This window comes from Trichomycterus rosablanca, chromosome 15 (genome assembly GCF_030014385.1).
Source record: "Trichomycterus rosablanca isolate fTriRos1 chromosome 15, fTriRos1.hap1, whole genome shotgun sequence".
Lineage (NCBI taxonomy): Eukaryota > Metazoa > Chordata > Actinopteri > Siluriformes > Trichomycteridae > Trichomycterus > Trichomycterus rosablanca.
Genome location: NC_086002.1, coordinates 15,090,620 through 15,162,708, shown reverse-complemented (window position 1 = coordinate 15,162,708; position 72,089 = coordinate 15,090,620). Strand labels below are relative to the sequence as shown.

The window sequence follows — 72,089 nt, the reverse complement described above, 5'->3', positions numbered from 1 at the left end:
TTGACACTTTACACCATTAAATTCTGCCTTGTTCTCGAAAACAATTGGTCTCACTGGGACCATTCCAAAACTGGTTTCAAACTCACTTTTGGAGTAAAAGATTCCATAAAAGTTACTGAAGCAGTTTTAGTGGTTAGATGAACCACAACTTTTTTTGCAGGGGTATCAATATGAGGTGACAGAAACCATACTAATAAAATACTGATACTGATGAGTCATTAAATATGGGGACGATTCGCCAATATAAACAAAATGAGACATTCAATATCATTTTAAAACCATGTCCCCTATTTGCAGTCACAGATTCAAAAGTGTTTTTGGAACTTTGTTCCCATTTTGATGCTGTACAAGAATGCCTGGCTCACAGTCAACATTCCAGTTCATCCTAAAGTTGTTCAGTAGGGTTGTACTCAGGTCTCTGTGAGAGCAGTATTTGCCAAGAATGGCAAAATTCAGTTGAGTATCTGTGGGATGTGGGTGGCAGAGTGGATCTGTGGGTAGCACTGTCGCTTCACAGCAAGAAGGTCCTGGGTTCAATTCCTAGGTGAAGCGGTCTGCGTCCTTTCTGTGTGGAGTTTGCATGTTCTCCCTGTGTTCATGTGGGTTTGTGTGTCTGCCCTGTGATTGACTGGCATTCTGTCCAGGGTGTGTCTGTGTGCCTTGCACCCATTGAGAGCTGTGATAGGCTCCAGCACCACCCCCACCATTCCCCGCGACCCTGATTAGTATAAGCGGCTTAGGAAGTGAGTGATCTGTGGGATGTGCAGAACAAAGTAGGATCCATGTAGCCCCCACTTCATAGAAGAAGGATCTGTTGCTAATATCTAGGTGCCAGATATCACAGAAAACCTTTAGAGGTCTTGTGGTGTCCATGGCTTGATGGGTCAGAGCTGTTTTGGTGGCACGGCACAATATTAGGAAGGTGGTTTTATTTTATTATTATTGTGATTTTATTTAGGGATGTTCTCCCAATTTAGCGTAGCCATGTAATCTTCAGCTGCTGGGTACCCCGTTCACATCTGAGGAGGGTAGACAAACAAACACTCAGACTGCCTGACAAACACTCCCTCTGATGCGTGCACAGTCCGCCGACCCCTTCTTATTCGCCCATATTTAGTAAATTCAGTAGATTTGCGTGTGAGGCCAGTCTCGCGCATGGAGAGTCATGCGCTGATCTCCACTTCTTCACAGGTGCTTCGGGCTACTAACCAGGGTCCTTACACAGCGTTGAAGACCCCACCCCACTTTCTCCCAATTTTTTTTATCATAGTCAATTTGTCTTCAACTGCTGCGGATCCCTGATTGCATTCGAGGAGGGTATGTTGCTGCTCACGCCTACTACGACTTGTGCGCAGTCCTAGCGGACCCCATGCACTCTTCACAGGCACCTCTATCTGCTAATCAGGGTCCTTGCACAGCGTTTGAAGACCTCACCCACATAGTCTGGTACCCCCCCCCCCCAGCAGACATGGTAGCCAATTAGTGTCTGCTGCAGGCACTGCCAGTTACACCTAGTTTTGAACCGGGGAGTTGTGTTAGCTGATTAGCCCCCCCTCCCTTTAAGTCTGGTCTTTTCCCAACCAGCAGACAAGTGGCCAATTTTGTCTGCTGCAGGCACTAGGAGGCGCACAGCCAACCAGTAGCAGAACTAAGACTCAAACTCGGAGAGCTCAGAATTCTGAGCCACCTGGGTGTCAGAAGGTGGTTTTAATACTGTGGCTTATCAATGGTTGAAAAGTAGGTGCGTTAAAATGATACCTTATATGTCTATATGTAACCTACTTCTTTAGATCTATATAAAGAAGATAAAAAAAGATGGTCAGTCCTTTGATCTAAGAGATCAAAGTAAACCACAGAGCTCCAGCTTGTGACCTACAATACAAAAAGCATGACTAGCTCAAGGGTATGACTGGGCTCATGGGGGCATCGGCAAGTCATCGCTGCATTCTGAACAGTACTGCAGCACTTTCTGCCTGAATGCTGCCAGAATCCCGATTCCTCGAGAGATCGCGATGTGGCCTTTATCAGAGATACATAGAGATAAAATTCTGGATGTTATGAGCCTTTCCAAGTCTTTTGGAAGAGCTTGTCACAGGATTTTGGATTCTGTCTGAAGGAATTTGGGCTCATTTGGGCAAAACAAATGTTGTCAGACACGGCTGTTCGCTGAGAAGGCCTTGCTCACAATAGACGCTCCAATTCATGCTAAATGTGCTCCCTGGGGTTGAGGTCGGGGCTCTTAAAGACTTACCACAGGATTTTGGACTGTGACTGTAGGGATTTGTGTCCCGAATTATGCCAAATGTACTCACTGGGGTTAAGGTAAAGGCTCTTTGCAGGCCCCATATGTTGCTGGGGCATATCAGTCTTTTTATATAATGGATTTTCTACACCTAGAAGAGGTGGTGAGTCTTTCCAAGTCTTTTTGCTCACTGGGGTTAAGGTCAGGGCTTCTTGCAGGCCCCATATGTTGCTGGAAGCACATAATTCTTTATATCATTGATTTTTTACACCCAGTAGGGGTGGTGAGCCTTTTTATGTGTTTTGGAAAGACCTGCAACAGTATTTTAGACTGTGACTGTGAGGATTTGTGTCCCGATTCATGCCAAATGTCGTTCCTGGGGTTGAGGTCAGGGCTTCCTGTAGGCCCCATATGTTGCTGGGGCATATCAGTCTTTTTTATATAATGGATTTTCTACACCTAGGAAAGGTGGTGAGCCTTTCCAAGTCTTTTGGAAATACTTACAACAAGATTTTGAACTGTGTCTGTAGGGATTTGTGTCCATTCAATTAAAACAGCACTTCTGTGGTCAGACAGTGATGTTAGCTGAGGCCTTGCTCACAATAGACGTTCCAAGTCATGCCAAATGTGCTCACTGGGGTTGAGGTCAGGGCTTCTTGCAGGTCCCATATGTTGCTGGAAGCACATCATTCTTTATATCATTGATTTTGTACACCCAGTACGGGTGGTGAACCTTTTAAGTCTTTTGGAAAGACTTGCAACATGATTTTGGACTGTGACACTGAGGATTTGTGTCCTGATTCATGCCTAATGTACTCACTGGGGTTGAGGTCAGGGCTGTTTACAGGCCCCATATGTTGCTGGAAGCACATCATTCTTTATATAATACATTTTCTACACTTAGGAAGGGTGGTGAGGTTGCAACAGGGTTTTGGACTGTGCTGTAGGAATTTGTGCCCATTTGGTCAAAACAGCATTTTTGTGGTTGGACACTGTGTTGACTGAGAAGGCCTTGATCACAGTAGTTGTTCCAATTCATGCCAAATGGGGTTGAGGTCAGGGCCTCTGGCAGGCTCCATATGTTGCTAAAGCACATCATTTTTTATATAATTGATTTTTTTACACCCAGTATGGGTGGTGAACCTTTTAAGTTTTTTGAAAAATACTTACAACAAGATTGTGGACTGTGTGTGTAGGGATCTGTGTCCATTAAATTAAAACAGCACTTCTAAGGTCAGACACTGATGTTGACAGAGAAGTCCTTGCAATAGACGTTCCGATTCATGCCAGATGTCCTTCCTGGGGTTGAGGTCAGGGCAGGGCCCCTTGCAGACCCCATATGTTGCTGGACGCCTTGCATCTCTTATACAATGGATTTTCTAGGAGAGGTAGTGAGCCTTTTCAAGTCTTTTGGAAGAGCTTGCCACAAGATTTTGGACTGTGTCTGTAGGGATTTGTATCCATTCAGTTAAAACAGCACTTCTGTGTTAAGACACTGATGTTAAATTAGAAGGCCTTGCTCGCAATAGACATTCCAAGTCATGCCAAATGTACTCCATAGGGCCTCCCATTTGGTCAAAACAGAATTTCTGTGGTCAGACAGTGATGTTAGCTGAGAAGGCCTTGTGCCTAATAGACGTTCCAATTCATGCCAAATGTAGCATCATGCCACTGAAGTTGAGGTCAGGGCTCCCTGCAGGCCCCATATATTGCTCCATATAACAGGATTTTTTGACTGTGACTCTAGGAATTTGTGTCCATTTGGACAAAACAGAATTTTTGTTGTCAGACATGGATGTTGGCTGAGAAGGCTTTGCTTGCAATAGACGCTCCGATTCTTGCCAAATGTACTCACTGGGGTTGAGGTCAGGGCTGTTTGCAGGCTCCATATAGGGTGGCAAGCCTTTTCAAGTCTTTTGGAAAGGCTTGCAACAGGATTTTGGAATGTGTCTGTAGGAATTTTTGCACATCTGGACAAAACAGCATTTCTGTTGCCTCATCATAGACTTTCCGATTCATGCCAAATATGGCCCCACATGTTATGCTGGAAATATACCTTTTTTATATAATGGATATTCCACACCACAAACTTTTAACTATATTTCTGGTCAGAGATATTTGTATTTATTTTGGTTAAATTAATGAAGTTGTTTCTAGTGGAGTCAAGGTTTAGAGGTTTGTGTTATTTATTCTAAAGATGTTGCTGAACACCTGAACCTGTGTGGTAAGAAGGGGAGTCTTGAATACTTTTGAGGAAAAAAAACACAATGTTGGAGGTCAAGCGTGAGCTAATTTGCATATTATGTTCCATAGGTATTGTAAAATCAGATGGGCCAGCCATGTGATTTAACGGCCATCTTAAAATATACTTCAGATGAATTGAATCTTCTCTGCGTGAAGGTGACACTTCCTAAACATCTTTGTAAAGCTGGCTGGACTACAAGTTCTAGCAAAGTCACTCAGGACCGGTTCATCAGCGTTTTTTACAAGGTTTACTTTTTCTCTTGCAGGAAAAGGAAATTAGGAAGAGCATTTCTTACCACCTTACACTTACAAGCCACCACCTCAACAGAAAATCCTGTCAGTGTAAAATTTTATCCCGATACAACTGGAATATGAACTGAATAACCAGGTGGGAACATACATACTTGAATAAGTATTTATACCCCTTGAACTTTTCCACATTTTTTCACGTTACACCCACAAACTTAAATGTATTTTATTGGGATTTTATGTGATAGACCAACACAAAGTAGCAAGTAATTGTGAAGTGAAAAGAAAATGATACATGATTTTCAAAATTTTTATTAAATAAAAATCTGAAGTGTGGTGTGCATTTGTATTCAGCCCCCTGTACTCTGATACCCCTCAATAAAATCCAGTGTGACCAATTGCCCCCAGAAGTCACCTAATTAGTAAATAGAGTCCACCTGTGTGTAATTTATTCTCAGTATAACTACAACTGTTCTGTGAAGGCCTCAAAGGTTTGTTAGAGAACATTAGTGATAAAACAGCATCATGAAAACCAAGGAACACACCAGACAGGTCAGGGATAAAGTTGTGGAGAAGTGTAAAGCAGGGTTAGGTTATAAAAAAAATCCCAAGCTATGAACATCTCACGGAGCACTGTTCAATCCATCATCTGAAAATGGAAGGAGTATGGCACAACTGCAAACCTACCAAGACATGGCCGTCCACATAAACTGACAAGCCAGGCAGGGAGAGCACTAATTAGAGAAGCAGCCAAGAGGCCCATGGTCACTCTGGAGGAGCTGCAGAGATCCACAGCTCAGGTGGGAGAATCTGTCCACAGGACAACTATTAGTCAGGTACTCCACAAATCTGGCCTTTATGCAAGAGTGGCAAGAAGAAAGCCATTTTTAAAAGCAAGCCATAAGAGGTCCCGTTTGCAGTTTGCCACAAGCCATGTAGGGGACACAGCACACATGTGGAAGAAGGTGCTCTGGTTAGATGAGACTGTAGTTTAAACAGGCAGCAGGGAGCTCAGGTGGCACAATTCAAAACTCACGAGTTCGAATCTCAGCTCTGCTATTGGCAGGCTGGGTGCCTACATGGACAATAATTGGCATGTCTGTTGGGTTGAATGCCAGAGGGGATTCCTCATATATTATGCTATTATGACCTCTGCTGGCTGATCAATGGTGCCTGCACAGAAACAGGGAATGATGGAGATCAGTGCATGACTCTCCATGTGTGGATGTTCCTCCTTAAAAAATGCAATAAAAAATGGACTGCACTGAGATAGAATTGATTTCACGGTGAGGCGGTAGTCATTTTGATAAATGGTTCCATTCAGAAACATGGCAGTTTCTTTCCGATATGGTACAGTCAAGCCGGAAAGTCTGCACACCTCTTTCACCTTCTCCATGTTTTATTATGATACAGACTCATTCTATAATAGATTGAGTTCTTTTTTTTTTTTTGTCTGAAAACAGGGTTTAGAAATTATGCAATTTTATTTTACTGACAAAAATTTTTTATTTAGGGGTTACATATCTGTACACACCCTTAGCCTAATACTTGGTTGATGCACCTTTGGCAGCAATTTCAGCTTCAAGCCGTCTTGGGAAAGAAGCTCTGAGCTTGGCAGACTTGTTTCTGGACATTTTTGCCTGTTCCTCTTGGCATATCCTTGCAAGCTTTGTCAGGTTGGATGGGGAGCGTCGGTACACAGCCATTTTCAGCTCCTTCCACAGATGTTCGATTGGATTCAGGTCTGGTCTCTGGCCGGGCCACTCAAGGACTCTTTGTTCTCTTGGCTGTGTGCTTCAAGTCGTTGTCATGTTGGAAGGTAAACCTTCACCCCAGTCTGGGGTCCAGAGCGCTCTGGAGCAGGTTTTCTACAAGGATCTTGGTGTACTTAGCTGCATTCATCTTTCCCTCTATCATGACTAGTCGCCCCGGTCCAGCTGCTGAAAAACATCCCCACATCATGATGCTGCCACCACCATGCTTCACTGTAGGAATGGCATTAGCCAGGTGATGAGCGGTGCCTGGTTTCCTCCAGACGTGACGTTACGTTACGTTGGTATTCAGGCCAGAAAGTTCAATTTTGGTTTTATCAGACTAGAGAATCTTGTTTCTCATGGTTCGAGAGTCCTCTAGGTGCCTTTTGGCAGACTCCAAGCGGGCTGTCATGTGCCTTTTACTAAGGAGTGGCTTCCGTCTGGCCACTCATCCATAAAGGTGTGATTTGTGGAGTGCTGCCTGGATGGTTGATCTTCTGATAGGTTCTCCCATCTCCACAAGGATAACCTGGAGCTCTGTCAGATTGACCCTCGGTTTTCTGCTCACCTCCCTGGCCAAGGCCCGTCATCCCCGATCACTCAGTTTGGCCGGGCGGCCAGGTCTAGAAAGATTTTTGATGGTTCCAAACTTCCATTTATGAATGATGGTGGCCACTGTGCTCTTTGGGACCTGTAAAGCTGCAGCAATTTTTCTGTACCCTTCTCCAGATCTGTGCCTTGACACAATTATGTTTCTGAGGTCTGCAGATAATTTTTTTGACTCCATGGCTTGGAGTTTACTCTGATATGCACTGTCAACTGTGGGACCTTATATAGGCAGGTGTTGGCAATCCCCAATCATGTCCAATCAATTGAATTGTGAAGCCACCTCATGCAGGTGAAAAGATGCAGTCGGCTACTGCACACATGTCAGGAAGGGGGGCGTGTGTTAGTGATAGCTCTCCTCGGTCAGGAGTGGAAGTCAGCATCAGTAGAGAGGAAGTGAAATGCGATCTGGTAATTGGATATGCCAGTTCCCCCGCACCCACACTACCTGCAGCACCACAATGACACATTGCATTCCAAATAATAGCAAAACATAGACAGTTCCACAAACTTAGCTAAAGCTAAAATGCTCATTTTAAAGGCTACATTACTAAATGTACACACCTGACACTGTGCAGATATACACTATATTGCCAAAAGTATTCACTCACCCATCCAAATAATTGAATTCAGGTGTTCCAATCACTTCCATGTCCACAGGTGTTAAAACCAAGCACCTAGGCATGCAGACTGCTTCTACACACATTAGTGAAAGAATGGGTCACTCAGGAGCTCAGTGAATTCCAGCGTGGTACCGTGATGCCACCTGTGCAACTGCTTAGCCACGTAAAATGACAAAGTGGGTCAGCGGATGCTGAGGCGCATAGTACGCAGAGGTCGCCAACTTTCTACAGAGTCAATCACTACAGACCTCCAAACTTCATGTGGCCTTCAGATTAGCTCAAGAACAGTGTGTAGAGCTTCACGGAAATGGGTTTCCATGGCCGAGCAACTGCATCCAAGCCTTAAATCAACAAGCGCAATGCAAAGCGTTGGATGCAATGGTGTAAAGCACGCTGCCACTGGACTCTAGAGCAGTGTAGACGTGTTCTCTGGAGTGATGAATTACGCTTCTTCGTCTGGTGATCCGATGGACAAATCTGGATTTGGTGATTGCCAGGAGAACGGTACTTGTCTGACTGCATTGTGCCAAGTGTAAAGTTTGTTGGAGGGGGGATTATGGTGTGGGGTTGTTTCTCAGGAGTTAGGCTCGACCCCTTAGTTCCAGTGAAAGGAACTCTTAATGCTTCAGCATACCAAGAGATTTTGGACAATTTCATGCTCCCAACTTTGATGGGCCCTTCCAGTTCCAACATGACTGCACACCAGTCCATAAAGACATGGATGAGCGAGTTTGGTGTGGAAGAACTTGACTGGCCTCAACCCGATAGTCCTGACCTCAACCCGATAGAACACCTTTGGGATGAATTAGAATGGAGACTGTGAGCCAGGCCTTCTCATCCAACATCAGTGTCTGACCTCACAAATGGGCTTCTGGAAAAATGGTCCAAAATTCCCATAAACACACTCCTAAACCTTGTGGAAAGCCTTCCCAGAAGAGTTGAAGCTGTTATAGCTACAATGGGTGGGCCGACATCATATTAAACCCTATGGATTAGGAATGGGATGTCACTCAAGTTCATATGCGTGTTAAGGCAGATGAGCGAATACTTTTGGCAATATAGTGTAGGTTCTACCACTCTTTCTAATGTGTATGTCGAAATTTGCACCCTTTCAGTCAAAGCAGCATCTCTAAAGTCTCTGAGGTCACGTACTGACATGGGATGAGAAAACCTGCCTCACAGTAGAAGTTCAAATGTACTCCAAAGAAGTCAGGGCGCTGTGAATATTAGGTTGCAATGTCTGAGCTCAAAAATGAACACAAGTGTCTAAATACTTTTGATAACATAGTGCTGGACAGTAAAGGGTTTTTTCAGCCTTCTAATTTGATAGACAGCAAATACGGAGGTAGAGTATTTGCTAACGTGGATACTGGTTGACAGCCGGAACGCATACTAAAGGACTTTGTAATGGAATTGCACCGTGCCACGCTGCCTCTCACCTCATTGAAGCATAAGAGATGGATGACAGGAGTGACAGTGTGTGATTAGGATGGCAGTGTGTCAACGTGTGGACAATCCTCCTTAAAAGAGGCAATAAAAAAATGGACTGTGCTGAGATAGGATTGATTTCACGGTGAGGCGGTAGTCATTTTGATAAATGGTTCCATTCAGAAACATGGCAGTTTCTTTCCGATATGATACCTAATTCGCATGGTTCAGCTGATGCAGGGTATCAAAACCGTATCAGGACAATAATTTCTTTATATTTACGTTTGCTGAATTTAATGGATATTTCGTCGTGAATAACACTGGGAATGTCACTGCTGACCAGTAGGAAGAATATAGAGTTCCTATTATTATTATTATTACTGTGTACACCGACCAGGCATAACATTATGACCACTGACAGATTAACTGAATAACACTGATTATCTCTTCATCATGGCACATGTTAGTGGGTGGGATATATCAGGCAGCAAGTAACCATTTTTTCCTCAAAGTTGATGTTAGAAGCAGGAAAAATGAGCAAGCGTAAGGATTTCAGCAAGTTTGACAAGGGCCAAATTGTGATGGCTAGAGGACTGGGTCAGAGCATCTCCAAAACTGCAGCTCTTGTGGGGTGTTCCCAGTCTGCAGTGGTCAGTATCTATCAAAAGTGGTCCAAGGAAGGAACAGTGGTAAACCAACGACAGGGTCATGGGCGGCCAAGGCTCATTGATACACGTGAGGAGCGAAGGCTGGTCCATGTGGTCTGATCCAACAGATGAGCTACTGCTGCTCATAGTGCTGAAGAAGTTAATGCTGGTTCTGATAGAAAGGTGTCAGAATACACAGTGCATCACAGGTTGTTGCGTATGGGGCTGCATAGCCACAGACCAGTTAGGGTGCCCATGCTGACCCCTGTCCACCACCGAAAGCGCCAACAATGGGCATGTGAGCATCGGAACTGGACCACGGAGCAATGGAAGAAGGTGGCCTGGTCTGATGAATCACGTTTTCTGCTGCTAACATCTTGGTGCCAGATACCACAGCACACCTTCAGGGCTCTAGTGGAGTCCATGCCTCGACGGGTCAGGGCTGTTTTGGCAGAAAAAAGGGGACCAACAAAATATTAGGAAGGTGGTCATAATGTTATGCCATTTTTGCCACTAATAAAGACTTTAATAGGATTAAATCAAGATGATTTGTGGGACAAATTGTATGTCATGAGCGATGCTGTCAAAACTAACAAGACACAAACTAATTTGCCTAATAAGAGCTGATTAATGCTATGTTTGTGGCACTTGAATTCCATTGTAAATACTTGTGGGATTTAAATTGTTTGTTGGACGATCACTGTTGAAAAACTGCTCGCTAATAAGGGAAAAAGCTTTGTCCGACAGTTTAGTAGGATTCAAGTCAAGTCAAATTTATTTATATAGCTCTTTTTACAATAGACATTGTCTCATAGCAACCTTACAGAATCCAGTAATCCGAAATTTGTTCGTACATTAAGTTGAAAAAGATCGTCCGTAACCCGAAATATTCGTGTGGTAAACCATTCATAACTCAAGGGTCCACTGTACGTCTCTGTACGTCTTCTCGAAGCATCACTACAATCATATGTCTTTTAAGCTCTTGCGGGCCACATAGAATGACGTGGCGGGCCGGATTTGGCCCACGGGCCTTGAGTTTGACACTCCTGCTTTAGTACAACAAGCATAAAATTCATCTTTCCTAGTCTTCGAAATGAAAGGGTGGTGAGCCGACCACTCAGAGCTGAATGCTGTTTTTTGTTGTGGCATGAACAGTTATTAAAAATGAGTAATTAACTAGCATTTCAGGGCTGGGCGCTCCGTAATAAAGTGCTGGACGTCCTCATGGAAAGTCGTGGCGTTAAACCAATAACCGAAGTCTTTTGACATGTTCGTAAGCAAATGACAGGAAAATTAATGATTATTATTACAAGCATCTGGTTAGCTTCTGAAGAAGGACAAATATGTGTCCGTCCAGGCATTGTGCCGGACTGCAGACAGGCAGATGAATAGGCAGATGAATAGCCAGTCTGTCCACCCCAAAACCGGGCATATGGACATGCTAATTGTACCGTTTCAACAGAAAATTGAAACAAAACAAGACGTCAAAATCTAGGTGCCCTCTTCGGCTGAAAGAGTGTGAATACCAATGCTAATACCAATTAGTCAGAACTTTGAAAATTTGCATAAACATGAGGGTGACTTATATTTCATGGGATATCACATCCTGGGATTTCAATTATTTCTGCAGCTGTTTTCTATGACTGACTGACTGAAATTTGAGTATTTACTTTAGCTCAACAAGCTTCTGGCACAACTCCAGTCAGATCTTTAACCACTCTACAGGACAGAATCTCATTGCCACCACAACAACGACCTCTGCTGTCTGCTCTAGGCGTGACTGTGTGAGAATCTACTGCTAGCTGGTGTAAAGAAGTGGCCAATGACAGCACACGTGTTGAAGGGGACGAGTGCTAGTCTGCAGCTCTAGTTGTCAAGCATGGGGTGGGAAGCAAGCAGAAGATTAACCGAAGTAATGGTTAAAGTCGTGAACATTTTAAGGAATTGTCACTTTTGCTTTGTCCGCCCACTTTCTGGAATGCAGCAGTTCCAGTGGCAGCAAAACAGGCCAAGAGCTTAATGCTACCACCACCATGCTTTGTCTGAGGCGTTGTCTTTGTCCATGTGATCAGCAAATAATTTGGTCAATCTGTGGGCTTATACACTGATCAGCCATAACATTAAAACCACCTCCTTGTTTCTACACTTACTGTCCATTTTATCAGCTCCACTTACCATATAGAAGCACTTTGTAGTTCTACAATTACTGACTGTAGGCCATCTGTTTCTCTACATAAATTTTTTTAGCCTGCTTTTACCCTGTTTTTCAATGGTCAGGACCCCCACAGGACCACCACAGAGCAGGTATTATTTAGGTGTTGGATCATTCTCAGCACTGCAGTGACACTGACATGGTGGTGGTGTGTTAGTGTGTGTTGTGCTGGTATGAGTGGATCAGACACAGCAGCGCTGCTGGAGTTTTTAAATACCGTGTCCACTCACTGTCCACTCTATTAGACACTCCTACTTAGTTGGTCCACCTTGTAGATGTAAAGTCAGAGACGATCGCTCATCTATTGCTGCTGTTTGAGTTGGTCATCTTCTAGACCTTCACCAGTGGTCACAGGACGCTGCCTACGGGGCGCTGTTGGCTGGATATTGTTGGTTGGTGGACTATTCTCAGTCCAGCAGTGACAGTGAGGTGTTTAAAAACTCAATCATCGCTGCTGTGTCTTATCCACTCATACCAGCACAACACACATTAACACACCACCACCATGTCAGTGTCACTGCAGTGCTGAGAATGAACCACCACCCAAATAATACCTGCTCTGTAGTGGTCCTGGGAGAGTCCTGACCATTGAAGAACAGGGTGAAAGCAGGCTAAAACAGTATGTAGAGAAACAGATGGACTACAGTCAGTAATTGTAGAACTACAAAGTGCTTCTATATGGTAAGTGGAGCTGATAAAATGAACAGTGAGTGCAACAAACAAGGAGGTGGTTGTAATGTTATGGCTGATCAGTGTACAATGCCTATTATGTTGGATGGCTTGGAGGCAGGGGCACCGACAAAAAGACAGGAGACAGGAGGAGCTGGAGGTTGCAGAGATGAAGATTGTTGGGAAAATAGACAGGATTAGGAAGGAGTTTATTAGAGGGATAACACAGGTAGGCTGTGTTGGAGACAAAATTAAGAAGGCCAGATTAGGATGGTTTGGGCATGTGCAAAGAAGGGATAAGAGTTGCTACATTATCCAGGCCACCCAGGGAGGATAAGTCCCTGCTGAGTCTGGGTCTTTTTAAGTTTTTTTCCTGGAGCTTTTCCTTGCCACTCTCGCCCCTTGCTTTGAGACCATGTTTATTGTAAAAAGCGCCATACAAATATATTTGACTTGACTTGAGAGTTCTATCACCAGAAGGGTGCAGAGGAGGAGAGAAAGGCACAGGAGGAGGGTTCTGAATTTGGTGAGGAAAAAATAGGACAGTGGAGGATGTTCAGGACAGGATAGAGAAGAATGATCTGCTGTGGCCACCCCTGACAGGAGCAGCCGACAAAAAGAAGAAAATACACATAGAGTTTTTTCTCACTCTCATTTTGTTGTGATTTAACCCTTGTGTTGTGTTCATAGTTTTGTTACTCAGTCTGGTGGACCCACCGCATTATTGTGTTTTTAAATCAGTAGTCATAACTTATTTAACATACAAAATATCAGATGTTTAAGATGTTTACAAGCAATAAAGACAGCATATTTGGTTAACATTTACTATTTACCTATGTTGGATCATATTCATAAATAACCGTTTGTTGTTATAAAATATAAGAAAGGAAAAATCGGTATCAAAATATGGCTGGAAAAACGTGTTTACTTTGAACAAATCGAAATGAAACAACCTTAAGAAATGTAAAACATTTGTCAGTCTGAACAGATCCAGTATCTGTATCAGTCTACACATCAGTCCCATTAAACAGTCTATTCATGCCAGCCTATACAACACATGAGGGTCAGCTTTACTGTGTCTGTCTGTCTCTCTGTCTGTCTCTGTCTCTGTCTGTCTGTGTCTCTCTGTCTGTTTCTCTTTCTGTCTGTATCAGTATGTCTTTCTGTATGTCTGTCTCTCTCTCTGACTGCCTGCCTTCCTGTCTGTTTCTGCCTGTCTGTTTTTATCTATCTGTTTGTCTGTCTCTGCCTGTTTCTCTGTTTCTACATTTACATTTTCGGCATTTAGCAGACGCCTTTATCCAAAGCGATTTACATTACAGTTACAGTCTACAGTCTGAGCAACTGAGGGTTAAAAGCCTTGCTCAAGGGCCCAACAGCAGCAACCTAGCAGTGGTGGGGCTTGAACCAGCAACCTTCGGATTACTAGTCCTGTGCCTTAACCTACAGCTTGGCTACAGCTTGTTTCTCTCTGTCTTTCTCTCTCTCTGTTTCTCTGTCTGTTTCTCTCTGTCTGTCTGTCTTTCTGTCTGTCTGCCTCCCTCTCTGTCTGGCACTCTGTCTGTCTCTCTCTCTCACACACAAACATGTTGTAGTAGGACAGAGTAAAGGGACACACTTTTATACCTGCGGGTCCAGTGGACGCGAACACCACGTATAATATAATTGTGTAGGAGGTGTGTACAGTGTGAACTTAAAAACATGTTATTTTATATGTTCTTCACACAAAATAAGCCAAAGACAAGGAGTCTGATGTTAAAATAACAGTAAATAGCATCATTTTTCTTTTGGTAAATATTGAAAATGGGTCCCACAGACCCAAACACCACACAAGGGTTAAATGGCCAAAATAATGACCAAATAGACTGCATGTCCAAAAGTATGTGGGCACTTAGTTTAGTTCATTTGAATCCGTGACATCCGCAATAAAATATAGGCTTTTGACTTTGGGGAACAACCTCCTTCTGTTCGAGCATTAGACGTGTACAAGAAACATTTTTAGGGTATTTAAAAACACCCCTCTGAACGTGTAACTATTCATTATTTTGCTAAATGTCCACAGTCACCTACATTATGCAGTGAATTAAAATTTTTAAACATATTTTCCGGGTTTTATGGGCAGCAGTAGCTCAGCAGTTTAGGTACTGGTATAGTCAGTGGCGTAACTAGGAGCTCATGGGCCCCAGTGCAACAAAACAATTTTGGGCCCCCTCAACAAATTTCATATATACAGTTCATATGTATACGGCAGTGTGGTGGGGGGTTGCACGTGCCATGGGCCTCAGAGCACCTGCCCCCCCTGCAGTTATGCCCCTGGGTATAGTAATCTAAAAATTGCTGGTTCGAGCTTTACCACTGCCAAATTGCCACTTTTGTGCCCCTAAGCAAGGCCATTTCCCCTCAATTGCTTGCATTGTATTATAATTGTAAGTCACTTCAGATAAAACCATCCGCTAAATGTAAAGGGAAGTTGCCTCTCAAACCTATTGTGCATCCCACACTATTAACACAATTCTTATTGTCTTGGCACTGCAGTGAATTTCTACTTGGATGGAATTTGATTTGGAACACAGCCCAAAGTGTCAGCACTTTCAGAGTAAATAAGCCCTGTAAGCCCTGTAAGAGTAAATAAGGACAAACAGCCATGACGAACAAGTCAGCGTGATCAGATACCGTAATGTCTTTAATACAGATGCCTTCATTTTTTATTGTGGACTTCAATATGCTTCAATGATCAGAAGTATGTGGACATCTGACAGCCTATCCCCTACACCCATGGACATTAATATGAAGTTATGACTCTCTATTATGACTCTCGAATTTGTGCCTATTTGTCAGGACAGGCAGTGATGTTGAATGAAAAGACCTGGCTTACAGTCTGGCTTTCATAACAATGTTGAAAAGTTACAGTTCTTGTAACTGTGGGACTAGCTTTCATCTCATGAAACATTTGATGTGTTTTTAATTAAACCTGCTTGGAAGTCACTATAAAGCAGTGGAGAAAATATTACAGTCGCAATAAAAATGATTTCCTGCCATTGCAAATTAGGTTTATTAGCAAAATTTATAAATAACAATGTAAGTAGTTTAACACAACTAATATAATAAGTGGTTTCTCCAAATTCAACACAAAATGCCACTTTTAATGACTAATACAGTTTTAAAATTATATTTTACTTTTTTACTTACTTTTCCCATGTAATATACACAGATCAGCCATAAATTAAAACCACCTCCTTGTTTCTACACTCACTGTCCATTTTATTAGCTCCCCTTACCATATAGAAGCACTTTGTAGTTCAGTTACTGACTGTAATCCATCTGTTTCGCTGCATCCTTTGTTAGCCCCCTTTCATGCTGTCCTTTAATGGTCAGGACCCCCACAGAGTAGGTATCATTTGGGTGGTGGGTCATTCTCAGCACTGCAGTGACACTGACATGGTGGTGGTGTGTTAGTGTGTTGTGCTGGTGTGAGTGGATAAGACACAGCAGCACTGATGGAGTTTTTAAACACCTCACTGTCACTGCTGGACTGAGACAGAGAAAATATCCAGCCAACAGCGCCCAGTGGGCAGCGTCCTGTGACCAATGATGATGGACTAGAAGATGACCATCTCAAACAGCAGCAATAGATGAGCGATCGTCTCTGACTTTACATCTACAAAGTGGACCAACTTGGTAGGAGTGTCTAATAGAGTTGGCAGTGAGTGGACATGGTATTTAAAAACTCCAGCAGCGCTGCTTTGTCTGATCCACTCATACCAGCACAACACACACTAACACACCACCACCATGTCAGTGTCACTGCAGTGCTGAAAATGATCCAACACCTAAATAATACCTGCTCTGTGGTGGTCCTGTGGGGGTCCTGACCATTGAAGAACTAACAAAGCATGCAGAGAAACAAGAGTGTAGAAACAAGGAGGTGGTTTTAATGTTATGGCTGATCAGTGTACATTTTGCTGTGAAATTCAAAATTGAAGGTTTGTGTTAAGTTATTTAACACTTTTCATTTGCGTAACGTTCAAGTCACGTTTACTGGTTAATCTGCACTATCAGGCAATTCTAGCAATCCTACGGTAATTCAGTTAGCAATCTGTTAGTCAAAATGTCTAAGATGTCAAAGTCTAAACCAACTAAAAACACAACTCTGGTAACTGAGTGAGGGAAACTCTCCACCAATTCTTCGGACGTAGCGAGGCGGGTGTGTTAAAACTGTGACGAGAATTTTCAAACATGAAGCCTTACACCGTCAATGTTCTAGGTTTACATAGTAGGTTCTAGGTTTACATAGTTTACGTTAAGGTAAACTATGCTGTGTATTGTAGCTTCCATTTATTCTATCATTCAATTTACGAGTGCTATTTAATGAGTGCTATTTTTTTTTCTTTAAAAATCTGTGAAATCTGTGATATATGCATATATTCCTGTGGATTTAGTAGGGCCCTACTCATAAGAGCACACCTGATGGAGCTAATCAGAATCAGAATCTTTATTATTCGCCAAGTACCAGATGTACGAGGATGTGTCAACATACTACATACATCAGGTTAAATAATAGAAAAGGAACACTATATATAAATGTACTGTATAATAATACATATAGCAACGACATGAACAGTACAGCATCAGGCAAAGTGTGCAATGAGGTTGTACAGTACGATACACTGACAGACAGAAGTACAAAAAAGGGTATCTTACATATAAACATAGAATAAAATAGACAATAAAGCAGCGACATGAGCAATACAGCATCAAAGTGTGCAGTGAATGTGTACAGTACGGTACACTACTCAATCAAGAGCTTAATTAATCAAGCTTAACTAATCAAGAGCTTCATTATTTGCATCAGGTTTGCTTAAGATAAAACTTATCAGATACCTGAACTGGCTAGGCATTTGTTGACTAACATTTCATTGCAAGAAAAGTCGACCCCAATATGCTCAAAACCATATAAATTAAACACCGAAATTTTGGGATTAGGTTCTGTCAAATGATGAAACAAAACTGAAACTGTTCAGGCCTGTGAATCAGCGGTATAGGTCTGGAGGAGGAAGAATGAAGCATATGTTGAAAAAGACACTGCCTACAGTGAAGCATGACAAAGGCTCTGTGATGCTCTGGGATTGCTTTGCTTCTTCTCGCAATGGAAACCTGCAGTGTGTAGAAATGACATGCCTTCTGTGAGGAGGCTGAAGCTTAGGCATCATTGGAACTTCCAACATGACAATGATCCCAAGCATACCTTAAAGTCCACCAAATCTTGGATTCAGAAAAAGTCCTGCTGTCACCTGACTTGTCATCATAGATAATCTACAGTGGTATTTTTAAAAGGCGGTTGCAAGATACAAACCCATTAATATTAGTGAACTGAAGGCCGTTGTCCATAAGGAATGGACTAAGATTCTCAGGAACAGTGACAGAAACTGGTGTCAGGCTATGCATCATATCTAAAGAACTTAAAGAACTTGCCATGAAGGGGTTTTTGTTTGATTGGTTTATTACAAAGATCTGGAAGTCTGTACATTTTGATAATAAAGCTAATTTTCAATGGGTGTTCAATCATTTTGATTGCAACTAAAACTATAGCCTCACTGTCTAGGCAAGGCACACATTAGAATATCAGGAACCCCTACCACCCCAGCCACACACTGTATAACCTTCTGCCATCTGGGAAAAGAAACAGGAGCATCCGTGCCAGGACCAGTCGGCTCAAAAACAGTTTTTTTCCTACCTCAATTACTTCTCTAAACACTACACTATGACGCTAACACCACTAACACCCTGGACTAAAGACTGGACCTGTTATTTATTATTTATTATTATCATTTATCATTTGCACTGTTAATACCATCAACACCCCGGATTACACACTGGACTGCTATTATAATTTATCATTTGCACCTGCACTTTACACAACTGTTTTACATATGTATGTATAGTTATAGTTATTTAGCACCGTCCATATATAGTTATAGTTACAGTTGTATAGTTATTATTTACATCTTTTATTATTATTACTGTTATTATTATAATACATTCCCATTTTTATTCATATGCTTATTGTTATTATTGCTATTATGTATATAGTACCACATTTACATTTACATTTACATTTTTGGCATTTAGCAGACGCTCTTATCCAGAGCGACTTACAGAAGTGCTTCCATAGTAAACATTTCATTACTCTAGTTTACTATGTACATAGATATAATTACATATATGTAAATAGCTATAGTTATATTCATATATTCATTTTCATATTAATCATAGACATTTGTTTACTGATTTTCTCTGTTTTCTATCTATCTATCTATCTATCTATCTATCTATCTATCTATCTATCTATCTATCTATCTATCTATCTATCTATCTATCTATCTATCTATCTATATATATATATATTCATCTACTAATTCACCAACTGTCAATGTTTATAAGTTAAACATATGCATATGAATGTTGCACATAATTTTATTTAAAAAATGTTTGTTGATTTAGATTTTCCCCCCATTTTTCCTCTTAATATAGTCATATCTTATTACCCAATTGCCCTCTCTGACACGCAGACAGTAGCCAAATGCATCTTCTTACCTGCACAAGACGAGTTTATTTGGGGCTTGGCCTTGCACACATAGAGTCACACTGATCCCCATCATCCCCCATCTCGGTGCAATCACCATCAATCAGTCAGCAGAGGTCGCAATTGCATCAGTTATGGGGAACCCCCTTGCTAATGAGCCAATCATTGTTTGCGTAGGCACTCAGTCTGGCCGTAGTTGAGCTGAAATTCAAACTCATGAATTTGAGATGTCAGCTCTGGTGTGCTAGTGGGTTTTACCGCTGTGCCACCTGATGGTGGTGGTTGTATTAAAGTATTATAAGAATGCTTTCAAGTATCAAATACTGGTAGTCTGATCAGGATTAATGGGAAATTGGTCCAGAGATGGAGCTGTAAAAAAGGATTTTGGATTAAAAACACACTCCTCCTTGTCAGAAACCCTAACTGCACTGCGATGGAGTGCTGTCCTTTTCAGGGTGTATTTCTGTGGTGTCAGATCCGCTGCTGCTCTAATCATAATATAATGGTTTATGAAGATATATTCAAAGTATATGCATACTTGTATGCACGGCACGTTAAAGTATGTGACAATCATCGCTAGTGTGTGTGTTCTTTGACTGCTAGCTGCTGCAGTGGAAGTTGCTTAATGGCCAGATGGTATAAAGCAAATGAGTTGGAGTGAAAATTGGGTTTGCATATTTATGAAGCCTATATGAATAATTAATGAGATGGTTTAGACCTGAAGTGGAGGTTAAAACTAGCACAACTGTATGTGTGTGTTTATGCTATACATGCTGCCCATCCATTTTCTTTCCTCTCAAGTTTACGAAACAAGACCGAAAGTGCACCTCCACTACGGCACTTTCTGAGCCTCCCAGCCCCAATTAAAAGGACGCCATTAAACCCACAAAAATGTATGATGTACTAACAAGGTCTACAGAGGATTAGCTCTGTCAGATTAAATACCACATCAGTTCAAGGGTGCGATTCAGCTTAAAGGTGCATTTTTGTTCTGTAGTGTGATTCTGCAATTCTTACAGTTATCTGGCAGTGAAGGAAGTTCATCCCAAAACCACAACCAGTAATTAGTTTAGTCTTGTTGTGGTCTGAAGTCTATAAAACACATTACACAAGCACATTGACAAAGTCATCTTGTAAAACGCAATAAAAAGAAGAACCTGTGATTTGTTCATTCTTTTGAATCTTTATTTTACTAATAAAATGAGAAAAAGATTTTCAAATATAAACGTATTCAGAATTTAATGCCTGCAACACACTCCAAAAAGATGAAACAGGTGTGTGTTTACCCCTGTGTTCAATCAGCTTTCCCTTTTAATGAGACTCTTTAATGATTTGGGAACTGAAGACATTAATTGTTGCAGTTCTGCAAAGTGGAGTGTTTGCCCAGTCTTGCTTGATACAAGACATCAGCTGCTCAGCAGTCCCTGGTCGCCACCTTATTCCCAATCATGGTTCCGTCACCTGTTACTAATTTACAAATCACACTGTTCTTCTTTTCACTTTATGTTACATAATGTCCTAACTTTTGGAAATATGTAGATAAATTGAGACCTCTGTGATTTGCTGAAAAAAGTACAAACAGTACATACAATCTACATTTAATGTTTTGGCTGACTAGCATATTTGTATTTTGGAAATAATAAGCACTTCAATATTAAGATGGCCTATGGCTCACCACTCAGTTCCATTCATGCCAGCTTTATGAGAGAACTGTCAATCAGTGCAAAAAGAACATTTCTCAATACAAGATCGCAAATAATTTGGGTCTTTCACCATCCTCTGTACATAATATTATAAAAAGATTAAGCAAATCCAGAGAAATCTTTTAGAAACCTAAAAGACAATTTAAAAGACATCTATTTCATGTACAAATGCACTTTACTATACTTTTTCAGTACTTGGAACCACATTTATTAATTGGAAGTAAGCACATTTATTAAATCGACCATTATAAAATGGACATACAGACATTTTACAGTACATTTTCATTTTTGGCATTTAGTGGACGCTTTCATCCGAAGCGACTTACAGTACTGTGACAGTATACAGTCTAAGCAATTGATGGTTAAGGGCCTTGCTTAAGGGTCCAACAGTTGCAACCTGGCAGAGGTGGGGCTTGAACCGGCAACCTTTTGATTACTAGTCCAGTATCTTACCCACTAGGCTATAGCTGCCCAGTAGATAGAAGGGTAAGTTTATGTCAGGAGAAGAACAGGCAAGTTTCTGATACCACAGTGAATCCAAAAAACAGCAAAGCATGGTAATGGGAAATTCAAGTCTGGAGGTGTTTTGCCTACTCTAGGGTTGGGTACACACACAAAATCACCTACACCCTGACAAAGAAGAAGTACCACTTCATTCCTCAGAGACAAAGAATTCAAACCGCAGGAGTAAGACCCAAAACACACATTAAAGCTTTGCAACACACAGAATCCACAAAATCTATCTGCATGGTAAACTAAAAAAATCAATGATTGTACATACCAGAAAGGATGTGAATGTATATGGCCAACCTATTAATGCAAAACTGATATAGGCCTCCTGGTCCAGTATCAATGCCTGACCTCACAGATGCTCGTGACTAAATGGCCGCAGACACAGTCCCAAATCCTGACAAAAGACTGGTTGTGAAGGCCGTGGAGAGCCAATGTCATCATAATGTCCATGATTTATCAAATTTCCAACAAGCTCATATCCAACTTTTGCCGCTCGTGATACTTTCTTTTCACCTCTAATCTATGCACGCTTTACTATGATTGTATTATAAGAATCCATTTATTTTGTTTACACCTGTGCCTTCAAGTCTCCCACTGGATCTGATCCAATTCACTTGGAAAAAGCGTGTCGAGCAGATGAAGGACATTTGTGTGTGTGTGTGTGTGTGTGTGTATATATAATCCTTTAGCCATGGTATAAAATCTGATTCAGGGAAGACTGGAAATAACAATGACTAGATCCTTTTATAAACGATTTATTTAATCCTGAAACTACTTGATCTAGAGTGCCGTGGAACAGTGTTTGTTCCTGTGCTGTTGTTTCTATTTTTGCATATTTGTCACGCTAAATTGTTTAAGATCTTTAAACAAAACACCAAATGTCCTAAACAAGACTTCAGCTGCTCAGCAGTCCCTGTTCTCTATCTCATTCCCAATCATGGTTTTGTCACCTGTCACCTCCTTGTTTCTACACGCACTGTCCATTTTATCAGCTCCACTTACCATATAGAAGCACTTTGTAGTTCTACAATTACTGACTGTAGTCCATCTGTTTCTCTACATACCTTTTAGCCTGTTTTCAACCTGTTCTTCAATGGTCAGGACCCCCACAGGACCACCACACAGCAGGTATTATTTAGGTGGTGGATGATTCTCAGCACTGCAGTGACACTGACATGGTGGTGGTGTGTTAGTGTGTGTTGTGCTGGTATGAGTGGATCAGACACAGCAGCGCTGCTGGAGTTTTTTTAATACCGTGTCCACTCCTGTCCACTCTATTAGACACTCCTACCTAGTTGGTCCACCTTGTAGATGTAAAGTCAGAGACAATCGCTCATCTATTGCTGCTGTTTGAGTGACCTTCATCAGTGGTCACAGGACGCTGCCCACGGGGCGCTGTTGGCTGGATATTTATAGTAGAAACTTTCATGCTTGACTACTGCAGAACTGATCCAAAAATCCGTCCATTTAAGCCTTTTTAGCTTTGTGAAGCAGCCTAAAGGTCTCTACTAGTGGCATAATACAAACACATCAGTCTGGTAAGCCATATTTAAGGTTGTAGAATGCAAGTGAACAACAGTAAGAGCCTTTATCTCTAAAGGGTAAAAACACTTAAAAAAAGTGTTGATGGTACTAGTTCGATGACACAGGAATGCTTCGCTGCTATAGAGCTAACCATTATTGACAGAAACATAGATTTTGCTCTTTACCAGAAAATCCTGGAAAAAACTATTAAAATTTCTAATATAAAGCATGATATGGATATCTGAAGCACATCTGAATGGCTTAAAAACAATTAATTAAATTCATAGAGATGAATTTAAAGTCTTGATTTGAACCCTATTGAGATGCTGTGGGAGTTTATTCTTAAAGGTTCACTAATGTTTTTAAATTAAAGTAATTCTGCCAAAAGAGAGGGGTGAAATATCTTCACAGCGATCGATAAGGGCCCTTTAAAGAGAATTTATTGCCAATGAACCACACATCAAATCCATTACCAAGTGTGTTTCCATCTGTGCAGTATCACTCGACTTTGCCCTATCCTGACTCCCAAAGATACTGAGATCTTGGTGCACACCTTAAATCAATGTTAGACTAATGCAACTCCCTGTTTTATAGTCTACCTTGAAAATCACTTCGCTCTCCACAGTGCATCCAAAATTCTGCAGCCAGACTCCTGGTCCCCACCAAAAAATCTAAATCTATACAAATCACCCCTATTCTTCACCAGCTACACTGGCCAGCAGTGACTAAGCGCATGCATTTAAAAATTCCTCTGCCAACCTTTAAAGCCCAGCATGGCTTGCGCCTGCTTACCTGTCAGACCTGCTCCATCCATGTGTCCAGTCTTGCAAATTAAGGTCCTTGAATTCAGGCCGTCTAGCTGTCCTCAGGTTCTGGCTGTCCACTATGGGTGGCAGATCATTCAGTGTTGCTGAATGGAACCTTTTACCTTTATCTATTCGCTCTTGTATTTCTCTTTCTACCTTTAAAGTCTACCTTAAAAGCTCAAATCTCTTCTTATTCTACTTCTACTCACTTACTACCAACTCTCGATTAGATTCTAAAGTGACTTTGGGTTTGTGAAAGGCTCTAATAAGTCTAACTAATTATTATTAATGTTATTATTATAACTGTATAGATGTAGGACGATAGCTTGGTGGGTAGCACTGTCGCCTCACAGCAAGAAGGTCCTGGATTCGATTCCCCAGGGAAGCGATCTGGGTCCTTTCTGTGTGGAGTTTGCATGTTCTCCCTGTGTCCTGTGTCCGGGAGCTCCGGTTTCCTCACACAGTCCAAAGACATGCAGTCAGGTTAAACTGGAGATACTAAAATGCCCCTAGGTTTGACTGTGTGTGTGTGTGTGTGTGTGTGTGTGTGTGTTTTTTTTCTGTGTTTTTTCAGCCCAGTTTCCACAGCTATGGCAGTGGCCATTCTTCAAAATGAGAAATGGGGCAAATATGAAGCCAGTTATGGATAATAAGTGGTAGGGGGTGGGGGTGGGACAAAACGAGTGAAGGATTTTGTCCTTTAAAAATAGTCACTGTAGGGCATAAAGTCATAAAACTACTAGTCCCTGTTGATGCTGTTCTGTGAGTGTCCTTTTTAGCAGTGGATTGTAGTAGTATTTGGAAAAGCCTAGTCAAGTCCAGCTTTAAACCTGTTAAGATGTTGCAGGAGGGCTTAAACCAAGCAAAATGCCCTTTAAAGCACAGCAAACCAAACAGAAGCTGTCAATGAAAAAAAATCAAGCGTTTACACATCTCCTGGTGTACCTGCCTAGAAGCATTCGCTTTACACTTTGGGTTGAAAAGTATGTGGACACCTGATCACAAGTTTATTGTACATTAGATTGCAAAACCATGGGTATTAATTAAGAAGTCTTCTTACCCCTCACACCTGGACCCTATACAAGCCACTAGAGTTCTTTCAAACCAATGTTTGGGAAAAGCCGTTTCCTTTTCCAGGCTTGACGAGTTTGGTCAGGAGGAACTCCAGTGGCCTGAACAAAGCCCTGATGTCTAGTGTACTGAACACCTTGGGGATAAACTGAAATGTCAATTGTGAGCCAGGCCATCTCATTTGCGATCAGTGCCTGACCTCACAAATGCTCTTTTGATGCAATTAGCACATTTTTCCACTGACACTTGTGGAACGATTTTGTGGTTAAAGATGCAAAGAGGGTACCAGTTTCATATTGATACTAATGGTTTTGAAATGTTTAATTAGCTTATGGTCTGGTGTCCACATACTTTTTAACTATATATGTATGTATAGTATATACACTGATCAGCCATAACATTAAAACCACCTCCTTGTTTCTATACCCACTGTCCATTTTATCAGCTCCACTTACCATATAGAAGCACTTTGAAGTTTTACAATTACTGACTGTAGTCCATCTGTTTCTCTGCATGCTTTTTTTAGCCTGCTTTCACCCTGTTCTTCAATTATTAGGACCCCCACAGGACCACTACAGAGCAGGTATTATTTAGGTGGTGGATCATTCTCAGCGCTGCAGTGACACTGACATGGTGGTGGTGTGTTAGTGTGTGTTGTGCTGGTATGAGTGGATCAGACACCTGCTGGTGGAGTTTTTAAATACCGTGTCCACTCGCGTGACACTCTGATTTTGTTGGTCCACCATGTACAGTAGATGTAAAGTCAGAGATGATTGCTCATCTATTGCTGCTGTTTGAGTTGGTCATCTTCTAGACCTTCATCAGTGGTCACAGGACGCTGCCCACCGGGCGCTGTTGGCTGTATATATTTTTGGTTGGTGGACTATTCTCAGTCCAGCAGTGACAGTGAGGTGTTTAAAAACTCCAGCAGTGCTGCTGTGTCTAATCCACTTATACCAGCACAACACTTAGTAACACACCACCACCATGTCAGTGTCACTGCAGTGCTGAGCATGATCCACCACCTAAATGATACCTACTCTGTGGTGGTCCTGTGGGGGTCCTGATCATTAAAGAACAGGGTAAAAGCAGGCTAAAAAAAAAGTATGTAGAGAAACAGATGGACTACAGTCAGTAATTGTAGAACTACAAAGTGCTTCTATATGGTAAGTGGAGCTGATAAAATGGACAGTGAGTGTAGAAACAAGGAGGTGGTTTTAATGTTATGGCTAATTGGTGTATAGTGTTTGGAGGGATCCTCAAAAAGTTTTTGAACTTTTATATTTTAGTTGTAAACAGTGAGGGCAGGAGTAGTAATTGCTCATGTCTGAGAGACTGAGAGAGAGCTTATAGTCCGGATTTAGCACCTTCTAATTTCCACCTTTTTGATGCTTAAAGAAGCTTTAAGGGGAAGACGATTTAATGTGCAAGCAGCGGTGCATCCGTGGCAACACGCTCAACCAAAAACATTTTTAGCTGAAGGCATTAAAAAGTTGGTAAGACAGGCGCCCAGGTGGCACAGCGGGATACTTCTCGGTTCGAAACTCGGCATTGCCACCGTTCGGCTGGGCGCCATCTAGCTGGCATAATTGGGAGTGCCTACAGACTCTAATTGGCTACTGTGTCTGCCAGGAAGGGATGACTATGTGGGTGGGGTCTTCTAACGCTGTGCAAGGACCCTGATTAGCAGATAGCATGGGTGAATAATAAGAGGTCCGCTAAGGACTGTGCACGGGTCGGAGGAGGCATGAGCAGGAAATATACCCTCCTCGAATGCAATCAGGGATCCCCAGCAGTGGAAGACAAATTGGCTACGCTAAAATGCATAAATAAATAGAAGAAGAAGTTGGTAAGATGCTGGGAAATTGCATCGGAAGGTGACTATGTAGAAAAGTGATGTAATTTGTTTTTGAAATTCTTAAGAAATGAAGTTAAAAAAGTGTGGAAACTTTTTAAAGAACCCTCGTAGTTGTAATTTGTTTATTATATTGCTGTGTAATAGTAATTGCCCTTATATAGTTAATATTTTTTATTCTACTCTATTTGTATTTACTATGTGCTGGAGCTGCTGTAACACTTGAATTTAATCCTGCTTTATATGCGTTCTTTCCAACAGGTTTCCAAAACCTTTTGACGGATGGGTGCTTCGAATGGACAAGGACGTGGCAGTTATAAAAAGTTGCATTTTTAAAACTAAGGACAAAACTGGTCACCCACCTTCGCAGTGATAGTCCGGTTGAGGTGTGAACAAATGTGGGTGAGTACTGCTGCTCTACAGAAGTGCATACAACACATGCAGAAATGCAGTGTTCTGAACTACATAAACAGTATTATAAATGTACACACCAGTGGTGTTGTTCCATTTCGCTGTAGTATTTGGTTTGTAGTATGTGATCTGGGATGCAGCTTACAGTTTGAAGTATTGACCCAGGATGCAGTTTTAAACCAAAGCTGGTTGATTTTATTGCCTGAATAACAGACCAACATTAGCAAATGCTGCATTAGTTATTCATTCTAATATACACCTAATGGCCAAAAGTATAAAGACACCTGACCATAAGCTTGTTCCATTGTATGACGTTACAGCTATATCTAAACTATGGACTCCTCTCTTTTGGGAAGACGTTTTTAAAGATTTGGAGTCTGGGGATTCTGACCCTTCTAATTAATACTTGGACCCCCCCCCTCCCAAAAAAGAGATAAGAAGAACAGTTGGAGGAGTTGTTAGTTAGCTAAACTGTAACTTTACGCAGATTTAGAACCAGCTGATGTTAGCATCCATCATTATGACACAATCTAATTCAGACACTCAGAAGACAATAAAGTGTATTAAACAAGCTAAATAATTTACCCCCCCACCTCCAATTGTCAATGTACACCGATCAGGCATAACATTATGACCACCTTCCTAACCTCTTTTGCTGCCCCATATGCAACAATCTGTGATACACTGTGTATTCTGACATCTTTCTATCAGAACCAGCATTAACTTCTTCAGCAATTTAAGCTACAGTAGCTCATCTGTTGGATCGGACCCCACGTGCATCAATGAGCCTTGGCAGTAAGCTAGTTGGACATTCTATTTAAAACCACTGGCATTACAACAATATCTAAACTATGGACTCCTCTTTTCTGGGAAGACTTTTTTAAAGATTTGGAGATTTGGATGCGTTTCAGTCAAACCAGAGTTTGAGAGGTCAGGTTTTAATATTGGATGAGGAGGCCTGGTGTACAATCGATGTTCCATTTAATCTAAAAGTCGTTCATTGGGGTTGAGGTCAGTTCCTCTAAATGGGGTAAATTAATGGAGTTGTTTCTGGTTAGTAAGGATTTATGAATTGTTTGTTCTTCGCCATATCCTTCATTTTTCCTGTGCAAGCTACACCAGTGGGCATTTTTTCAGTGCCCTGTAATATTCTGGCTTGTCAGCTTGAGTTTTAAATGTAACAGTACTTAAATCATGGACATCACCTGACTAAATGACCTTTTCAATCACTGGAATATGTAACGTTTAACATTTAGCAAATGTCCTCACTGTTGTGTTTGCATCAATAACACAGTGTCATCCATCAGCCTCATCTTATAAAAGCATGCCAGTGTTGTGTTTGTAAGACCATCCATTTCTTATGCTATACCTATAATAAATCTTGTGCTTTCAACTATGCAGCAACAGTGTGACCGTGTACCTGTGGAGGATGTTACAGGCCTAAAAGGGAGTAGGAACCTTCAGTAAACCGGCTTTACTCCAGTCCGTAAATCTAAGTGATAAGTTGAATATTCCAATAAACAAGCAGTTAAACACTGTGTGCCACTGTGGCTGCCTGACTGGGTGAAGTTACGGTGGCAATTTGTTGTTGACCATCCCCCTCGAACTCTTGACCCATTAATATACACATCTAATTGGTAGGTGAGTCCACCCCCCTCTCCCCCATTATTTACAGAAGATGAGAGCACAGAAGACGAGTGATATTTGGATGCATTTTCATGCAGTAAATCAATCGCAATCAAGATGTCAGTGACTCAAGTGAACCGGATCACATTACTGAGTGACTCAGATTAACCCAAGTGAGTGACTCAGATTAAACCAAGTCCATAAAATGAACCCGAATTCACCACCACTAGGGACTACTTTATTAACACATCGTCAGAAATATCATTTACATTCTAATTTACAAATGTGAATAAATTAATATTTGGATTTTAATTCACCTAGGAACATGAATGGGAAAATGTCTTAGACATTCACTATATGGTCAAGTTTGTGGAGGGTGTTTGTAGATGGTCACACCTTTTAACATGTGTAACATGAGGTGTACAACAAGCTTGTTGATACCTGTCCACATACTTTTAGTCATATAGTGAAAACCTAGTCATTTTTAGTACATTTCTTTCTAAAACACAGCCTACAGCAGACTTGTTTGATGACTGCATATGTAATAAAGCCAAACAATAAAACAACAGTCATTAGGAAGACTAGAACATCTACAGAGTGATAAGAATACCAGGGCATTTTATACGATTCTGATCGTAGATGAGCTGCACCACCATGCCTCATAGTGTGCTCGATCCAGAAGACAGCATTGTCCAGTGGCTTTATTGGTACGTCTTTGTGGATCCTGGAAAGTCTTTGCATGTTTTCCCGGTATGAAGGTACATAAAGGACCTCTTTTAAAGCTTCAAGAAAGAAGTCTTTGGTCATAGTTGCAAAGTCGACATTCTTTGCTACTCCCCTCGCCTTCATTTTAGAAAGATTGTCAGGCTGATCCCAGATGAGGCCGAAACCAACGATAGGGACACCATGATAGATAGCTTCGTGAAGTCCGTTGGTTCCTCCATGTGCTACGAATACCCGAGTCTTGGAGTGGCCTAGGAGGTCATTCTGAGGTATCCAGTCCATCAGTAAGGTATTGTTCCCAACTGTTGAAGGTCTTTCTCCTTTATACATCCAAACAACCTTCTGAGGAAGCTCTGCAAAAGCCTCAGCGATTGCATTAGTTATATCATGTGGAAGATGTCCAACAATAGTGCCCAGAGACATGACGATGACACCATGTTCGCCCGAGCTCTGAACAAAGTCCTCAAGATCTTGTGGAAGAGGTTTGGATGGCGTGCACTGGAAACCACCCATGTAGACAACATTAGGCATGGTAGGTCTTGGAAATTCAAATGTAAAATCAACCCTGCAAAGCCACAGATCTGCTCCTTGTACTATTTCAAAATAGTTCACCTCTGGACCAAAGACCTCCTTACACAAAGCATTGTTGGGTGAAGCCATGAAATACTGAATCTGTAATTGAATAACAAAGTACATGAGCACATTCTGAACTCTCTGGAAAAAGCTCATGTGATCTGAGAACTCCAATAATGGGATGGGCACGTAAGAAAGAGGCGAGGGAGCGATTGCGAAATGACCCTCACCGTGTACTGTCCATCGAACGTTAAAGACAAGGGGCAGTTTAAGATAATGGCACATAATGACCCCAACCATTAGAGCAGGGTCAGTAATACATACATCATATTTGGAAGCTTTTAAGGATTGCATTAGTTCCTCGTCCTTGATCATGCTGAGAACCTTTTGTCTGTCATTTTCCATCATTTCTGCCTTCGTGTCCCACATCTCTTTGTCATGTTTTAGACGGGTCCAGATAGAACCCTCCCGACGGATTTGCAAGAGCCTGCCTACAGTATTTCCCATGAAGTTCTTATCAAAGCTCCCTTTGCCTTGTAAAGTAATGGCTGTGTAAAATGGAGACGTTTCTTTGATGTACCAGCTGTCTATTGCTCGTATCACTGTAATGTTATGGCCCTTGGCATGAAGTGTCTCAATCAAGACTTCCATGTTGACCCAGTGGCTCCCATCCACAGGAAAGACCACAATGTTTCCTCCATAGACTGAAGCTACCAGCAGGGTGAACAAGACTAGGCCATATAATTGCATTTTCAGACCATTCATTGTAGCACCTTTAGTAAAGAAAAGAGAGATAAAAGAAATTATATTGAGAAATGTAAATACTTATAGGGATCCATTTATGGACCCTGATCCCAATCTATTTTACCATTAATTATATACCGATCAAGCATAATATTATGACCACCTCTCTAATATTGTGTTGGTCCCCATTTTGCAGTCCCATACGCAACAAACTGTGATGCACTGTGTATTCTGACACCTTTCTATCAGAACCAGCATTAACTTCTTCAGCAATTTGAGCTACAGTAGCTCGTCTGTTGGATCGGACCACACGGGCCAGCCTTCTCTCCCCATGTGCATCAATGAGTCTTGGCCGCCCATGACCCTGTCACCGGTTTACCACTGTTCCTTTCTTGGACCACTTTTGATAGATACTGACCACTGCAGACCGGAAACACCACACAAGAGCTGCAGTTTTGGAGATGCTCTGACCCATTCGTCTCGCCATCACAATTTGGCCCTTGTCAAACACGCTCAAATCCTTACGCTTGCACATTTTTCCTGCTTCTAACACATCAACTTCGAGGATAAAGTGTTCACTTGCTGCCTAATATATCCCACCCACTAACAGGTGCCGTGATGAAGAGATAATCAGTGTTATTTACTTCACCTGTCAGTGGTTATAATGTTATGCCTCATCGGTGTATGCTAGATTTGGTACATTTTCATGGGCACGACACTTGCATTATGTATGGTGCTACTTAAAGACAGTAAACATATTCACAAGAATGAACAGTCTGTATTGCACTGCCAGCATGAACATACACTGACTAGGCATAACATTATGACCACTGACAGGTGAGGTGAATAACTGATTATCTCTTCATCATGGCACATGTTAGTGGGTGGGATATATTAGGCAGCAAGTGAACATTTTATCCTCAAAGTTGATGTGTTAGAAGCAGGAAAAATGATCAAGCGTAAGGATTTGAGCGAGTTTGACAAGAGCCAAATTGTGATGGCTAGACGACTGGGTCAGAGCATCTCCAAAACTGCAGCTGTTGTGGGGTGTTCCCGGTCTGCAGTGGTCAGTATCTATCAAAAGTGGTCCAAGAAAAGAAACAGTGGTAGACCGGTGACAGGGTCATAGGCGGCAAAGGCTCACTGATGCAAGTGGGGAGAGAAGGCTGGCCCGTGTGGTCCGATCCAACAGACGAGCTACTGTAGCTCAAATAGCTGAAGAAGTAAATGCTGGTTATGATAGAAAGGTGTCAGAACACACAGTGCATCACAGTTTGCTTCACAGCTGCAGACCAGTCAGTTAGGATGGTGGTCATAATGGTATACCTGATCGGTGTATGTACCAACAGCATGAATTGATGTCTGTACTGTGTCATTAGTGTAAACAAATGTCCATCCAAACATTAAGGAGGTAACAAATCTTTGCTACACCACCAGAATAAACAGATTGTAAACAGACATGACAATCTGCATAAACAAATGTCTATTACATGTCTATTTTATGGCAGAAAAATGTCCATAAGTAAGGTTTTTGGTCCCTTTAGGCTATTTGGATGTTACATCGCAAATAAATCCAAAAAATCTGAAACAGAAATGAAAGTAGAATAGAATAGATTTTGTAGGGCCCTAACCCAGTAGAAGCATACACCGATCAGCCAAAACATTAAAACTACCTCCTTGTTTCTACACTCACTGCCTATTTTATCAGCTCCACTTACCATATAGAAGCACTTTGTAGTTCTACAATTACTGACTGTAGTCCATCTGTTTCTCTGCATGCTTTGTTAGCCCTCTTTCATGCTGTTTTTCAATGGTCTGGACTCTCCCAGGACCACCACAGAGTAGGTATTATTTGGGTGGTGGATCATTCTCAGCACTGAAGTGACACTGACATGGTGGTGGTGTGTTAGTGTGTGTTGTGCTGGTATGAGTGGATCAGACACAGCAATTCTGATGGAGTTTTTAAACACCTCACTGTCCTTGCTGGACTGAGAATAGTACACCAACCAAAAGTGACCACTGATGAAGGTCTAGAAGATGACAAACTCAAACAGCAGCAACAGATGAGCAATCGTCTATGACTTTACATCTACAAGGTGGACCAACTAGGTAGGAGTGTCTAATAGAGTGGACAGTGAGTGGACACGGTATTTAAAAACTCCATCAGCCCTGCTGTGTCTTATCCACTAATACCAGCACAACACACACTAACACACCACCACCATGTCAGTGCTGAGAATTATCCACCACCCAAATAATACCTGCTCCGTGGTGGTCATGTGGGGGTCCTGACCATTGAAGAACAGGGTGAAAGCAGGCTAAAAAAAGCATGCAGAGAAACAGATGGACTACAGTCAGTAATTGTAGAACTACAAAGTGCTTCTTTATGGTAAATGGAGCTGATAAAATGGACAGTGAGTGTAGAAATCAGGAGGTGGTTTTAATGTTATGGCTAATCGGTGTATTCTTTGTGTATACTAAATGCTATGTACCTAGTTTGTTGTTGACTAAACCAAAACATTCACAAAAGCATTAAAACAACATTATTTATATTAAAGTTTATATTCTACATTCCTAGTTGTTTAAAAAAAACTCAAGCATTTTAATTAGTCACAAATTATTTAAATATATGCATGATGCAATAAATTAAATGATAAATAGCAGTGATTTAAAAGGATGAGAAATTGTTGTACTTCTAAAGCTAAACCACAAATGAAATAAGTACTGAGCTGTAAATACAATTCAAATGAAACATACCTTTGTTGCAGATTAAGCAGGATAATTAAACTAATTTAATTTAAGCTTTAAAAGGAAATGAATGGAAATGAATTATCATTTTTCTCGACTAATAGTTGATTTCCATTGTTCATTTATCAGTAGAATGCAGACGTACCATTAATGTGATCCTGTGTGCATAACTTGTCCTTTAACCGCCTTTCAGGACAAACTGTCCTCGAGTTCTGGAGAATATAAAAATGAAGCGCAGATAAAAGTTCATGTGCAGCAGCCAAGCATATACACTCACATATACACACACACATATACATACACACACACACACATCTTTGTGTAGATATGTTTTTATGTTGGCGCTACAGTTTATCTCTACCCATACTTTTCTGGGTTAATAATTAACCACGTCTGAAGTAAAGTGTAACACAGACACATACTCTGCTGTCTTTTATTAAAGGAGTAGTGCCCATTTACAGAAGAACTTTAGAACCCTGACCTATTTTTTATAATTCTCCTATTCTATATAGATATAGACACACTGTGTGGCCAGTATGTGAACACCTATCTTAATAATTAACCTAGGGCACAGTCTTGCTAAATCAGAAAAGGGCCTTCCTCAAACTGTTCCCTCAAAGTTTAAAGCATATATTTTACAGAACCAATTTTATTCGTCTGTTAGCAAACGGTATAACCAAAACACCTCAATTCAACAATGAAGGCAGGTGTCCTGTCCACATAAATCTGGTCATATAGTAGATCTGCACATTGTTTGTAAAAGCAAACATAATCAAACACTGGTCAGCCCAGTTCAAAGGTCACCAGCAAGCACAAGCAGTGGAGGAATACTGAGAGCATATCATAATTTCACCATCCCCCCCCCTCCCCCCGTTCCTTCTCTCACTTTAGCGCATCCAATTTCTACCCGTCAATCATCCTCTCACTAATGCTGGTCCCCGCTCCTGATTGGGGAGGACGAGGCTGCTCCACACCCCCACCGACACGTGCACAGCAATCAAACATCTTATCACCTACACTTGACGAGTGCAGTGCAGTGCTGTGTACTGAGAGCCACACCCTCTACGGCACTCTTTTCCCATCTCCGTGCAGGCACCACCAGCCAGCCAGCAGAGGTCATAATCACACTAGTCTGAGAGAGAGTCCCTATCCGGGTTAATCCCACCCCTATCTGAACAACAGGCCAATCGTTGTTCATGTAGCCGCTCAGCCTCAGCCGGCAGGCAGAGCCGAGATTCGTTACGAAGTATTCGGGAGTATTTGTAAGTAATTTAGTCTTTGAATTAGTAAATTGTGTAAAAGGCACATATACACCAATCAACCATAACATTAAAACCACCTCCTTGTTTTAACACTCACTGTCTATTTTATCAGCTCCACTTACCATATAGAAGCACTTTGTAGTTCTACAATTACTGACTGTAGTCCATCTGTTTCTTTACATACTTTTTTAGCCTGCTTTCACCCTGTTCTTCAATGGTCAGGACCCCCACAGGACCACCACAGAGTAGGTATTATTTAGGTGGTGGTGGTGTGTTAGTGTGTGTTGTGCTGGTATGAGTGGATAAGACACAACAATGCTGCTGGAGTTTAAAAACACCTCACTGTCACTGCTGGACTGAGAATAGTCCACCAACCAAAAATATCCAGCCAACAGAACCCCATGGGCAGCGTCCTGTGACCACTGATGAAGGTCTAGAAGATGACCAACTCAAACAGCAGCAATAGATGAGCGATCGTCTCTGACTTTACGTCTACAAGGTGGACCAACTAGGTAGGAGTGTAGTAGTAAGTGGACACAGTATTTAAAAACTCCAGCAGTGCTGCTGTGTCTGATCCACTCATCCCAGCACAACACACACTAACACACCACCATGTCAGTGTCACTGCAGAGCTGAGAATGATCAACCACCTAAATAATAACTACTCAGCTTTTAAAGGTTTAAGTAAATTAACAAATTTCTTTTATTGCATTTTTAGAAAGTGTCCCAGCTCTAAATGATTACATTTTACAAAGAATAATTGCCCAGACCTTGGCCTTGAGACAGGCCAAAGCACTGTAGCAATTATCTCCAAATAAGTGTACTCACAGCTTTTAAGGCTTGGATTCACTGAAAACAAACCACAACATAAACTGTATAAACTCAAAAAAAGTTTTTCTTCAGAAACATTTTTACATGGCCTGCACCCTTTGTGCAAAAGTCTTAACTTTAAATAGCACTGATTTATAATATAAAAGCAGCAAACTAAATTATGCATCAACCGCAGTGTCTGTATTTACTATATTTAATAGAACGAACTTGTTTTTGTTCTTTTTTAAATAAAAAAATGCCAAATGGGTTTGTACTTTAAAAAGTCTATTTTAGTGAGACATTTAATGAAATGAAAATGTAATGAGACACATTTCCACTATAACAGAGGATTTTTTTTCCCTTAGAAATAAACTTTGGCCCAAACATGAGCACCCCTTTTTCTCACTGGCTTTATTAATGCTTTTGTTTTGTTTAACCTTCATTACCTTCTATTGTCTGTTAAATCAGGCATAACATTAAAACCACCTGCCTCTGAAGACATCTGAAGAGGTTAGGCGGTATCTTGTACCAGGACATTACCAGCAGGTCCTTAAACCTCCGTACATAATGAGGTGGATCTGGATTGTCCTATAGTTTATCTTGGTACTGTCTCCACTGTGTCTAATCAGTGCACACATGCCCGGCTGTCCGCTTGATCTTGGAGAACAGTCAATCTCTACTTGAAATGCCTGCATGCCCACTCTGGCACTTTGGTCTGTGACTATGCAGCCTTGTACACAGCACTGTGTGTTGTGACACATTCACTTCATCACCAGAAGTAAAGTGATCTGCAGACTGAAAGAAGAAAGGACCGAGACCGCCCTGCCTGGGGATCGAACCCAGGACCTTCTTGCTGTGAGGCTACAGTGCTACCCACCAAGCCACCGTGCTGCCCCAAAACCTCAATTTTATTTTTTTTGGACCATGAGATGAACTTTCTTGTGTTCTTCAGATCATTGCACTGCTGCATATTGCAGTTGAGCTTTATGTCATTAACTGATGGTTGTTCAGGCCCTGTGGAAGCAAAGCTTTACCAGACCATCACACTACCACCACCATGTTTGACTGTTGGAACTTTATGCCAGATGTAACAGGACCCAAGGCTAGTGCAACTGAACCCAGTTGACAATTTCATTTGGTTAAATTGTTTTTTTTTTTATTAAATAAGGGGGTAATTACTTTTTTATGTAGGACGAGATAGGCATGACATGTAATGTACTTTAAATTAGATAATTATTTAGGTGTTTTACATAATCATCCAGCTGTGACTGATTTACACCTGGTTTTCTATGATGGAAAACATAGGAAAACGGCATCTTATTGCCCCAACCTTGTTACATAAAACAGATTAGGGATTTCTAATAAGCAGACCTAAATTTTGCAACCCTTTCTTATTTGCATATGCATGAGGAGCGAAGATGCTGCTTACATCTTGCCACATAATTGCATGTTTAAGCTTGAATGCATGTTTCATATGTAACATAGAAGGTTTGTTCCACAGAAAGCAACCAAACTGAACCTGAAAATGGTAGTGTTACGTATGCTGCTTTTCTGAATTGTCCTTAAAAGAAGTAAATAATTGAATACATTACTGACAGTGACATCAGTTCTGACAAGTGTGATGCCAGGTCAGGTTATACAGCATTACAGCGCATGGTGCACTATTCAGGATAAATCTATTGGAAAAAGGATGAAAAGAAAACAGAAAAGATGAACTGATTCTAAGTCTATTATGGACAACATTAAAAGTTAGACAAAATTTTATGGTTTTATGTTTGAACATTCCAAAAAAGCAGTGATAATTACATACATTGGAAATTGGTGGTAAAGTAAAAAATAGCCAGAAATACCCCAACCAAAAAAAAACCCAAAAAACTAATGAGCATAAAAATTTTATATATGAGGGATCTTCAAAAAGTTTCTGCACTTTTATATTTTTGCTGGAAACAGTGAGGGCGGGAGGAGTAGTAATCGATCGTGTCTGAGAGAGAGCTTATAGTCCTGATTTAGAGCCATCTGATTTCCACTTTTTTGGACGCTCAAAGAAGCTTTAAGGGGAGGAAGATTTTCATGTTATGATGTGCATGTCTGATGTCTGATGCGGTGCATCAGTGGCTATGCACTCAACCAAAAACATTTTGCTGATGGCATTAAAAAGTTGGTATTAAGCTGGGAAAAATGCATCAGAAGCAGCTCTGGTTCTAGACTGCTTTGCTTGGGGGGGGCAGTGAGAAAATCTGGGGGGGGCAATGCACACTTCTTGGACATCAGACATTTATCCAGTATAAAACTAACATGACCACAGCGGTGTACAACGTCCAGTATGGAAATCGCTTCCCCATATTGTTTAATTTTTTTGCAGATAGAGCAAATATATGCACGTCAAATATACAAACACAAAAGTCAGAACAAAAACAACCGGTGACACGTCGTAATGTTATTATTTTTTTTTTTTTACACTTGTGCTTGATTTACACTGTCTATATATGAAGCAAAAAAGTACTGGGCCTATCCCAGATGATTTTTTTTTATATACAAAAGCATATTTAACACAAATTAACCAGTTTAAGCTGTTTTGTGAACATTTTACAGTGTTCCGAGTCTTTATTTGTTCCCTATTACAATGTTTTTGAAGTATGTTGCCAGAAAATTTATTTGCCTTTATTAAAAAAAAACCTCATTTTTGCATACTGTCCCTACTTTAATGAAACTATGTTTTGATACATAATTGAAAGTGAATTTAAATTCTGAAGTACACATAAATACAATGGTAATACACTCTTAATGGTCACAGCTTTTTTTCTTGAACTCTATTTTTCTTGCTCACAGCAAAGCTTGCATAGTGTACGGTAAGCATTAGCCTGTCTTCATCAAAGTGGTCATACTAGCTGACATAAAACAGCAACTCCCCAAAATTTGAGCCTAAGTTTTGGATTCCGAAAGTTCTGACCCTCTATAATTTCTGATTTGGAACAAAAAAGTCATTCTTTTTTAGTTTTTCTTCTAGTCCACAGCCTACAGCAGACTTGTTTGATGATTGCGTATGTAATAAAGCCAAACAATAAAACAACAGACATCAGGAAGACTAGAACATCTACAGAGTGATAAGAATACCAGGGCATTTTATACGATTCTGATCGTAGATAAGCTGCACCACCATGCCTCATAGTGTGCTCGATCCAGAAGACAGCATTGTTCAGTGGCTTTATTGGTACGTCTTTGTGGAGCCTGGAAAGTCTTTGCATGTTTTCCCGGTATGAAGGTACATAAAGGACCTCTTTTAAAGCTTCAAGGAAGGAGTCTTTGGTCATAGTGGCAAAATTCAATGTCTTTGCTACTCCCCTCACCTTCATTTTTAAAAGATTGTCAGGCTGATCCCAGATGAGACCGAAACCTACGATAGGGACACCATGATAGATAGCTTCTTGAAGTCCGTTGGTTCCTCCATGCGTCACAAATACCCTGGTTTTGGGGTGGCCTAGGAGGTCATTCTGAGGTATCCAGTCCATCAGTAAGGTATTGTTCCCAACTGTTGATGGTCTTTCTCCTTTGTACATCCAAACAACCTTCTGAGAAAGCTCTGCAAAAGCCTCAGCAACTGCATTAGCTACATCAAGTGGAAGCTGATTAACCATAGTGCCCAGAGACATGAGGATGACACCGTGTTCACCCGAGCTCTGAACAAAGTCTTTAAGATCTTGTGGAAGAGGTTTAGGTGGTTTGCACTGGAAACCACCCATGTAGACAACATTAGGCATGGTAGGTCTTGGAAACTCAAAGATGAAATCAACTCTAAAGAGCCACAGATCTGCTCCTTGAACTAGTTCAAAATAATTAACTTCTGGACCAAACACCTCATTACACAAAGCATTAAACGTTGGAGCCATATAATATTTTATCTGTAAATCACTGACCAGGGATATAACAACATTTAGCACTTTCTCAAAGAAATTCATGTGGTCTGATACTCCTATTATTAGAAATGGGACATAAGAAAGTGGTGAGGGAGCGATTGCAAAATGACCCTCTCCATGTATTTTCCACCGAACATTAAAAACAAGGGGCAATTTAAGATAATGGCATATAAATACGCCACTAATCACAACAGGATCAGTTAGACACACATCAAATTTGGATTATCTTAAGGACTGCAATAGCTCCAGGTCCTTAACCAAGCTTACTGTCATTTGTCTGTCATTCTCAATCATTTCTACCGATTTGTTCCACATCTCCCTCTCCAGTTTTAGCTGAGCCCAGGTGGAACCCTCCCGCAGGATTTCCAAGAGCCTGCTTATTGTATCTTGCATGAATTTCTTATCAAAACTGCCTTTGCTTTGTAAAGTGATGGAGGTGTAAAATGTAGACGTCTCTTTGATGTACCAGCTGTCCACCGCCCGTATGACTGTCACATTATGGCCTTTACCGTGTAGTGCCTCTATTAGGATTTTCATGTTGATCCAGTGACTTCCATCAACAGGGAAGACCACAATGTTCCCACAGTGGACTAGGGTCATCAGCAGGGTGGAAAAGACCAGAGCACATGCTTGTACTTTAAGACCATTCATTGTATCATCTGTAGTAAAGAAAAGATAGAGAAAAATACATTGAGATTTTCTATAATGGGATGTTTCTATCCTTTTTGGCTGGATATAGGTACTGAGACTAATATTATATTTCTTTTTATCATAAAACCCAAAATCAGAAAAAGTTGGGACAGTATGGACAATGCAAATAAAAGAAAAACACAGTGTTCCTTACATTTACTTTGGCTTTTATTTAATGGCAGACAGTTTGAACCCAAGATATTTCATGTTTTGTCTGCTCAACTTCATTTCATTTATAAATAAACATCCATTCCTGTATTTCAGGTCTGCAACAAATTCCAAAAAACGTTGGGATGGGGGCAATTTAGGGCTAGTAATGAGATGAAAAAACTAAATAATGATGTGATTCCAAACAGGTGATGTCAACAGGTGATTGTAATCATGGTTCGGTACAAAAGCAGCATCCAGGAAAGGCTGAGTCTTTGATTAGCAAAGATGATCAGAAAATCTCCAGTTTGTCAACAAATGTGTGAGAAAATAATTGAAATGTTTAAAAACAATGTACCTCAAAGAAAGATTGGAAGGGATTTGCATGTTTCTCCCTCTACAGTGCATAATATCATTAAACCATTCAAGGAATTGGGAGGAAGTTCAGTGCGTAAAGGCCAAGGGTGCAAGCTTAAGCTGAATGCTTAAGCTTTGATCCCTCAGACAGCACTGCATCAAGAACCGCCACTCAACAATAGCTGATATAACCACATGGGTGAGGGATTACTTTGGCAAACCTTTGTCAAGCACTACAATACAGAGTTACATGCACAAATGCCACTTAAAACTTTACTGTGCAAAAAGAGGTCTTATGTTAACCATGTCCAAAAGAGGCGTTGATTTCTCTGGGCTTGGAGGCATCTAGGATGGACCATCACACAGTGGAAACATGTATTGTGGTCAGATGAATCAGCATTTCAGGTCTTTTTTGGAAAAAATGGACCAAAGACGAACAGGACCATCCAGACTGTTATCAGCTGTTAAGTCCAAAAGCCAGGGTCTGTCATGGTATGGGGCTGTGTCAGTGCCCTTGGCTAAGGTTATTTACATTACTGTGATGGCAGCATTAATGCAGAAATTACATTGAGATCTTAGAGCAACATGTGCTAAGACGTTAAGACGTGTTTGCAGGAAGAATGAGACAAAATAAAAGCTGAAACACTAAATCACTTGGTATCCTCTGTGCCAAAACGTCTTTTAAGTGTGGTGAAAAGGAAAGGCAACATTACAAAGTGGTAAATGCTTGACTGTCCCAACTTTTTTTGGAATATGTTGCAGGCCTGAAATGCAGGAAAGGATGTTTATTAATAAACAAAATAAAGTTGACCAGACAAAAGATAAAATATCTCAGGTTCATCCTGTCCGCAGTGAAATAAAAGCAAATGTAAGAAACTCTTTTTTCTGATTTGGGGTTGTACATACAGCTTAATGTGCAAACAACAGATGGCGTTACTATACTACCAGCATAAACAGATTTTTACAATAGCAAAATATTACTTTGTGAAGCTCCGCTGACATCTCAAACTTGATGGCACCTGCCCAGAGACAGGGGATAATAGAGATTGGTGCATGACTCTTAGTGTGTGATACAGATCTCCATATGAAACTGCCTCATACAGGTGAAAAGAATCGGTTGGCTACTCTGAGGGGTCACGTGTTAGTCATGTATCTCCTTCTCTGAGTGGAAGTCTGCAGCAGTAGAGGAGGCGAAATGTGATAAGGTAATTAGATACAACTACATTGGAAGGAAAATTGAATAAGGATATTATTTCGCAACACTAACACTAAAACAGATGTTTATACAATGACTACTATTAGCCAAAAGTATTTGGACACCTGCCCATGAGCTTGATGTACATCACTCTTTCGAAAACAAGTGGTATTAAAATAGAGTGACCTTCATGTGATCTGTTCAGCTATAACAACACTTCTTACAAGAATTTGGAGTATGTATGTGGAAATTTACTCATTTACCCATTTACTCACTCATTTTGGTTAAGAAAGCCCCAACTGGACGCCCAGGTGGCGCAGCGGGATATTCCGCTAGCACACCAGGGCCGAGAATCTGAACTCCTCGGTTCGAAACTCTGTGTTGCCACTGGTTGGCTAGGCACCATCTACCAGGCATAATTGGCAGTGCCTGCAGCAGACACATTTCTGCTAGGGCGGAATGACCGGACTATGTGGGTGGGGTCTTCAAACGCTGTGTAAGGACCCTGATTAGCAGATAGAGAGGCACACTAAGGGCTGCGCAGAGTGCTGAAACGTGCCGGCAAAATTACAGCAGACTCCTCTCATCCTGGACATCACCTTTTTCAGACTCTTCCATCTGGCAGAAGACTCAGGACAATAAAAACAAACACATCAAGACACGCTAACAGCTTTTTCCCCAGAGCTGTAACACTTTTTAACCAAAGTTGTTCTCTTGGGCAAATGTTGGTAAATACTGGTTAACAGTCCGTGTGCTGTCAGGTCTGTTAAATATGTTCTATGTTACATGTCATACATGTGTAATTATCTGTACTATTATGTGTATTGTTTGTATTACTATGTGGACTATTGTGTGTATTATTGTGTGTATCACCAAAGCAAATTCCTCGTATGTGTAACATACCTGGCGAAATAAAGTGATTCTGATTCTGATTCTGCGCACGGGTCAGAGAAGGTGTGAGCAGCAATATACCCACCTTGTTATGTGCACAGAGGCACAGTAATGGTTGCTGCAAAGTTGGATCATATATTTCCTACACAATTGATTTATTACACCTGTTTGCAAATGTTGTGGCTAAAACACAGAAAGAGGTGTCCCAGTACTTTTTTTTTTTATCTGAGTAAACATATATCAAGACCACGCAACCATGATAAACTGATATCCAAACTGTGGCAACAACATATACAGATTTCTACACCAGGACAAGAGTGTAAACAGATATCTATAACATGACAGTGACATGTAAATGCATGTCTTATACAACCAACCTAAACAAATGTCTACAACACCAGCATGAACAGATGTATGTCTTACGTCACCAGCATAAACAGATGTCCATAATACATGATCAGTAAACACAGTCCAGTCACCAATGTGTAAAAACATATAAATATAGTCATAAGTGTATACAGATGTCCAAACTACTGCATCTGAATAAACAGCCGTCCTTAATATTTTATTACAGTAAACATGTTTACAACATACCAGCATACAGAAATGTTTCTGCCATGTAAACAATGTACACAGATGTTCTAAATTGTTGATTCTCATACAAATTGTTAAATCACTGGAATAGGAAGACAGGTATGGCAGGTATTAACTGATTTTGAGTCATTAAGAAGTGGACTTGCTGTTTAGGTGTGTTGTTAAAAAGGGACCCACCAGCTGCCCCACCATTATGTTTCCTGAGAATAAGCTTATAGTAAAAATTTTCATTTTGTCACTTATAGTAACTGTTTTAACTTATATATTGTGGTGGCCACAATGGTTTGCTGGAGTTTTGTAGGGGTAATGGGTAGTTAATTGCATTTCAAGCTGACTTGTTTTCAATTCTGACACAAGTTCAGCCTTTTTAATGCAAATCCTTGTGTACAGTTTTTCGGTAAATAATCACGCAACAAGAAAACAATGCAATAGCGGTATTGCTTTTCATTTTGTCATGTAAACTGCATGTCACTATGGAAAAGCAATGACGTGTGTACTGCATTTCACATTTTCCACTGAAGTAACTGCATTTTAATTCCTCTATATAAGATGCTATGAGTCACTATGGTGTAAATATGCACAATTATAAATGTAAATAGTAGCACAACTGTTGTATGTTCTGCATAGCTGATATGCTTGACTGTATATTCTTTATGAATAAGATGTTTGTTGTGCTTGGTGTATTTGTAATGTGGAATTTGTAACCTTACCACAGTTTGCAGCATGTAGTTGAGTGGGAAAGGAGTGAGGTAGAGTCAATCTTACATTTTGATTTTACATAAAGGGCAATTATTTCATTATTTTGAATAAAATAAGTAAAAGACTTTATAAAGTTTACAATATTCACAACATTCCAATGAACGATCTCGGCCTCTGTCAAAAGTGCAATAATGCCACTGGTTTTAAATCAGGACAAGGTGTTGCAGACTGTACTGAATACATGACATATTAGTGTACAGTCATTGTGATGTGGGCAAAATAAAACTAAACTCTAAAAAAGCCCAACAATGTCCATCACCGCATTTTAGATGGAATTAAAATGTATGTGTGAACACTTCTAACATAATATTTTGTTGCACAGCTGTAAAGCTGTTTAATACAGTGCATTTCCCTGACGTTCACATTTCTCTCTTTTCTTTTCCTATTAACAGACATCTGATAATAAAATAAAAATTAAATCTTGGTTAAGATACATATTTTGTGTAATAGTTAATATATTTAGATATTTATATAAGTAAATAATACACCTAGTTAAGTAATTATACGGTGGCACGTTGGCTAAGTGGGTAGCACTGTTGCCTCACAGCAAGAAGGTCCTGGGTTCAATCCCCAGGTGGGGTGATCCGGGTTCTTTCTGTGTGGAGTTTTAATGTTCTCCCTGTGTCTGCGTGGGTTTTCTCCGGGTGCTCCGGTTTCCTTCCACAGTCCAAAGACATGCAAGCGAAAGATTGAGAATTCTCCCAACAAACTCGCTCTCACCGATACACACCAACTCACTCATACGTTCAGTTGACAGTACCAGAAACTATAAAACACTTAAACACTCATTTATATTTCATAAATGAGAAAGTTTACCGGATGACAAAGTTGTAGGTGTAGCGTTCTCCATATACAGATTACTTTCACTTTCAGCTCACAAGCGGGGGCTTATAACGCACAGCGCATGCGCACCATTCTTTGATCGTCCATTCAAACGTTTAACAGGAAAATTAGCCATGAACATTAGCATAGAAATTCCTGATGAACTTTTAAATATTAAATATATTTACTGTCTGTGAGCTCTCCTGAAAATCTGCTAGGTCAAAAAGTACCAGTGCAAGTACCATGTATCATATTAGTCCTTGGGCATTTTTTTCCATTTTGCTTATGCCTAGATCACACTACACGATTTTTGCCCTGATTTTCGCTCGGCGAATGGTCGGCGCTAGATTTGCCGGCTCGGGAGCAACTCGGCGTTTGCTCGACGATTGAACTCAGCTCTCAATCGCTATGTGTGAACTACCCAACAACTCTAAAGAAATATATCTAGCTTGTCAAATATCTGGATCTGAGTTGCACAACTGGTAATGAGTGCTATGTCGAACAGCCAATGAGAACGTAAGATATGGTGTGGGGGGAAACGCAGGGGAGGAGTTGTAAAAAGGTGGGACAGGGCCATAATATAGTTTATATCACAATACATCGGCACACACGCAAGTTTTACAGTATTTCTGACCTTATCGTTCTCTACAAAACATAACACCAGCGTTGCATTGCAAAAAATATTTATTAACCTCCCAACTCACTATAGAACAATCCATAATATTTTTGCTCCATGATTTTACGCTGCACATCAGCACACAAACTTTGATCGTTCACTACTTGTTGACGTGCAGTTTTGGACATGGTGTCATTAAACCTCTCATCACTTCTTGTGTTTATTTTCATGACAAAACGTAGTTTGAGAGACCAGAGAAGCTCGCCTGCGATTCCAGTTAGTGATAGATGGTGTAGTGTGAAACCCCCTATCGTCGATCAGACGTGTAGTGTGAAAGCCACACCGACTTGAAAGACTCCCGATTACAAGAGATCCAGTTGTGTAGTGTGAACTGTACAGCGACCTGACGACTTGGAATGTCGTGTAGTGTGAACTTGGCATTAATTGTACTGATGTTGAGGCTGTTCTAAAGCCTTGTGAAACATGTTAAATTATTATATCTACCCATTAGACAGGTGTCTAAGTGCACAGGTACTATTGATATTGCCTATCTCTCTCAGCAAATAGTTGTACCACTTGCATGTAGGTGTGATATGTTCTATCAAAAATTAAATAAAAAACAAATGGAAAATATTATTGACACTCTTTGTCCATCATTAAAATTTTTAATAAGAAATAACTTATTAGTCTGTTAAGATGATTATACAGTGTGTAAAATGGGACAAAGGTAAAATCAAGATACACTATATAGCCAAAACTATGTGGGTACCTGACCCATTCACAACCTTCAACATTAATGCACATTTGGCCTCACCCCTTCCGTGTTTTTGGGTGGGCTTTCACAACTAAAAATGTCTGCTGAAAATGTGTCTGTAAAGCATTCGTAAGTTTAGGCACTGATGTTGGACAAGAAGACCTGGCTTACAATCATCATTCCAGTTTGTGTGTTACAAAGGTGTTCAATGGGATTGAGGTCTGGAATCACAGGTGCAAAGGCCTTTTCAAACTGTTGGCACAAAGTTGGAAGCATATCATATAATAAGGGCTGTCCACATACATTTGGCCATAAAGTGTAGTTTCATTACATTCATAGAAAACGTTTGTACATAGATTTTTATCTTTACACATATTATAGAATAGAATAGAATAGAATAGAATGCCTTTATTGTCATTGCACAGTGCACAACGAAATTTTTTGAGCATCTCCTTGACGGTACATGTATGTACACACAGACATATATATACACATGTATTTACAAAATAAACATATACACATCTAGATACAGAAATAAACGTGTGGTTTTAAGAACTTTCCAGAAAAGAAAAGAAGAAGAAGGTTATTGCACGGTCTCTATAAATTGCACATTATTTCCTAGGATGTAAAGTTTGATAGTTTAGTGTTTTTATGGCGGAGGGGTAAAAGCTTTTCAGGAGTCTGGAAGTACGGGCCTTGATACTCCTATAGCGCCTACCAGAGGGCAACAAGGAGAACAGGTTGCAACAAGGGTGAAATGAGTCCTTTATGATGTTTGTGGCCCGACGCAGGCATCGGGTTTTGTAAATGTTCTCTAGTGAAGGCAGCTCAGTGTTGATGGTTCTCTGAGCTGATTTGATTACCCTCTGAAGAGCCTTCTTGTCAGCCTCAGAGCAGCTGGCATACCACACCAGAATGCCATGGGTGAGTATGCTTTCCACCGTGCTGCGATAGAAGGACACCAGTAGCTGCTTGGACAGGTTGGCCTTTCTTAGTGTCCTTAAAAAGTAGAGCCGCTTCTGTGCTTTTTTCACTAGAGAGGTGGTGTTGGTGGTCCATGTGAGGTCCTGGGAGATGTGTGTGCCTAGGAATTTGAAATTAGACACTCTCTCTACTGTGTTTCCTCCAATGTCTAAGGGTGTAGGTTCCTCTCTCTGTCTCCTGAAGCTGATGACCATTTCTTTTGTTTTAGAGGTGTTGAGTGCCAGGTTGTTAATGGAGCACCATTCAAACAGTTTGAGGACTTCTTCCCTGTAGGCAGACTCATCTCCATTCTGTATTAATCCAATTACAGTGGTGTCATCTGCAAACTTGATGATTGAGTTTGTGCTGTGGGTTGGTGTACAGTCATGGGTGTAGAGGGAGTAAAGAAGAGGGCTCAGCACACAGCCCTGTGGAACTCCAGTACTCAGTGTCAGAACAGGGGAGAGATGGGCCCCCATCCTAACAGACTGTGGGCGGTTTGTTAAAAAGTCCTCAATCCACCTGCATGTGTGCTGGCTGACACCCAGGTTTAGCAGCTTGGATACCAGTCTGCTGGGAATAACTGTATTAAACGCAGAGCTGAAATCCACGAACAGCATCCTCACATATGTTCCCTGATGTTCCAGGTGAGTCAGTGCCACGTGGAGAGCAGTGTTGATGGCGTCTTCTGTTGACCTGTTGCCTTTGTAGGCAAACTGATGTTGGTCCAGGGTGGGCGGGAGTGAAGACTGTATGTGCTTCAGAACCAGTTTTTCAAAGCACTTCATCACCGTGGAGGTGAGAGCCACCGGTCTGAAGTCGTTCAGGCTGTTGATTGTGGCTTTCTTTGGAAGAGGCACAATGGTGGCAGACTTGAAACATTTAGGGACAGTGCAGTGGGACAGAGAGAGGTTGAAGATGTTTTTGAACACCTCTGCCAGTTGATATGCACAGTCCTTAAGTACCCTCCCTGAAATTCCGTCTGGGCCGGTCGCTTTCCTGGGGTTCACACTGCGGAGCACTCTCCTGACATCCTCTGTACTCACAGTAAGTGCTAGGCTGTCAGCAGTTTGCAGTGGTGCTGTCCTGTTCTCTGCTTCCTCCACTGCAACCCCCTCAAAGCGTGCAAAGAAATAATTCAGTTCCTCCACTAGTGAGTCACTGCTACTGGTGATTGTGTTTTTATTGCCTTTGTAGTTTGTGAGGTGGTGGATGCCTTCCCATGCATGCCGGGGGTTGCCATCACTGAAATGGCCCTCAATCTTCAGCCTGTACGCTGCTTTTGCGTCTTTGATGGCTCTCTTCAGGTTGGACCTGGCAGTGCTGTAAAGTTCGCCATTTCCCGACCTGAAGGCTGTGTTGCGGTCCCTCAGTCGGCACTTAACCTCCCTGGTCATCCATGGCTTGTTGTTTGGAAAGCATCTGATGCGCTTGTCAACAGTGACATTATCCACACAAGACTGTATGTAAAACAGGACAGTGGATGTATATTCCTCTATGTTTTCTTGTGCAAATAGGTCCCAGTGAGTGCGCTCAAAACAGTCCTGGAGTTGAAGGGAAGCTCCTTCTGGCCAGATCTTGATGGTTTTCACAGAAGGCTCTGTTCTGCTGATGATGGGTCTGTATGCAGGTGTGAGAAAGAGTGATAGGTGATCAGACGTGCTTAGGTGGGGGAGGGTGGAGACTTTATATCCCTCCTTGATGTTACTGTAAACATGGTCCAATGTATTTCTGCCCCTGGTGGCGCATGTCACATATTGGTAGAATTTGGGAAGGACAGTTTTCAAATTAGCTTGATTGAAGTCTCCTGCTATGATGAAAATCCCTTCAGGGTGAGCAGACTGCAGTGTGTTGATCGTTGTAAGCAGTGTACTTAATGCTATCTTGGTGTTAGCACTTGGAGGAATATACACAGCAATGACAATGACGATGGTGCACTCTCGCGGCAGATAAAAGGGTCGGCATTTTGCTGTAATGTACTCTAAATCAGGCGAGCAAAGCTTCTCTATGATGGTAACATTCGTGCACCACCGATTATTAGAGTAAATACACAGCCCTCCCCCTCTGCTCTTACCGGAGGTTTTATTCCTGTCGCTCCGGTGAGCTGTGCGACCCGCTAGTGTGATAGCTTCGTCGGGAATCTTGGAGTGAAGCCAGGTCTCAGTTATTATCATTAGCGAGCAGTCCTGCACAGATTTCTGAGCTGCAATCGTAAGTTCCAATTCTCCCATTTTGTTGCTGAGCGATCTTGCGTTGGTTATGTATAGGCTGGGAAGCGCAGGCTTGTGAGGAGCCTTCTTTAGTCTGTTTTTTATTCCAGCCCTGCAACCTCGCTTCTGTTTCCTCTCTCTACGCCGCTTGCGTCTGCGTCCCGGTATGGTGATCCATGGAGATCCCGCTGGACGCACGATCTCTTCTGGGATGTTTTCATGTTGGTAGTTCCTGATAAAATCCAACTCTTTACATAAAATCCCGATCTTTAATAGATCCTGTCGTTTATAAGTTGAGTTCGTGAGTGTTCTAATCATGCCGGAAAACAAGTAGACTAACAAAAACAAACAAAACAAAGTACCGTTCAGGAGAGCAAAAGCCGCTGCGTCCGTGCGCGCCGCCATCCACTATCCACTAGGATAGATATTTGTGTATCCACAAATACACACTAATTTGTGTATACAAATTACACCAATGGTTACAACAAGAAAACTAAATAAAAAGAGAACAAGTTTTTTTTTTTTTAATTAGTTAGATAAATACATTCAAGGCAGAAACATGAAAATCAAAATGTGGCAACTATAAAACCTTCTAAAACCCCAGATTCATTCTTTTTTAGTACATTTCTTTCTAAAACACAGCCTACAGCAGACTTGTTTGATGATTGCGTATGTAATAAAGCCAAACAATAAAACAACAGTCATTAGGAAGACTAGAACATCTACAGAGTGATAAGAATACCAGGGCATTTTATACGATTCTGATCGTAGATGAGCTGCACCACCATGCCTCATAGTGTGCTCGATCCAGAAGACAGCATTGTCCAGTGGCTTTATTGGTACGTCTTTGTGGATCCTGGAAAGTCTTTGCATGTTTTCCCGGTATGAAGGTACATAAAGGACCTCTTTTAAAGCTTCAAGAAAGGAGTCTTTGGTCATAGTTGCAAAGTCGACATTCTTTGCTACTCCCTTCACGTTCATTTTTGAAAGATTGTCAGGCTGATCCCAGACGAGGCCAATACCAACTATAGGAATGCCATGATAGATAGCTTCTTGAAGTCCATTTGTTCCTCCATGTGCCACAAATAACCGGGTTTTGGGGTGGCCTAGGAGGTCATTCTGAGGTATCCAGTCCATCAGTAAGGTATTGTTCCCAACTGTTGATGGTCTTTCTCCTTTGTACTTCCAAACAACCTTTTGAGGAAGCTCTGCAAAAGCCTCAGAGATTGCATTGGTTACATCACGTGGAAGGAGTTCCACCATAGTGCCCAGAGACATGACGATGACACCGTGTTCACCCGAGCTCTGCATAAAGTCCTCAAGATCTTGTGGAAGAGGTTTGGATGGTTTGCACTGAAAACCACTCATGTAGACAACATTAGGCATGGTAGGTCTTGGAAATTCAAAGATGAAATCAACTCTAAAGAGCCACAGATCTGCTCCTTGAACTAATTCAAAATAATTCACATCTGGACCAAAAAGTTGATTACACAATGCACTGTAATCGGACTCCATATAATATTTTAACTGGAATTCAGAAACAAGGTACATGACAACATTTAGCACTCTCTCAAAAAAGCTCATGTGGTCTGATAACTCTAACATCGGCATGGGCACATAAGAAAGTGGTGAGGGAGCGATTGCAAAATGGCCCTCACCATGTGATGTCCACCGAACGTTAAAGACAAGGGGCAGTTTGAGATAGTGACATAATAAAACACCACTTAAAAGAGCAGGGTCAGTGATACATAGATCATATTTGGAATCTTTCATGGATTGCACTAGTTCCTGGTTTTCAGTCATGCTGAGAACCATTCGTTTTTCCTTTGCAATCATTTCCCCCATTTGATCCCACATCTCCTTCTCTATTTTCAGACGAGCCCAGGTGGAACCCTCACGCCGGATTTTCAACATCTCGGCAATATGTTCTTGAACAAATTCCTGATCAAGACATCCTTTGTCCTGTAAAGTGATGGCTGTGTAGAGTGGAGAAGTTTCTTCAATATACCAGCTGTTCTTTGGCCGTATCACTGTAACAGTGTGGCCTTTGGCACCAAGTGCCGCAATTATATTTTTCATGTTGAGCCAGTGGCTACCATCCACAGGGATGACCACAATATTCCCACCATAGACTGAGGCTAACAGCAAGGTGAACAAAACCAGGCCATATGCTTGCACTTTCATAACATGCATGGTAGTACCTTTGGAAAATAAACAAAAGATATGGATAAATACAATGAGCATAATTAACATACATAAACATACATTAATATACATACATAACATACTGAACTCATTATTTTGATAAACTAATCAAGCAACTTACATTTGGCATTGCCTAGTTATTTTTTGTTTTTCCCTTTTTCTCCCACTTTAGCGCATCCAATATCTACCCGTCAATCATCCTCTCACTACTGCTGGTCCCTGCTCCTGATTGGGGAGGATGAGGCTGCTCCATGCCCCCTCCGACACGTCGAATATCTTATCACCTACACTTGACGAGTGCAGTGCAGTACAGTGCTGAGTACGGAGAGCCACACCCTCTACCGCACTCCTTTCCCATCTCCGTGCAGGCGCCACCAACCAGCCAGCAGAGGTCATAATCGCACTAGTCTGAGAGAATCCCCATCCTGCTTAATCCCGCCCCTATCTGAACAACAGGCCAATCGTTGTTCATGTGGCCACTCAGCCGGCAGGCAGAGTCGAGATTCGATATGATGTATTCAAGATCTCAGCTCTGGGAAACAGCGTGTGTTTTTAGTTATTTAAAATTTCAAAACCATAAAGCAAAGACCTCAAGACATTTCATGAGGCAATTTATTTGCTACATTAAAAATACGTTCTTTTTAAAAAGTTGCACATTTTAGAACTGGTACACCAGGCATGACCAGACTTATTCACAAAGAGCTGTTGTGGCTGCAGGTTTTCAAACCAGCCCTAGCACAAGCCAGAATTAAGTTCATGTGTTTAATTACTTGGCATCTTTAATTATTTGCTGATTATTTCTTCAGATTAAGCTTCCAACTTGGTTGTATTTGAGGACATCTCTCCTAATTATTAATTACATGTGGACACATGACCAAGGCCTTGTTGGACATCCCATTCCAAAACCATAGTTATTACAGTTATGTATTTGACCTAGTTTGCTAGATTTGCTAGTGTAGCTTGCATTAACAGTCAAAGGCAAAAAAAAATCTGTAAAAGCAGCATGTAAAAGCTACTTTTGATTTGACAACCATCTGCATAAAAACTTTAAGTGAGAGGACCAAGAGTAAATTGTTCCTTAGTGGTCAGGACCCCCACAGGACCACCACAGAGCAGGTATTATTTGGGTGGTGGATCATTCTCAGCACTGGAGTAACAATGACATGGTGGTGTGTTAGTGTGTGTTTTGCTGGTGTGAGTGGATCAGACACAGCAGCGCTGCTGGAGTTTTTAAATACTGTGTCCACTCACTGTCCACTCTGTAAGACATTTGCCTCTGACTTTACATCTCCAAGGGGTACCAACTGGGTAGGAGTGTCTAATAGAGTGGACACCTAAATAATACCTGCTCTGTGGGGGTCCTGACCATTGAAGAACAGGGTGAAAGCAGGCTAAAAAGGTATGTACAGAAACAGATGGACTACAGTCAGTAAAGTACAAAGTGCTTCTATATGGTAAGTGTAGCTGAAAAAAACAAGGAGATGGTTTTAATGTTATGGCAGATCAGTATATATATATATACTATATACAGTCGAATCCGGTTAATCGGACCACATCGGGACGCGATCGTTTTGGTCCTAATAACCGGCTGGTCCGATTACACGAACATGCCCTATGTTACAAGACGGGACGTGCTATAATTTATGTAACATATTAAATGTTTATTAAACCTTTATTGTGCGATATACTGTACACGTATAGCGAACGTACAAACAAGAACTACTGTTGCTTACGAACTTTGTTCATTGACAAATACATTTGCAAACAAGTTTTTCGAAACGATCTACAACACAATGTATAGGTACTCAGCATGCGAAGCATAATAAAAAAAAAGTTCTTACTAAATTCCAGTCAACGTTTGAAGAACTTATCCAGTGTGATCTGACGCGTTCTCTTGACGGACTGCACTTGAACAAAATCGCCACAAACATCTAACGCAGCAATGGGACTGCCTTCATTTCCCCCCTGACCTTTGATAAAAGCATAAATTCTCCCGGGGAGCCCAGGAATCCTCCCATATCTCGCTGACCCGCTTTGCATCCGCTCTAAGTGGCGACTTGTGGCTTCTTTTTCTTATTCGCTCTCACGTTCTTTGGTCCGATTAAACGGAATTTTGGTCCAAATAAGCAAATAACATTACACGTACATAATACGATTTGTTTCGGTTGGTCCGATTAACCGGTGGTCCAATTAACCGGATTCGACTGTATATATTCACACACACAGGCTTTTGCCAAACGTATCCTAATTTATTGAATACATACTTATATAGGATAAGTTTGGCAAAAGCCTGTTCCAGCATGGACAAAAATGTTTCTCTCAGAAAAGTGGAAGTAAAACAATTCTAAATTCTAAATTAACACAGGTTTTGGAATTGAATGTCTAAAAAGCTCTTGACCTGAACTGTAAATGTGGTGAAATAGAACGGAAAGAAGCTGCAAATTTAAAAGGATTTTAAATGTAGTTTAGCACAAGTTTAAGTACATTAAAGGGAAGCTAAAAAATAACATTTTAAATGTCCTAATTTATTCAAATAATAGTCAAGCACAAATTAGTAGCAGAAAATTTAACAAAAGAAATTGGATAATAGCCATAAAGCGATTTTCTTTCAATTAGTTTTTAATGAGCTATACATACCTAAACACAATTTCTTAAATTATTACTAGAATGCAGACATACCACAGATGGAATCCAGTACCAACCACTGATTCGTTTCCTACCTTTCTGCCCATAGTGTCTTTAAGTACTTCAGAATATTCCAATGAAAGTTCATTCAACTGTATGTAAAAGAGCAAAGAGCGGCTGCTTTCCAAATCCAGTTTAATGAATTACTAGACTATCTTTATTGGGCACACATACAGTGTATCACAAAAGTGAGTACACCCCTCACATTTCTGCAAATATTTCATTATATCTTTTCATGGGACAACACTATAGACATGAAACTTGGATATAACTTAGAGTAGTCAGTGTACAACTTGTATAGCAGTGTAGATTTACTGTCTTCTGAAAATAACTCAACACACAGCCATTAATGTCTAAATAGCTGGCAACATAAGTGAGTACACCCCACAGTGAACATGTCCAAATTGTGCCCAAATGTGTCGTTGTCCCTCCCTGGTGTCATGTGTCAAGGTCCCAGGTGTAAATGGGGAGCAGGGCTGTTAAATTTGGTGTTTTGGGTACAATTCTCTCATACTGGCCACTGGATATTCAACATGGCACCTCATGGCAAAGAACTCTCTGAGGATGTGAGAAATAGAATTGTTGCTCTCCACAAAGATGGCCTGGGCTATAAGAAGATTGCTAACACCCTGAAACTGAGCTACAGCATGGTGGCCAAGGTCATACAGCGGTTTTCCAGGACAGGTTCCACTCGGAACAGGCTTCGCCAGGGTCGACCAAAGAAGTTGAGTCCACGTGTTCGGCGTCATATCCAGAGGTTGGCTTTAAAAAATAGACACATGAGTGCTGCCAGCATTGCTGCAGAGGTTGAAGACGTGGGAGGTCAGCCTGTCAGTGCTCAGACCATACGCCGCACAATGCATCAACTCGGTCTGCATGGTCGTCATCCCAGAAGGAAGCTGACGCACAAGAAAGCCCGCAAACAGTTTGCTGAAGACAAGCAGTCCAAGAACATGGATTACTGGAATGCCCTGTGGTCTGACGAGACCAAGATAAACTTGTTTGGCTCAGATGGTGTCCAGCATGTATGGCGGCGCCCTGGTGAGAAGTACCAAGACAACTGTATCTTGCCTACAGTCAAGCATGGTGGTGGTAGCATCATGGTCTTGGGCTGCATGAGTGTTGCTGGCACTGGGGAGCTGCAGTTCATTGAGGGAAACATGAATTCCAACATGTACTGTAACATTCTGAAACAGAGCATGATCCCCTCCCTTCGAAAACTGGGCCTCATGGCAGTTTTCCAACAGGATAACGACCCCAAACACAACCTCCAAGATGACAACTGCCTTGCTGAGGAAGCTGAAGGTAAAGGTGATAGACTAAACCCAATTGAGCACCTGTGGCGCATCCTCAAGTGGAAGGTGGAGGAGTTCAAGGTGTCTAACATCCACCAGCTCCGTGATGTCATCATGGAGGAGTGGAAGAGGATTCCAGTAGCAACCTGTGCAGCTCTGGTGAATTTCATGCCCAGGAGGGTTAAGGCAGTGCTGGATAATAATGGTGGTCACACAAAATATTGACACTTTGGGCACAATTTGGACATGTTCACTGTGGGGTGTACTCACTTATGTTGCCAGCCATTTAGACATTAATGGCTGTGTGTTGAGTTATTTTCAGAAGACAGTAAATCTACACTGCTATACAAGTTGTACACTGACTACTCTAAGTTATATCCAAGTTTCATGTCTATAGTGTTGTCCCATGAAAAGATATAATAAAATATATGCAGAAATGTGAGGGGTGTACTCACTTTTGTGATACACTGTACATTGTTAGCACATGTCATATGTGTAACTTCTTCCCCAGTCTTTTATCAGTGTATGCTTTCTGATAATGGGATGCTCTTGGCTTTAAATGTTTGCTTGGAAAATTATTCTCCCTTAAAAATTACGTAAGTTTAAAGGCTAACCAGTGCCATGTAGTATGTTAGTGTCACTGCAGTGCAGAGAATGGGCAACAACCCAACTCAGAGGTTGGCACGGGATAGTTTCTGCTCTTCTTGGTCAATCCAGGGATAGTAGAGGCGACAGGGGAAACTGGCAACAATTAGTTGGGCATAATATGGCGGGAAAAACTGTCAGGATAGTGGTTAACTTTAACTTCTTGGCTTCTGTCGAAAAACACATTGATGTGCTGTGTTGGTGTGTCAGGGTTCTCTCGGGGTAGGTAGGGTGACCAAGTGTGTAGGGCAACATATAACTATAGTCAGTGATTGTATACCCACAAATCACCCAACAAATGGTTAGCAGATGTCAGAAAAAATCAGAAAAAGTTGAGACAAAAAAAAAAAAAGTTTCTTACATTTACTTTGACTTTTATTCGATTGCAGACAGGATGAACCTGAGATATTTCAATTTCAATATTTCATATAAAAAGTTGGGACAGTAAAGCATTTACCACTTTGTCACTTTGTGATGTTGCCATTCCTTTTCACCACACACCACAGTTTTGGCACCAAACACGTGCAAGTCATTGTTGTCACATCCTTTGTTTCAAAATTCTCCACACATTCTCTATTGGGGACAGGTCAGGATTGCAGGCAGGCCAGTCCAGTACCCGGACATCTTGAAGGCAGCATATGTTTTTGTTTTTGGAAGGTGTTGCAGGCCTGAAATGCAGTAATGGATGTTTATTAATAATTTAAATGAAGTTGAGCAGATTATGCCACAATTTAGAAAAAAAATTAAGAAAAGCTGAGATGAAATTATGCTAAGGCTTTGGGACTCAACCGAACCACATTGAGAGCCATTAACTCCTAATGTTGGAAATATTGAAACAGAAGGAAATCTACCTAAGAGTGGCCCAGCTGCTAAAATGTATCCATAGGCTAATCCAATAAGTCCCAAATGTCCCTGAAAACTATCTAAAAAAAACCTTCTGATGTTTCTGGCCTCAGTTAAAATCAGTGTTCTTCACTTTACAAAACACAAACAGAACAGAAAATGTTGATTTGTGAGAGGGTAGCAAAAAGCAAACCACTGCTAAACCAGAAAAAACAATGGTGATTACCAAACCATTGGTGTAATATTCTATGGACACTATAATTAAAATCGAAACTCTTTGGACAGGAAAGTGTTCTATATGCCAGTTGCAAGACAAAGAAAAAAGTGAGGTCATATGTCCGTGAGGTAAAGCTGGGGTTATTTAGGAAGTTGGGTTATGCAACAGTGCAATAATCCTAAACTCAAATTGAGGAGGCAAGGGTGATATGGGTGTTTACCCCTCAGATAGGTAATATTATGTTTTGCAACATAAGCTACTCAATATTTACTAAGTATGCAAATATGTCATGTTTTAATAATCTAAAATTATTCTGTGTGACATACGGAATAATGGAAAATTAGCAATCATCAGATCACTTGAGCAGATCAGATGTGAGATCGACTTCACTAACCACACAGATGTGGCTCAGTGAGATCTGCTACAAGCGTTATCCAAGCATGACGTTTAGAGCTGGGATTTCTGTCACTTAAACGTCACTTGAGTTCCACTTTCTTTTCTGATGTATGTCCACGCTTTACCAGGCTCCTATTTGGAGCTGTAAGAGCCTTCACTATACTGGGAGTGTGTCTGTCGGTAATTTGGCCCATTTAGTCTAAGGGGTTTTTGTAGGATCAGGCAGTGATGTTAAACAAGAGGGGCTGTCTCTCAATTGATTCCATTTCAACTAAAAAATTTTCATTGGGCCTTGTAATGCAAGAACAAAATACCACAAAGCGCATCATTGATTCTAAACTCTCCAAGTTAAAATCTAAGCTCTGCTAATGGTCGGCTGGGCGCCCTTTGCGAACACAGTTGGCAGTTTCTGCAGCAGACAAAATTGGCCACTAGTCTGCTGGGTGGAAAATGATTGGACTAAAAAGAGGGTGGGGTCTTCAACACCCTGTAAGCACCCTGATTAGTATCCCGATTCGCCTGTACACAAGGGGAGAAATTCGAAGATCAGTGTGTGACTCTACATGTACAAGACTGGCCTCACATGCAAATCAAAGTATGGAAGACTAAGAAGGGGTTGGTGGACTACACAAACATCGGAGAGAGCATGTGTCGCGATTGGGGTCCCCAGCAGTGGAAGACTAATTAAATATGCTAAATTTAGAGAAAAAAGAAAATATATAAATAAAATAGTAAAATGATTACGGCTGGCACCGATCCGATACTCTGTATCAGTATCGGCCAGGATATTAGCACAATAAAAATAATCTACTACTGCCACATCTAAACACACTGTTTAAACACAATAAAAATAATCTACTACTGCAACATCTAAAAACACTGTTTGAACACAATAAAAATAATCTACTACTGCCACATCTAAAAACACTGTTTAAACACAATTACAATAATCTACTACTGCCACATCTAAAAACACTGTTTTAACACAATAAATATAATCTACTACTGCCACATCTAAACACACTGTTTAAACACAATAAAAATAATCTACTACTGCCACATCTAAAAACACTGTTTTAACACAATAAATATCATCTACTACTGCTACATCTAAACACACTGTTTAAACACAATTACAATCATCTACTACTGCCAAATCTAAACACACTGTTTAAACACAATTAAAATCATCTACTACTGCCACATTTAACAACACTGTTTAAACTCAATAAAAATAATCTACTACTGCCACATCTAAAACACTGTTTAAACACAATAAAAATAATCTGCTACTGCCACATCTAAAACACTGTTTAAACACAATAAAAATCATCTACTACTGCCACATCTAAAACACTGTTTAAACACAATACAAGTAATTTACTACTGCCACATCTAAACACACTGTTTAAACACAATAAAAATAATCTACTACTGCCACGTCTAAAACACTGTTTAAACACAAAACAAATCATTTACTAGTGCCGTATCTAAACGCAATGTTAAAACACAATAAAAATCATCTACTACTGCCACATCTAAACACACTGTTTGAACACAATAAAAATAATCTACTACTGCCACATCTAAAACACTGTTTAAACACAATAAAAATAATCTACTACTGCTACATCTAAAACACTGTTTAAACACAATAAAAATCATCTACTACTGCCACATCTAAAACACTGTTTAAACACAATACAAATCATCTACTACTGCCACATCTAAACACAATGTTAAAACACAATAAAAATAATCTACTACTGCCACATCTAAACACACTGTTTAAACACAATAAAAATAATCTACTACTGCCACATCTAAAACACTGTTTAAACACAATTACAATCATCTACTACTGCCACATCTAAAAACAATGTTTAAACACAATATAAATCATCTACTACTGCAACATCTAAACACACTGTTTTTAACAGTGTGTTTAGATGTGGCAGTAGTAAATGATGTTTATTGTGTTTTTAAACACAATAAACATCATCTACTACTGCCACATCTAAAAGCACTGTTTAAACACAGTAAAAATCATCTACTACTTCCACATCTAAACACACTGTTTAAACACAATAAAAATAATCTACTACTGCCACATCTAAAAACACTGTTTAAACACAAAAAATCATCTACTAATGCTACATCTAAACACACTGTTTAAACAGAATTACAATCATCTACTACTGCCACATCTAAAACACTGTTTAAACACAATAAAAATCATCTACTACAGCCACATCTAAAACACTGTTTGAACACAATGAAAATAATCTACTACTGCTACATCTAAAACACTGTTCAAACTCAATACAAATCATCTACTACTGCTACATGTAAACGCAATGTTTAAACACAATAAAAATTATCTACTACTTCCACATCTAAACACAATGTTTAAACACAATAAAAATCATCTACTACTGCCACATCTAAACACACTGTTTAAACACAATTAAAATCATCTACTACTGCCACATCTAAAAACACTGTTTAAACACAGTAAAAATCATCTACCACTGCCACATCTAAAAACACTGTTTAAACACAGTAAAAATCATCTACCACTGCCACATCTAAAAACACTGTTTAAACACAATAAAAATCATCTACTACTGCTACATCTAAACACTGTTTAAACACAATACAAATAATCTACTACTGCCACATCTAAAACACTGTTTGAACACAATAAAAATCATCTACTACAGCTACATCTAAACACACTGTTTAAACACAATAAAATCATCTACTACTGCCACATCTAAACACACTGTTTAAACACAATAAAAACCATCTACTACTGCCACATCTAAACACACTGTTTAAACACAATGCAAATCATCTACTACTGCCACATCTAAACACACTGTTTAATCACAATAAAAATAATCTACTACTGCCACATCTGAAACACTGTTTAAACACAATAAAAATAATCTACTACTGCCACATCTAAACACACTGTTTAAACACAATTACAATCATCCACTACTGCCACATCTAAAACACTGTTTAAACACAATTACAATCATCTACTACTGCCACATCTAAAAACACTGTTTAAACACAATACAAATCATCTACTACTGCTACATCTAAACACAGTTTAAACACAATAAAAATCATCTACTACTGCCACATCTAAAAACACTGTTTAAACACAATAAAAATCATCTACTACTGCCACATCTAAAAACACTGTTTAAACACAATAAAAATCATCTACTACTGCCACATCTAAAACACTGTTTAAACACAATAAAAATAATCACTACTGCCACATCTTAAAACTGTTTAAACACAATAAAAGTCGTTTTATAAATGATAAACCGCTCACCTGAGAAAACTCTTGTCCTGGCTTGGAGATCTCTCACATCCTCAATGATTAATCCATTAGTGTTATGAAATAAAAACAAACTACACCGTTTCCCGTTTAGCCACAGATGTTCCCTTCAAGATCCAGCAGGGTTTAATAATCTAAAAACGTGACAGAACTTTAACGGAAAATCGCAACCAACCTCTTGTTTGATTGACATCCACATCTTCCAATTGTAGACACTTTGGACGACACACCATAAAGCGAGATGTCACCTGAACAACAGCTGGAACAAAAATGCTGCTTAATGTTCTGTGTGTAAAAGTTACAATAAAAACAGCAGTTAAGTGTGATGTTGTAGGTTCTGTATTTATTCCTTTAGACAATTTGTTTTACAGTCTGAGCATTGTTATTTAGATAGCTAGTTTAACCATTGGGTGCACTGAGACATTGTTGTTTGAGAGGAGAAATCACGGTATCGGATTGGTATCGGCAGATACTCAATTTGCAACTATCGGTATCGGACATAAAAAAGTGGTATCGAGCCAGCCCTAAAATATACTCTACTCGGACGCAATCTGGGTCCCCAGCAGGGGAAAACTTATTGGCTTTGTTAAATTGGGAGAAAAAGGGAGAAAATGCATGAATAAAATAGTAAAATAATAATTAGCAGAGGTGTCGACATACTTTTAGTCAAATAACATTTTTATTGGAGTACTTTGATTTATGTTCTGTGATGGTTGTACCAAATGCAATTAGCCACTGTTCAAAAGAAAAAAGTTTTCCATTAAAGTTGCAAACTTTCCTTGTTAGTAGCCTTCACTTTGCCATCAGTCTTAATACAAGAAGCCACACACACACACACAGTCAGTACTAGTCACAAGTAGAATGGAAGCATTACATTATATATTATTTGAATTCATAATTCATTCAGCTGCCCTTTATTCAAATCATTATCAATTATTAATAGGTTCTGTAAAATGCAGTGGCAGCTTGGTGACTAATACCATTTCTTTTGACTCCCTTTCTCCATCATTTTCTTTTTCTGATTTTTTCTGTATTTAAGGATAAAAAATTGATCATAAAAAGGTAATGATTTCCTGTCAAAAAGCAGACATTACATACACGATACTGGTGCTGGTCATAAAATTAGAATATCATGAAAAAGTTGATTTATTTTAGTAATTCCATTCAAAAAGTGAAACTTGTATATTATATTCATTCATTACACACAGACTGATATATTTCAAATGTTTATTTCTTTTAATGCTGATGATTATAACTGACAACTAATGAAAACCCCAAATTCAGTATCTCAGAAAATTAGAATATTGTGACAAGGTACAATATTGAAGACACCTGGTGCCACGCTCTAATCAGCTAATTAACTCAAAACACCTGCAAAGGCCTTTAAATGGTCTCTCAGTCTAGTTCTGTAGGCTACACAATCATGGGGAAGACTGCTGACTTGACAGTTGTCCAAAAGACGACCATTGACACCTTGCACAAGGAGGGCAAGACACAAAAGGTAATTGCTAAAGAGGCTGGCTGTTCACAGAGCTCTGTGTCCAAGCACATTAATAGAGAGGCGAAGGGAAGGAAAAGATGTGGTAGAAAAAAGTGTACAAGCAATAGGGATAACTGCACCCTGGAGAGGATTGTGAAACAAAACCCATTCAAAAATGTGGGGGAGATTCACAAAGAGTGGACTGCAGCTGGAGTCAGTGCCTCAAGAACCACCACGCACAGACGTATGCAAGACGTGGGTTTCAGCTGTCGCATTCCTTGTGTCAAGCCACTCTTGAACAAGAGACAGCGTCAGAAGCGTCTCGCCTGGGCTAAAGACAAAAAGGACCGCTGAGTGGTCCAAAGTTATGTTCTCTGATGAAAGTAAATTTTGCATTACCTTTGGAAATCAAGGTCGCAGAGTCTGGAGGAAGAGAGGAGAGGCACAGAATCCACGTTGCTTGAGGTCCAGTGTAAAGTTTCCACAGTCAGTGATGGTTTGGAGTGCCATGTCATCTGCTGGTGTTGGTCCACTGTGTTTTCTGAGGTCCAAGGTCAACGCAGCCATCTACCAGGAAGTTTTAGAGCACTTCATGCTTCCTGCTACTGACCAACTTTATGGAGATGCAGATTTCATTTTCCAACAGGACTTGGCACCTGCACACAGTGCCAAAGCTACCAGTACCTGGTTTAAGGACCATGGTATCCCTGTTCTTAATTGGCCAGCAAACTCGCCTGACCTTAACCCCATAGAAAATCTATGGGGTATTGTGAAGAGGAAGATGCGATACGCCAGACCCAACAATTCAGAAGAGCTGAAGGCCACTATCAGAGCAACCTGGGCTCTCATAACACCTGAGCAGTGCCACAGACTGATGGACTCCATGCCACGCCGCATTGCTGCAGTAATCCAGGCAAAAGGAGCCCCAACTAAGTATTGAGTGCTGTACATGCTCATACTTTTCATGTTCATACTTTTCAGTTGGCCAGGATTTCTAATAATCCTTTTTTTGTATTGGTCTTAAGTAATATTCTAATTTTCTGAGATACTGAATTTGGGGTTTTCATTAGTTGTCAGTTATAATCATCAACATTAAAAGAAATAAACATTTGAAATATATCAGTCTGTGTGTAATGAATGAATATAATATACAAGTTTCACTTTTTGAATGGAATTACTGAAATAAATAAACTTTTTCATGATATTCTAATTTTATGACCAGCACCAGTATATATAGTATATACAGTGTATCACAAAAGTGAGTACACCCCTCACATTTCTGCAGATATTTAAGTATATCTTTTCATGGGACAACACTGACAAAATGACACTTTGACACAATGAAAAGTAGTCTGTGTGCAGCTTATATAACAGTGTACATTTATTCTTCCCTCAAAATAACTCAATATACAGCCATTAATGTCTAAACCACCGGCAACAAAAGTCAGTACACCACTAAGAGACTACACCCCTAAATGTCCAAACTGAGCACTGCTTGTCATTTTCCCTCCAAAATGTTATGTGATTTGTTAGTGTTACTAGGTCTCAGGTGTGCATAGGGAGCAGGTGTGTTCAATTTAGTAGTACAGCTCTCACACTCTCTCATACTGGTCACTGAAAGTTCCCACATGGCACCTCATGGCAAAGAACTCTCTGAGGATCTTAAAAGACGAATTGTTGCGCTACATGAAGATGGCCAAGGCTACAAGAAGATTGCCAACACCCTGAAACTGAGCTGCAGCACAGTGGCCAAGATCATCCAGCGTTTTAAAAGAGCAGGGTCCACTCAGAACAGACCTCGCGTTGGTCGTCCAAAGAAGCTGAGTGCACGTGCTCAGCGTCACATTCAACTGCTGTCTTTGAAAGATAGGCGCAGGAGTGCTGTCAGCATTGCTGCAGAGATTGAAAAGGTGGGGGGTCAGCCTGTCAGTGCTCAGACCATACGCCGCACACTACATCAAATTGGTCTGCATGGCTGTCACCCCAGAAGGAAGCCTCTTCTGAAGTCTCTACACAAGAAAGCCCGCAAACAGTTTGCTGAAGACATGTCAACAAAGGACATGGATTACTGGAACCATGTCCTATGGTCTGATGAGACCAAGATTAATTTGTTTGGTTCAGATGTTCTCAAGCATGTGTGGCGGCAATCAGGTGAGGAGTACAAAGATAAGTGTGTCATGCCTACAGTCAAGCATGGTGGTGGGAATGCCATGGTCTGGGGCTGCATGAGTGCAGCAGGTGTTGGGGAGTTACATTTCATTGAGGGACGCATGAACTCCAATATGTACTGTGAAATACTGAAGCAGAGCATGATCCCCTTCCTCCAGAAACTGGGTCGCAGGGCAGTGTTCCAGCATGATAATGACCCCAAACACACCTCTAAGACGACCACTGCTTTATTGAAGAGGCTGAGGGTAAAGGTGATGGACTGGCCAAGCATGTCTCCAGACCTAAACCCAATAGAACATCTTTGGGGCATCCTCAAGCGGAAGGTGGAGGAGCGCAAAGTCTCGAATATCCGCCAGCTCCGTGATGTCGTCATGGAGGAGTGGAAAAGCATTCCAGTGGCAACCTGTGAAGCTCGGGTAAACTCCATGCCCAGAAGAGTTAAGGCAGTTCTGGGAAATAATGGTGGCCACACAAAATATTGACACTTCAGGAACTTTCACTAAGGGGTGTACTCACTTTTGTTGCCGGTGGTTTAGACATTAATGGCTGTATATTGAGTTATTTTGAGGGAAGAATAAATTTACACTGTTATATAAGCTGCACACAGACTACTTTTCATTGTGTCAAAGTGTCATTTTGTCAGTGTTGTCCCATGAAAAGATATACTGAAATATCTGCAGAAATGTGAGGGGTGTACTCACTTTTGTGATACACTGTATATACTGTATATATATATATATATATATATATATATATATATATATATATATATATATATATACTGTATATATACTGTATATATACATAATATTTTCTTTATGCATTGTCTTTATGCCTTTTTTAGCGCATCCAACTGCCCGATTGCATCGCTTCCTCTCCACCAATGCCGATCCCTGCTCTGATTGAGGGGAATGAAGCTAACCCACGCCCCCTTCAACACGTAGGCAGCATGCCGTATGCATTTTATCACCTACAATTTGACGAGTGCAGTGCAGCTCAGCGTTGTGTACGGAGAGGACACACTCTGAGAGCACTCTTTTCCCATCTCTGTGCAGGCGCCATCAATCAGCCAGCAGAGGTCGTAATTGCACGAGTCATGGGAGAGAGACACCATCCTGCCCATATCTGAACAACAGGCCTATCGTTGTTCGTGTGGCCGCTCAGCTTTAGCCGGTAGGCAGAGCTGAGATTCGATACGATGTATTCAAGATCCCAGCTCTGGTTCCAGCGTGTGTTTTTACCGCTGCGCCACCTGAGCGGCCCGGGAATGAGGACATTTTTAAGGAAGATTCCAAACCACAGTGAGGTAAAGCTTTTAATTTGAAGGGAACTTCAAACTGCATAGGAAGTAGCGAGTAACGGTTGAAGTTGACAATGAAGTTTACCCATTAATCATCGCATGTCTTGTGGGTAAAGCCAGCTGGCGTGTTATCTGAGAGCAGCAAATTGTACAAGCGGGATTATTTCAGGGACCCAACAGTGGCTGCATAGCAGAGCCATTTGAACCGAAAATCTTTTACTTGATAGCACAAAGCTCAACTCACTATACTACCACTGTCCCAAATACAAAGGCACTGCTTTATGACCCTGTGGAATGGCAGCCAGCTATGGTTTGGCAAGTTCGTTGTGAAGAAACACCATTGGCATGAATTGGAACATTGATCGTGAGCCAGACGTACTTGTCCATCATCAGTTTGTGACTTCATAGGCATTTTCCTTCTTTTTCTCCCAATCTAGTCAGTAGTGCGTACTAAGAGATACAGTATGCCTTCAGACACCATGACCAGCCAGCAGCAACAAGGAATCTTGTTGTTTTTACACCCTCAGGCACAGCCAGTCATGCCTGTTGGATGCCTGGACAGGTAGATAGCACAGCTAAGATTTGAAACTCTAGAGATCTTGAAGGTGGTGGGCTAGCACATTACACACTGCGCCACTAGATCAACCCCACAAATGCTTATTTGACTGTTTGTTTGTTTGTTTGTTTATTAGGATTTTAACATCATGTTTTACACTTTTGGTTATATTTGGTTATAGTTAGTCATTATACAAGGTTAATCACTTCTCAAGGTTAAAACACAGTCATGGACAATTTAGTGTCTCCAATTCACCTCACTTGCATGTCTTTGGACTGTGGGAGGAAACCGGAGCACCCAGAGGAAACCCACGCAGACACGGGAAGAACATGCAAACTCCACACAGAAAGGACCCAGACCGCTCCACTTGGGGATCAAAACCAGAACCTTCTTGCTGTGAGGCAACAGTGCTACCCACTTAGCTACCGTGCTGCCCAATCATTTGACTAAATTAGCGCAAATGTGCTCAGGTGTCCTCCGAAGCCTTCCCAGAAAAGTGAAGGATGTTATAGCCTCGAACAGGGTTGGAGAGAAATACACCCATTGGATGTCAAGCAAACTCTCAGTCAGGTGTCCAAATACAAATTATGAGAGGTTTTATGACACTGTTAAAAAATAACTCATCAGCTGTTCTGACCACTTATGACAGCATTTGGCATCAAGTCAGTGGTCAAGAAAGGGTGACAGTGGTCAAGGAAAGAACTCCCTTAAAATTACAGGAAGAAACCTTGAGAAGAACCAGAATTGCAGGGCTCACAAATGTTCTTCACTTACCATAAATACCCACCCTGACAAATAACTCTTAACCTTAAATTCTCCCCACCGCCAAATGCACTGTGTGACTAAACTTTAACAAAACCCCTCTTGTTGTTTAGAATTTTCTGGAAATTTGCATTTCAAGACATAAATATAACAACAAATCCTCCGGCCTAAAATCCCTTAAACGCCCAGTGCTGGTTATTTATGTATGTGCCATTTTATAGTTTAGGTCCTACTGCTAAGGTATGACTGCAATAATAATCGCTCTCTCAACTTTTGTGATTTGAAAATAGCAGGACTGACAGTCCAAGTGGTTCACTGTTAGAAATATAAATGGCTATAACTTCTTAGTTCTCATATAAATAGGGCTGGTTTGACAGCATGTATAAGAGCCATGAGCATTACAATTGAAAAGTCCTACAATCATACATTTTCACAGATCAGGAACTTTAGGTCTCAAGATAACCTGTACAGTGTGTTGTCTGTAAGTTCAAAGTGCATGGAACAGTGGTCTTTGCCAAGGTCGGAAAGAAATCTCAAACTGTCTCAAACATTGTGCTGAAAAGACATTTGCCCTGGTGGTCATACACCGATCAGCCATAACAATAAAACCACCTCCTTGTTTCTACACTCAATGTCCATTTTATCAGCTCCACTTACCATATAGAAGCACTTTGTAGTTCTACAATTACTGACTGTAGTCCATATGTTTCTCTGCATGCTTTGTTAGCCCCTTTTCATGCTGTTCTTTAATGATTAGGACCTCCACAGTACCACCACAGAGCAGGTATTATTTAGGTGGTGGATTATTCTCACTGTCACTGCTGGACTGAGAATAGTCCACCAACCAAAAATATCCATTCAACAGCACCCTGTGGGCAGCGTCTTGTGACCGCTGATGAAGGTGTAGAAGATGACCAACTCAAACAGCAGCAATAGATGAGCGATCGTCTCTGACTTTACATCTACAAGGTGGACCAACTACATAGGTTTGTCTAATGGAGTGGACAGTGAGTGGACACAGTATTTAAAAACTCCAGCAGCGCTGCTGTGTCTGATCCACTCACACCAGCACACACAGAAAGATCCACCACCTAAATAATACATGCTCTGTGGGGGTCCTGTGTGGGTCCTGACCATTGAAGATCAGGGTGAAAGCAGGTTAAAAATGTATGTAGAGAAACAGATGGACTGCAGTCAGTAATTGTAGAACTACAAAGTGCTCCTATATGGTAAGTGTAGCTGATAAAATGGACAGTGAGTGTAGATGTTTATTAGGATTTTAATGTCATGTTTTACACTTTCGTTTACATTCATGACAGGAAACGGTAGTTTATCTTCACACAAAGTTACATCGAACACAGTCTTGGACAATTTAGTGTCTCCAATTCACCTCACTTGCATGTTTTTGGACTGTGGGAGGAAACCGGAGCGCCTGCAGGAAACCCACGCAGACACGGGGAGAACATGCAAACTCCACACAGAAAGGACCCGGACAGCCCCACCTGGGGATCAAACCCAGGACCTTCTTGCTGTGAGGCGACAGTGCTACCCACTTAGCCACCGTGCCGCCCGTGAGTGTAGAAACAAGGAGGTGGTTTTAATGTTATGGCTGATCAGTGTATGTAATCCAAGAACCACCTCAAACAGGTCTGTCATGAAGTAGCTGCTTGAACACATTGTCTACAGTCAAGCAAGTTTAGTGGCTGCCCTGTGATAAAGAACCTTAAATGCATGGCTAAAGTTTGTCATTAACCAAATGGACAAGTAAAAAGCCAATGGATTATTGTGCTATAATAAAAAAAAAATTTTGTATAGATAAGGCAGCCAAACCCAACAATACTGGACCTACTATCAAGCATGGTGTTGGTAGCATTCTTGCCCTTGAAACAGCATTAAGTGAACAGAATAATGAAAACCATATTTGCACAAAGCGGAAGGTCACCTAGGACAGTGGTTGTCAACCAGAAGGCTGAGTCCCTCTAAGGGGCCTTTGCATTTAATTGAATCTTACATGTTCGAAATAAGAAGTGCAATTTGTAACTTATTTACAATAAGTACAATACTTAATATATTTTGCATAGATATTTTTAGAGTAAATAACTACAAACTATGTGTGCAATATTTTCACTTAGTTGTATTTCTTTCTGTTTTTTTACTGTGTTCATACTGCTATAACAAGTTAATTTCCCTAAGGGGATCAATAAAGTCTTATCTTATCTTATTGAGAGGAGTAAAATCAACAGGCTGCTGGCATACGGGAGATTTCTTGTGACGTCATATAGATCTATTTTAAACTGCCTACGTTGGGTCTTTGACAATGGACACATTTTATTTGGTCACCACAAGTGCAAAAATTAATGAACGGCAATTTTTTTTTTGAACATGTGGGGGTCTTAGAGAAAAAAGACCAGTTGAGAACAGCTGACCTTGGACAAATAAGCTGATCAATACGATCGCATGCATTCCATAAAGCACAAGACTAGGCTGATATACAAATAGTGTTTTTCCACCAAAAGAACCATGGTTCTTGAACCGGTTCTGTTCAGGTTTCTTTGAACCTTGGTGTTTTTTAGAGAACCGACCCACGTTTCCACCAGTTTTTGGGAACCAAGCCTGCGTCATCAACGGTGGGTGTTTCACAAAGAAGGTAAAGAGTAGTAACATGATGGCGGAGTGTGTTGATTACCTGTGAGCATTTGTGCTGCTGTTACAGTTCATTGACGTGAGAAGCGTTTTGCGCTTCACTGTCACCGCGACTCACAGCGTAAATAGCCGATTTGCTCAGCACTCGACTTTAGCGATAAAACATCACTAAAGTTCCACGACACGAACAAACATTTGTGTAAAACAACCATCAAATCCAGTTTAAATGCTCCACATGTATCTGTGTTTAACTGGATTTATTTCACATGTGGTGTTTATGCAGCTCGGGGTTCTGAATCAGCAAAAAGCTTCACCTAAATAAAGCGTAACATGGATGAATGTACTAAAAGTACGACACAGAAACACTCAATTTATTTTCGTTATTACTGGTTATAAGCACTCCGTACTGCCCAAATTCATCTGTCACGTTAAGCTTTATTTATCATTTTAAGCGTTGTTCGTACTGTCAAGGTCACTTTTACCATGTATCACACAGCTTTGAAAATATCAGCGAATATCAGTGGCAACCTGGCTCAAAATTTAATCAGGTGAACTTTAAAAGATAAAAGTGGTTTAAATTCTATATAATGTTATAATGTCTCATGTGAAAACGTCCAAACCTCGACACTGTGACACGCCCACAGATGATGTCACGGTTCACGCTGAAAAACCAAGTATTCTGATATCCTGCAGTGCCACTGGTAGACACCATTGACTATTTGACTCCTAATGTTCAAAAAATCATCTACTAGGTGATGTAACTACATGACAGTCACAGCCATTCCTTGACACAAGGAATGCGACAGCTGAAACCCACGTCTTGCATACGTCTGTGCGTGGTGGTTCTTGAGGCACTGACTCCAGCTGCAGTCCACTCTTTGTGAATCTCCCCCACATTTTTGAATGGGTTTTGTTTCACAATCCTCTCCAGGGTGCAGTTATCCCTATTGCTTGTACACTTTTTTCTACCACATCTTTTCCTTCCCTTCGCCTCTCTATTAATGTGCTTGGACACAGAGCTCTGTGAACAGCCAGCCTCTTTAGCAATTACCTTTTGTGTCTTGCCCTCCTTGTGCAAGGTGTCAATGGTGTTGATGTCAAAGCGATGTCAAAGTGTTGCTCTCTTTGTTTTTATCTTAATTATTCTTGATGTTGATGTACTATTTTGATTTTGTACTATGATTTGTATGGTGTATGTACGTATTTGTTTTGATTATTTGTCTTATGTAAAGCGTCTTTGAGTATCTTGAAAAGCGCTATATAAATAAAATGTATTATTATTATTATTATTATTCTTAAAAAAAAAATCCAGAACTCAACATATTCACATAAAATGCGAAACAACATCTGGTTTCTGCTGCCAAGACGTTAAAGTCTTTCAACTTGGGAAAAATGGTAAAGACAGAGGCACTGAATTCTTCACCATATTCATAGTTGAAAATGCTGATTCATGGGTGTTTGCTGAGGCAGACATGATAAGAATATGAATGTCCACCTTTTGAAAAGAGGGACATTTGCTACACTAACCATCTTTGTCCAGCCACTGGGTCACAGCGAGCTTCCTGCAGAGCAGTGTTTTCTTGGAGCTCAATTAACTCTGATGCAAAGAAGCAGTACTGGCCTGTGGGCCGGCCCTCTGTGCTCTCACTGAGAATTCTGTGACATTTTTGATGAGAAAAGAGGTTTTCAATGCACGGTAAGACTCGTTTACCCAGGACGAAGTCTTCAAAGAAGGTTTTAAAGGGTTTTTTAATTAGCTTCTCCACATCCCTTAGCTTGTTTTAATAGTTTTGGCAAATGGACCATGTTCTTCTTTATGTCAATTCTGAACACCTCCAGCTTTCTATGAAAAGCACACACTGCTGACATGAGGTCACACTATTGTTTTGGGCCTGGAATTTGACATTTAAGTCACAAAAATGGGACGCAAACAGCTTTCATTTTTCTCTTCATTCTGTATGAATTCCACAAATTGGTGAGCTTTTGCAGACTTTTGC

At 40.7% G+C, this 72,089-nt stretch overlaps 2 protein-coding genes and 1 pseudogene across 2 annotated transcripts; all 3 read right to left on the bottom strand.

The window, feature by feature from the left end:
* Window positions 1-28,982: 28,982 nt before the first annotated feature.
* Window positions 28,983-33,826, bottom strand: LOC134328229 (UDP-glucuronosyltransferase 2C1-like). Its single transcript, XM_063009306.1, has 2 exons — window positions 33,700-33,826; window positions 28,983-30,835 (listed from the first exon to the last, which is right to left on the bottom strand). The coding sequence occupies exon 2, from the start codon at window positions 30,825-30,827 to the stop codon at window positions 29,241-29,243; it is 1,587 nt and encodes a 528-aa protein (XP_062865376.1). The 5' UTR covers window positions 30,828-30,835; window positions 33,700-33,826; the 3' UTR covers window positions 28,983-29,240.
* A 4,781-nt stretch (window positions 33,827-38,607) lies between these two features.
* On the bottom strand, window positions 38,608-40,191 carry LOC134328523 (UDP-glucuronosyltransferase 2C1-like; annotated as a pseudogene).
* A 9,903-nt stretch (window positions 40,192-50,094) lies between these two features.
* On the bottom strand, window positions 50,095-51,731 carry LOC134328266 (UDP-glucuronosyltransferase 2C1-like). Its single transcript, XM_063009344.1, has one exon. It carries the CDS (start codon window positions 51,729-51,731, stop codon window positions 50,145-50,147), a length of 1,587 nt encoding a protein of 528 aa, XP_062865414.1. The 3' UTR covers window positions 50,095-50,144.
* Window positions 51,732-72,089: the final 20,358 nt, after the last annotated feature.

Excerpts from the sequence above, each read along its gene's own strand:
- LOC134328266 (XM_063009344.1), bottom strand. The coding sequence starts at position 51,731 with ATGCATGTTATGAAAGTGCAAGCATATGGCCTGGTTTTGTTCACCTTG.
- LOC134328229 (XM_063009306.1), bottom strand. The coding sequence starts at position 30,827 with ATGAATGGTCTGAAAATGCAATTATATGGCCTAGTCTTGTTCACCCTG.